Raw genomic sequence first — 72,089 nt, 5'->3', positions numbered from 1 at the left:
TATGAAATTTTTTTACTGCAATCGAATGCACACTCAAACTCTAGTTTCAACTTGAACACCACTTGTTGAAAACTAAAAACTGAAATTCCAAAATGAAAGGATGCTCCATCTTGTGAGCTTATTTGTGTACATTCTTCATGTTGGAAATAATACTGAGAGGGGGGGGGGGGGTGAATCAGTATTATCAGATCAATAATACTTTTCAAATTTCATGCTCAGAAACATATACGCTACTTCAGTTAAGTGAACCAGTGTGTACACGCTACTGTGTCTAAAGCAACTAGCGTATATCTAGAAATCTTATGATTCAGTTAGCTTATCTTCAGTAAATGCATCAAAACATTATTAACCACATTGACAGTAAACAGGTGCAGTATAACAGAACAGATCATCACATAAAAGCCACACACATGAACACCATGATATAAGGTGGAAACACAATGTCGGTGAAAACCACCTGCTGCAAGTCGTCTCTTTCTTTATTTAATAAGAAACTTCAGTTTACAATCTTTTGTACTGGTGCAGCCTTATACCAGTACGCAGGCTACAACCTGCAGAGGGCTACAACCCTCTCTCGTTTTCCAACTACTTCTGGAAGGGAGCTACAACCCCCTCAGCTCTTGTACTAGCCGATCCATTTACTAGTACGTAGGTGCTGACCCTACAGAAGGCTACAACCTTCTTTCCTACAGGGACCACGTTTCATCAATTTTCAGACTGGATCCATGAGTATAAAACAAACACTGCTGCAATACAATCATCAACTTATACTTGCATCATAATTCTCTAGATCACCCAATACTGAATCACTAAAACCCTGTCATCAAGAACACATAAACACAAACCAGAGCCCAGAACTCTACAACAACCACCAGAATCAACAACAACCTGAAATATCAAATCTTATTATGCATACGCTACTTCGATATACCAAAACCGCGTGTATACGCACTTTCTCCAAAGGCAACCCGCGTGCAGATCTAGAAATAATTACTTATACCTTCGCTGTCAGATCCGACCCTTGCCAAGCGTCTCGAACAGATAACCAGCAATACCAGATCTTCTCACTTCATCACACACACATTGCTTACATCACTTTGCCTAATGATCTTCTCCTTATATAGCCTTAGGCACTTCACAATACCACGGACCAAAACCATAGTAACACAATACCATCAACTTCAAAACTAGGGATCGACACGCCCGTCGAGACACCATGGTCCAAAACCATAGGCACAACTTCCAAGGACTAACCTCCATGGACCAAAGGTACTTTTCACATGTACGTTCTTTTCCTGAAGCCAACTTGTGTGTACACGCTGGTTTTCCTTAATGAACCTGCGTATATCTCTTCCTTGTCCTGCTGTACTAAGATCTGTCCTCTGATCAAGTTGCCATCACTTGTACCTGTCTCTGAGTGAGTTGCCATCAAGGACAACACTTGTATCATAATGCCAACACTTCATATTCTAACCAGTTGAAATAATCGCTCAATCAAATAATACAAAAATGTCAATGCAACCAATCCAGTAGCTTCTTAAATACTGTGGCGTTTTTATTTCGCTTCAGCAAAATCAAAACTGGACAATATAGTGGTGAAGATGACTCATGACACAATTTGTATCCATGGTGAAAAAGTGGTTGAAAATTCAAACTAAAAAACCCTCCATGTAGTCAACTATGGGATCATAAAAATGATGATCTATTTGATGACTCTCAAGGTAATGAATGACTCGATAATCATGGTTAAACTTTTCATGCATGTTTTTTATTTCAAATTCATAATCCAAAACAAAAAATTCCCACTCTCAATAACAAAGGGATACAATATGTCTTTTCGTTGATGTTAAGAATAAATTCCAAGACAATGATGTTGATATGGAAAAAAAATTGATCCTCTAAGATTACAAGCTCTATATGAATTCCCTTGGAATACTCTCCTTAGAAATTAATCTTTTCTTCTGAGCTACCTTTGCATGAGTTCAAATAAGAAAACAAAAATTCAAAAAAAAAAAAAATTATCCACTTCACCATCGGTATATCCATCATTCCATTCTCTAAAACCTTGAATGAAAACATGATCTACTACTACAAAAAAAAAAAAAAAAAATTCTCCATCCATGTTTCCAAGAAGATAACCCAAAAGCTTGTTATGGGTGTGATGGACTTCATAGACAAACATTCAATCCAATTTTTGCACTTCCCTTGGAATGAATCATAAAATAATATCATGTATACATCTTCACATTTGACTTTAAGGAGATCAGTAATGTCACAAAAATTTTCAATATGTTTCAAAGTCATGCTCAAACCATCACCACTAAATTTTGGTCCATTCTCAGAAAATATTCATCTTTGGGTAAATGATTAGGAAAACCAGGAATAATTGTAAAATCTAAACTTGCATACCTTAACACAATAGTCGCAGCGTCTGAATTCTTCATTAGCCTTGTAAAATAACCATTGAATCATCCAAGCTATGAATCCTTCTGACAATGGAGTCGCCATGGAAGCTTCTAACTCTGGCTTCTTGAAAATGGAGTTTCCATAGAAAACACCTTGCAACCAAACTGATATACAAATCTTTGTTTTCCCTCAGAGATCTAATCTTCAATAATCAAATTGTTTGGGGAAAAAATATGCCTTTTGTTCCCCGACAATGGCGCCAAAATGTTATCACTTAGGGAAAACCATCTCTGAGGGAAAAACCCTAAGGTTACCTTGAACCTATTTTAGGTTGAAAGCTAACCCTTCAACCTAGAGAGGGATCTCTCCCTAAAACTCAACTACTCTAGGTCATTGTAGTACTAGGCTTTGAAATTGAGTTATGTGGCGAAATTTAGTTTATACAATGAAATTTTGGTTTTGTTGTATCTAAAACACACCATTGGGCATGTAGTCCATTTTTAACAAATGATGCTACAGATCTAATGAGAAGGACACAAAAAATAGGGTAGAAATCAATTCTTTGACAATTTGAGAAATTTAGAAGAAGAACATTGAAAATAAAATAGAAATATAGCTGATAGGAACAAAAAGTACTAATTACAGAGAAATATGAGAAAGGAGCATTAATGAATCCCAATCTCAGATACTAACACTTTCCAGACATGAAGAAGATTTTTCATAATAGAGAAATAACGAACATGGAACTACAACACATGAATTTTCTGCAAATTCTCATCAAAATATAATATATTTAAGATCTACTCAAATACACCAAAATGCTAAATGTTTTTACAATAAAATCCAACCTTTTTCCCCTCTTCGAAAATTGTCTTTATAGACATTACAAACTAATTAAAAACCACTTTCTAGCAAAGCTTAATTAAAAATCTAAAAATAATAATTTACTTGATCAAATACATGGATATAGAAAACTTCCTAATCCTATCTGAATGTAAATATCATGTTGTTGTTGGAGACATGGCTAGAGATAAGGATCAACAAGCCGAAATTTGGTGAGGTGGAATCCAAGTCAACAAATGTCCATGATCGTTTTCCTCACGAAATCCTGAAAAATAGTGTCCATTGATCCCTTAGAAAGTCAAAAACCATGATAGATGTTAGAAAACCGAGAGAGGTTTTTCTAAATGGGTATGTTTTGGATAAATACCTCTTTTGGTTTTGAAAAATTCATTCTCATTTGTTCAGGATATAATTTTGAAAACAAATACTAAAATAGGATTGCAAAATCCTAAAAAGAAACCTTTCAAATATGCCTTAGAATATTTCAAACCGTAAAACCTGTTAGAAAACCGAGAGAGGCTTTTCTAAATGGTTATGTTTTGAAGAAAACAATATTTATGTTTTGTAAAATTCGTTTTCATTTGTCTAGAAATCGTGGCAGAAATTATTGTGTTGTACAGGAAAAACAGAGTTTTTTTAACTGGCCATTTTTACAAAAAAATGTTAATAAGCCCATTGTCAGCGAATTTCCTTAGAGAATATTATCGGGACATTAAAACATTGATAGCCCCACTATCGATAATTTCCCTGTTTATTACAACTAAAATGCTGACATTGAAACTGTCAATATATTTTGATTTTTTTTTAAAACAACGTTAATGTGATAACACCTTGCACATCAACAACAGATGGACAAGGTCATAGAGGACTACAGGGACATTTTCTCCTCACTTACGAGGGTGCATCTACACTATCGGGTCAAGCACTCCATCGATATGACCCTAGGCACACCGCTACCCAATGGACTAATCTATCGACGTTGTGTTCTAGAGAACGATGAGACCAAGAGGCAGATTCTAGAGTTGTTGCAGAAAGGGCACATCAGGCCAAGCTCATCACACTATGGGAGCCTGATTGTATTGGTACAAAATAAGTATTGGACCGAGAGACTCTATATTGACTATCAGGCACTAAAGAAGATCACTGTACAAAATAGGTACCCAATCCCATAGATTGATGACCTTCTGAACCAGCTCAAGGGGTCCAAAGATTTCAGCAAGATCGATTTGAAGTCCAGTTATCACCATGTGCCTATCGAACCCTCTGATGAGTGGAAGATTGCCATCAAATCCAAGGAGGGAATTTTTGAATGGTTTTCCATGCCTTTATGGTTTACGAATTCCCCTGCAACCTTCATGAGAATGATGGGAGACATATTGCGATCCTTCACCAATGCATTTGTGGTGGTGTATCTAGATGACATATTTATCTTCAACCAAAGTTGGGAAGAGAACCTCCACCATATTCGACAGGTCCTCCAAACCCTGTGACAACACAAGCTATGTGCCAATTTGGAGAAATGCACTTTTGGCATGACCCAGGTTCAATATCTAGGGTACATCATTAATGAATAGGGTGTGGATGTGGACCTAGCCAAGATACAAGTCACTCAGGATTGGCCAGCCCCAACCACTATAACAGAGCTCCGCAGCTTTCTAGGTATTGCAAATTTCTATCACAGGTTCGTGTTGGGGTTATCTCATATCACTTGGCCTTCAAGTCAAGTCACCAAGGGAGGAACAAACGCAAATTTTTTTCGTCTGAAAATCAACAGAAGGTGTTTGTTGAGTTGAAGCATCACCTCTGCACTGCACCAGTGCTCACATTACCATACTTGCAACAACCATTTGAGATTGAGACAAAGGACTCTAACTATGTTATTGGTGCAGTTCCTCAGTAGAGGCATCCAGTAGCTTACCACAGTGAGACACTTTCAGACACAGTCTGAAATTATCCCACCTATGACAAAGAAATGTATTCTATTGTGTAGGCATGTCGTTAATGGAAGCATTACATTATGGGGAGGGAAATGGTCATAACATAGACCATTGACCCTTGCAGTTCATACAGACATAGCAAACGTTGCAGAACGATCACCATTAGAAATGGTCCACATACATGCAACAGTTCCATTTGAACATTAAGTACAATAAGGGAAGCACCAATAATGTTGTAGGTTGCCTCAGTCGACCACCAGTCATGGCTTTGATCACTGTGCTCAAACCCCGTGGGCAAGAAACTTCGAGGTGGTTGCATCTTTATAAGAGTGATCCCAAATTTGACAGTACATACTAGACACTCCTAGAAGGTAAACAAGCTCTGAATTTTCACCTCCAATATGCACTGCTATGCCACTTGGGACACATCTATGTTCCTTCAAGCGAGAGTGCCAAGATGATTTAGGAGGTGCACTACAGTCGGGTCGTTGGACATTTCGAAGTAGAGAAAATAGTGGAAATATTGAAGAAGTATTTTTATTGGCTGAATCTTCATCGGGATGTTGGGAAGTACATTCGATCTTGAATTGACTACATCATTCCAAAACCAACCATCAAGAAGCAAGACCTATATACTCATTTTCCTACTCCTAGTCGACCTTCGGAATTCATCTCCATGGATTACATGTTGGGCCTTCCTTCTACTAAGCACGATAGAGATTGTGTTTTCATGGTCGTCAACAGATTCTCTAGGATGGTTATTATTGTGGCTTACAAGAAGAGTATCACAGCAAAGGCCAATGCTAAGATCTTCTTTGAGCGAGTGTGGATAAACTTTGGGATCCCACAGTCCATTATCTCAGATAAGGAAAATAGATTCCTAAATGCAATTTGGTCAAGTCTTTGGTCACTACTAGATAACAAACTATTGTAGTGGCTGCAACACCCCCTAAAATTTTGGCCCACATCCAGTTTCGAAGCCTCCTTCGAGTGTTGTACTTGATGTTTTCATCCACTCGAGTTCACCCCGTGAGATCATGTGAGTCTTTGCACCCACATTTCTTGATCGTTCAACAGATAGATTTTTTATGTTGGTATAAATGTCTCGCTTGGACCATGTTTTGGTCATGCACAAGGTCTTCACTTCATGTGTACATGTTGTGTTCGCTAGGTAAACATTTGTCGCATTCACACACAGAGTCGTATGCACTGTCGTGCAAGCATCGTCTTGGTCATCCAATGATTAATCACAAGTGTCGTTCTTGTCACTCACACTGTCAATCGGTCATGTTGAGCATGTGTGTCTTGATGTTTTGAGGCATCTTGTCATCAAGTCATGTGAGTGTGTGTTTGCAAGGTCATGTATGCACCATTTCACTCGCTCACACACTTAGTCATTTTTGTTAAAATTATGACGACCAGATCACCCTCTCATAGTCGGACCATCACCCCATCATTGACTCAATCGACTATCACCAGAACAACACAGAAGCACTGAACAAGTCATTTCAAGTTACGCTGCCTGCAAGCTCATCAATCAACCCTCCTGTTGGTCAACCAAAGAGTTTGACCAGGCGGTCAACCCAGGACTGACTCCCCTAAAAAATTTCGTAGAGGCTGTAGACCGTGCCTGCTCTGCTGACTGATAAAATTGCATAGATAGGCCAAACATACACCCAGTGCCCGTCCCTGTCTTCCTCAGAAAATTGCGCAGTTTTCCCAGCCAGTCAACAGTTAGCCCGCCGGCTGCTTACCTGGAAAATTGCGTAGATTTCATGAGCAAGACCTCTGTAGCCCAGCAGTCTGCTCAACTCAAAAATTGTGCAAAGGTGGTTAGCAGGTCAGCCTTGCAGCAACTGCACAGTTTTTTCTACCAGCAACTCCCAGTAGCCCACTGCCAGCTCCCTCCAGGAACTGCGCAGTTTTTGTTGGCAAGCTCTCGTAGCCCGCTGCCATCTTCCTCTAGGAACTATGCAATTTTTTTTTCCAAGCTCCTACTGCCTGCTTGTTGTGGGGAAAAATGCCTATGCAGGATGATCCTATCCACCTAAGGTGTGACAGTGCCTTAGCAACAAACAGAGACAGCTATTCTAGTATTCTTCCTTTATGAATTAAGAATGAAGAGAGATGGATGGACTAACCGGTGTCTTCCGTTTGTCCCTCGATCCGGTTTCCCTTCTCTTGGAGAGTTCCCAGCTACTTGCCTTCTCGCTCGCCCAGCTTCAAGAGGTTTCTGCAAGATCACAAGAAGAGAACACTACACAAGACATGGATTCATATTCATAACTAGTTCAAGATTAGAAATAAACTAAACATACTAATGCAATCATACATCAAAGATACATCAGTATATAGGAGAAACCAAGATAGCTTTATTGATGAATAACAAGGTTCAGGAAGAGATACAACCCAGAGGGCTCCAATCCAGCATCTCCTTCCCAACAAATGAAATTCCTATCTTCACCTTCCCTCAAAGCATCAAGCACCCAATGATTCCAATCTCAAACCAACAACAATTCTTTGCAATAACAAAATTCCAGCCTCTAGATCTCATGGAGGAGAGATCCATATATAGATGTTTGGAGAGAGGATGAGTCAGCTTGAGATCTGACTAGTGTCCTCTCCCTCTGTCAGTTCTTGATTCCACTTGGAGGTTCTTGCTTCCACTTGGAGATTGGGAACCTCTTACTCATCACTAGTCGAATTCACTGAGGCAAGTGTCATTGAGGAAGATTCTGGAAGCTTCCTGGGTCTTGACACCTCTTGGAATGAACTTGCCATTTGTCAACTCTCGCTCAGCGCACCCTGGTAGTGCTTCTACCTGCGTTGCAGTGCAGGTAGCCAGTGTTGACTTTGCATTTCAGCGCAGACAGCTAGTGGAGCCACTGAATTGATCCTGAATTGACTTGTTTTTGAGCAGTTTCTGGTGGAGAACTTCTGTGAATTGCTGTGGTTTGTTAGCCTTGTTCCTCTAGGGGTAGGAACAACATGTTTAGGGACTTTGGATCCCTTAGATTATGGACATTTCATGCTCAATGCTGTAAGGCACAAAAATGTCTATAACAGTTGCCCCCTAAAGTGTGAGGCCGTTTATCGGGTGAAATGCTTTATCAGGAGGATCCGAAGTTCATTCATTGCTGGGAGGAGACCTGTAATACAATACAATACAATACATTATTTTTCATACTGCTTTCATGATCTAGCTAAGGCGGGCATTCCCGTGCTCAGCTTTATAAATTCATTTTTCTGTACATAGAACAGACAATCGTCTGATGGTAGACTGATAATTTTGATGAAATTATCATCCTTTGGGTAGGATGGTTATCTGCTGCAATGATGTACATGTCAATGTCTTTATCTTTCCTGAATATATATCGCAGCCCGGATGGATGAAACTAGATCCGGGGTCTTCAAACTCGTTCGATCTTCACTCTAAGTACAAGTCGATCCATGTGAGAAATGTTCTGAAGTCGAACATGGAAAGACATCGCTTGATTACCGGTCAATGAGGTAAACCGTTAACAAGCGTGAGAGGAATCACCGATAATGATAATGACCCTCAAGGTACTGCAGTACAATTCACGTGGTGTGAATAAAGGACTTGGCATCGTACACCACGCGAAATCTTTCGGTCGAAGGTCATTGATGTATACCTGTCGCCGGAAGTGAGAAACTTGCCATTGAGGCATGCAAGCTTGAAAGTACTGAAGGGGGTTGTTCCTAGATCAACTTCTTGGATAATGAGCTGATGTCGACAAGAAGCGATCCGTCAAAGGAGGGCCTTAATGAATCCCACATCAATGACACGGAATGGAGCTAATGATTTTTATGGAGGTGAAAACGATCTGTGACATATGATTCAGGGTGGCGGTCATGAAAGGATGAAGGATAATGTACGGCAGTGGATGGGACACGGTTGACTTTTCTGAACGACTTCTCTTGAACATATGGCGACACTGATGCGATGGATCGGTAGCATTACCCCAAATATGGATGGTATGGCGAGACCATGGTGATGTGACCGGTGAATGAAACAACCCAACCCGATTGTGGTACGGAGGAAAAGTGTCAAAGAGCGACTTGCTACCATCAAAGTTTTCTTGAGTTTCTCCCAATTTTTCCCCAGTCATTGCTGACCAGTACCTCTTTATTTTTGTCAAGCTTGAGGAGGATAACATATGCTTGTTCTATAACCTGCCCTTCGGGCAAGCCCATCGCTATGTTTTAACGAGCCTAGCGATAGTGAAACTCGTTCTCGTCTAAAGACAAGTTTGTCGCTATTTAATGATTTTAACGAGTCTAATGACAAGGATAACTCGGTCCTTTTCATTTTTAGAGAGTCTGAAAAGGTACATAAAGTTAACTCCAAAAGTCCTTTTTCATCATCTAATCCCTTAAGTCCGAAAAAGTATAAAACAATACAGAAGGGATGAGTTTTTGATAGTTTTAACGAGCCGAACAAAACAAGCGCTCGATCGTTTTGTGCAATAATCCCTCAGGTCCAAAAAGATTAAAATCTAGAGGAGGGATAGCACTTCCTGTCCCTTTAACGAGCTGGAAGGCCAAGGACTCGACAATCTTTTCATATTTTACGAGTCAGATGAAAAGAGCTTAAAGAAGACTCGTCTTTTGAGGAATGAGTGATGAAACAGGTTAGCAGCTGATTCCAAGTACAGGTTGGAATTTTCCAATCACGGCAGTGTCACAAGGATGGCTAGTGAAATCACTCTTCGCAGCTGTTCCTCAAAATGGATAAACAATCATATGGAGGTGAACGATCGGCCAATGGAAAAGTGGAGGTGACGGTGCAAACACGACCAAGGCTTTAATGGCTGATGATATTACATTCACTATGGTTATTTACCGGGATAGTTCATTTTTTAACGAGCTTAAACGCGGGTGGAAACATTTGCTCGATCTTATGTTTATTTTTTAACGAGCATGAACTATGTGCTAAAACTGCTCGGATCTTGCGTTTATTTTTTAACGAGCATGAACTGTGTGCTAAAACTGCTCGATTAACCCAGTCATATGATAAGAATGTCTCATTAAGATTCTATTTTTTATGGAGCTTCATCTCACAAAGCTATGCCCCGCATCCTTTCGTTATGCAAGTTCGGAAATGACTAATCCTACGAGTTTAAAGGGTTAGACCTACAGGTTTAAAGGGAGGACCTAAAAATTTAAAAAATAAATAGCCGCCCCTTGCTTGCACTCAAAAAGGTTCGCATGCCCCCAGGCATAAAGTACGATTTCAAAGTTACCTCTACTTCATTTCCGTCAAAACATTTGTTTCACCGAGAGAGGCCTACCTCTTTCAGGTTACCCAAAGATTGTCTCGTTAATCTTTCAAACAAAACACTTCCTCGGCAATGTCTACCGAAATAGACAAAGGTGAGCGACGAAGCCCGCCAACTCACATAACTTTGACAAAAGAATCTTATTCTAGAATAACCCCTCTTCCTAGATGGACGGGGTACAGACTAGTCATATTCTCCCGCGGAAACCTACCTTATACCCAAAGTTTTCCTGCCGAAGCAGACCAGGAAGCATGCCCCCTGGGTTCCAATCATATCCTCCCGGATTACTCGCGCTCATCAGGAGGACGGACTGTGGGTTGAGACACTTCTTGCGTGAAGAGACCATTTAGGGATGGTACATGACTATTTGCGATGCGTGATCCGGGAAATGAAATTTGGTCCATGAGCTTGACCACTCTTCCTTCATGCGGAAAACACATTACTCTAAAGAGTGAGGAGACGATGGCTCCCATGCAATATATATAGTCTCGTCCAAGGAATAGGTTATAATCCAAGGGTCCTTGAACGACCATCACGTTCATTTGAACAGTCTTCCCTTTCAATGTTATGGGCACATTGGGGAGGATCCCTAAAGGTCGACTGGTTCCTTTATCAAAGCCTGATAGATTTCTCATTTCAGGAAAAAACGTTGGCGAACCAAGCGATTTCCAAGAAACAGAGGAAAGGATACTCAAATATGCCCCTTCATTAATGATGGTGCCAGCCATTACCATTCTGTATATTTGAATGATAATTCTGAATGGTATGCTTGCTGGCAAACGGGGTCTGCCTAGTTGGTTGCAGTCGAACAAGACAACTAGGTTGCTTGGTGGTGGGACCGAATAGATGGCCGGGTATTATTCTGACGAAGTTCCTTCCTGCAATAAAGGAATGGGCAAATTGCCCCCTTGTTCGTCGGAGTCTGTGTTGATGAAGAGAATTTGGACGGTGTCGTCTTTATTCTCCTCTGTGACGGTATCATTCGAGGATAGAGCCTCTGAAGGTAAAACTGGGTCAACTGCCGCCTCAATCTTTTGACTTTCGTCAGGTATGGTTTCAGACGGTTCATCCTCAATGATAGGTGCTTCGGCTGACCACCTGAGCGGGCCAGCCGGGTTCTCAACTGGTGAAGGACTTGGCAGGAGTTTTTGATATCCAGGAGGAAGTTGCACTGGTAAAACCGGGCGATCTTCCAAAACTCTTTTAGCCTCGTCTAAGAAGGGACAACGGTGGATGGCATGGTCATCTTCACACAGTTTGCAGGGAAATCTAGTTTTCCCTCTCTGTCCTGTGACTTCACTTTCACTAGTTGACGATGAGCTGTCAACATGGCTATCAGAGGTTGACGCCACCGAATTGTGCAAACGGGGAGACCAGTCCCTTAGTATCCGAGGGATGCAGGGACAATCTCTGTGGAAGTGGTCTCCCTTGCATATGACACATGGCGATTTAGGCCTAGTCAGTGCTGTGTGTGGATTTTTGTCAAACGCCACTTGTTTGCCCCCAGTCGCTTTTGGCTCCTTCTTCTTCTTCTCTTTCTTCTTCTTTTCTTTCTTCTCCTTAGGAACTTGGTTTTTTGTTTTACCAGTTCCGTCAAGCGAAGAGGAAGGAGGAGAGGGAGAATTAGATGAAGTAGAAGGCTGGTGGGTAACTCTAGTCTGGTCTGACTATTGATTCGACTGTTCAGGAATAGTGGTGTTCTGAACGACATTGGTTGAGAAGAGCCAGACCGGCAGGCCAATTGTCAGTCCTGGAAGCGACAATGTGGCCATATGGGGCGCACCAACATCTCCCCAAGAGGAGAAGGGACTAGGATTTCCACCAAGGGGAATTCCTTGGTTGGTGTGCTCCATTTTCTTGACCTAAAGATCAACGCAGGAATAGGGGTGATTGTTCCGTTTAAAATAAATTTTAACGACACTTTAGACACAACTTGCTTTTTCAATTTTAAAGAGTCGAGAAAAAGCTAAAGATGACTCTAGTCTCCTTTGATGTTTTAATGAGCCCGAAGTGACAAATGCTCGGATGGACTTTTTCTGTTATAGAGTCTGAAAAAGGCCAAAAGGAACTGCTCTCGAGATCTAGGTAGAGGGTGTTCCAAACTTTTCGCAAAACCGCAGAATACTTTTTAAGGTACGGGCGGTCGATCTTCCTGAATGCTGTGTTCAGTGCATTGCGATCAGTAGGGCAGCCGACACGGCTTCCTAAGGATAAAGGTTTTATGCCTATAGGGGTCTCCCAATATATACGTGACGGTACGTGGGAGCACAATCCATACTGGCGCTATCGTCCCTCAGAAGGAATCACCCACCATCAACGAGATCGACAGTCACCAGGCTTTACGACGCCGGAACACGTCTCTAGCCTAGACCTCTATGTCGTGCGTTATGTTGCAAAGCGTTGTTAAGTTCATTCAATTTATTTTAGGTTGATATTTTTAGAAGTTTGCCTTTTGAGGTTCACCACGAGATGTATGATACAAATTCCTAAATGCAGTCTAAAGATGATAAGCAAGCTTTATATCTTTTCAACTTATGAAAATCCTAGCTACAAAGGGAAAAGAAAGACACCATCTTTTCTCAAAGAGCAATCAGTACACTCTAATGCACTTTTCCTAAATCAAACATGAAAACTATCAAGATGCAAATGCACAATGCAGGTGTTTGTTTTCCACTTTCTTAGTATTGATGCCTACAAAGAAAGCTTTTTGTACAACTTTGAATTTGCTTTTATATGACAAATACAAACAAGTTTACTTTTTCGAAATCAGAGAGGGTAGAAGAGATTACAACACTTAACGATTTACGAAATGAATACTTGTTTCGACACTTAAAAGAGACAAACTCAAACCAAAAGCAAAAGTAAATGTATAATCAACTGTAATCAGCCAATGAACTCTCTCCTAAGATCACAATCAACAAATCTGAATCAAGGGCTACAGGATGACTATTTCACTCTTGCAAAGGAAAACTGTAAATGACGCCACAAACACATAAAAACACTCACAGTATTTTTGTACAAAAGGAGGCGGAATTTAAGCAGAGAAAAGGAGTTATCAGACAGGTACCTATGCTGGTTACAGGCTGCAAAAATCAGAGATCAAAACAAGGCAAAACAGAGCAGAGAACCCCAGCTGCACAAGGCCTAACTGGATCATCGCAACCTCAACACAGGGGTTTTGACATTCAGTGCAGGTAGCCTTCACGGGACCTGTGTTGAAATGCAGAACCTCTTCACAGGGTCTGCACTGAAGGAGAAACGAGAGTTTCTCTCTGGGTTCTGGGTCACAGATTGCTGATTAATCTACGGTTTCAGGCCAAATAAAAGCAACAAGCAAGGTACAATCAAAGGGATGCTTTGAGGAAGGGCTAAGATATATCACAAAGGATCATCAAATCATTTGTGAGTCCATTGTTCAGATCATAAACAAATCCAGTGATTGGATCAAAGCAGCAGCTGTCTACTTTGCATCTGAGAATAGCAGATGCAGTTCTATTGTTGCTGTTGAGTCTATGAAACAAACAATGATAGAAACACAAATAAAATGACTAAACAGATCTCCCTAGCGGAGTCGCCAATTTGTTGTGGGGAAAAATGCCTATGCAGGACGATCCTATCCACCTAAGGTGTGACAGTGCCTTAGCAACAAACAGAGACAGCTATTCTAGTATTCTTCCTTTATGAATTAAGAATGAAGAGAGATGGATGGACTAACCGGTGTCTTCCGTTTGTCCCTCGATCCGGTTTCCCTTCTCTTGGAGATTTCCCAGCTACTTGCCTTCTCGCTCGCCCAGCTTCAAGAGGTTTCTGCAAGATCACAAGAAGAGAACACTGCACAAGACATGGATTCATATTCATAACTAGTTCAGGATTAGAAATAAACTAAACATACTAATGCAATCATACATCAAAGATACATCAGTATATAGGAGAAACCAAGATAGCTTTATTGATGAATAACAAGGTTCAGGAAGAGATACAACCCAGAGGGCTCCAATCCAGCATCTCCTTCCCAGCAAATGAAATTCCTATCTTCACCTTCCCTCAAAGCATCAAGCACCCAATGATTCCAATCTCAAACCAATAGCAATTCTTTGCAATAAAAAAATTCCAGCCTCTAGATCTCATGGAGAGATCCATATATAGATGTTTGGAGAGAGGATGAGTCAGCTTGAGATCTGACTAGTGTCCTCTCCCTCTATCAGTTCTTGATTCCACTTGGAGGTTCTTGCTTCCACTTGGAGATTGGGAACCTCTTACTCATCACTAGTCGAATTCACTGAGGCAAGTGTCATTGAGGAAGATTCTGGAAGCTTCTCGGGTCTTGACACCTCTTGGAATGAACTTGCCATTTGTCAACTCTCGCTCAGCGCACCCTGGTAGTGCTTCTACCTGCGTTGCAGTGCAGGTGGCCAGTGTTGACTTTGCATTTCAGCGCAGACAGCTAGTGAAGCCACTGAATTGATCCTGAATTGACTTGTTTTTGAGCAGTTTCTGGTGGAGAACTTCTGTGAATTGCTGTGGTTTGTTAGCCTTGTTCCTCTAGGGGTAGGAACAACATGTTTAGGGACTTTGGATCCCTTAGATTATGGACATTTCATGCTCAATGCTGTAAGGCACAAAAATGTCTATAACACTGCTCACTCCAGAAATTGTGCATATCCTGCCTGCCCAGTCCTCCTGCAGCCCGCACTACTTCTCCCAAAAATTGTGCAGATTTGTCCTCCAGCGAAGCCAGATCCCACAGACAATCACTGCCGATCCAGAATTCTTGTCTCCGTCTCCCAGTGACTTCTATGTAGTTTTCATCAGCAGTGCCTAGAGCCCACATCCCATCTCGAAACTTGCCTCATGTAGTTTCGTAACCTTGTCCTCTCTCCTAGTCACCTACATCCAAAAATGATCATGCATCATGGTAGACTAGGAGGTTTATGGATTTGACGTTGTCTCGTCATAAGCGACTATAGATACAGGTACATAAATAGACATGACGCGATGACAGATGGGATGAACAAGGAGAGTAAATGAAAAAGGACATGTTCGTGAACGGAATAACAAATGATGCATGCGAGGAGATGTGTTCATGAATGAATGACCATGCGAAGATGTGTCCGCGGATGGATGAACAGACGAACATGCAAGGATGAGTTCATGGATGGACGAACGGACGAACATGCATTTTCACGAACAGACGAACAAATGATGCATGAAACGAGATGTGTTCATGAATGGATGACCATGTCAAGCATTGCAAGTTACAAGTAAGGAGCAACATGCGAATGCAACATCAAGCCAACCCAATGACCATCGAAGACTCTGCACACCCTGCCATGTGAAGGTGAAACTGTGATACACCATGAGGACATCCATCACTTAGCAACACTACAACTCAACATGCACAAAAACAGTAACATGAATGTAGTAGAACTGTCATGTCGAGTCATGTTGGCCACATCACTACTGTGGGCCATACTGTGTCAATCAATTTAATGTAACGTGGAAGTCCAAGAGACCCACTTGTAATCCAAAAGTTCATGAAATTCAAACGGTCATGAGGGAAGTCAAACAGTCACAAGGGTCAGTTTTACCCTTCACTATAAATAGCCCTCATTTGTACATGCAAAGGACTTTTCATCTTGGCTCCTCCCACATAGCCTTGAGAGTCTGTAATATTTTCTTTATGGAGTGAGCAGTGGCTCCAATGCCCCACCTATGGGGTTAGTGATATAATGGTGTACCGATGTGTCTTGGAACTTTTGCTTAATTCAGAATCCCACTAACATGCTAACACATTTTCACACATGTGTTGTAATTGTTTGTAAGATTTACCTTGAACACTTGTAATACATGGTGCTTTAACCTGTGTTAAACAATTGAACTCATTCAACTGTTTTAATACATATATTTATGAAAATTTGTTGTATAAATTGTTAACATTGTCCTACCCATGTTGTTTACCTCCCCAGACATCAAACAAAACCTTTCATGTAAACATATTATAGTGACTGTCGCACTCTTGCAGACTGTCTTGATGGGTGTTGTACGTGCTACCTTCCCTTGTGTGTTGTGACTGTCAAATTCGTGTGGATTGCTCCTTTGGAAGTTTCACATGTCCACTTGTGTTGTGTGTCTCTGATAGAGTTGGGACTTCCTCCCCTTTGACTTGAGACTCACTCCAACCCTCTCTCTTTGTGGTGAAAGAGCCTTGACACAAGTAACACTAGCACTCACCAGGCACGCGAACCTCTCCATTCAAAGACAAAGTAGACCACTCTCACGTGCTAACAAGCAAGAGATAAGGTATATCTTTAAGATAATGGCAACCGAGCCATAGTACCGGATGGGACTCCTACACCAAACGTTGTGAGGTCTAGTTGGGAATTCATACTGGGGAGATCCCCTGATGTTGGTGGGTCCATCATTGTCAACACAAACTTACTAAGTCCACAACTTTCCACCTCCAAACTAATGGCCAAACATAGGTTGTCAACAAGATTATTGTACACATTTTGCACATGTAAAACTTAAAGAATCCACACACATGGAATGAAAACCTCCCCAATGTCTAGCACAACTACAATAGAACTCTCCATATCTCAATAGGCCACAACCCCTTTCAGGTAGAGTTGGGATTTCAACCATTATGTCCCATTGATGTGGCCATATCATTTGCAACCACTCAGGCAGATTTGGCTCACATTCAGTCCGAAGCCAATAGGGCTAACAACTTCATCGAGCGCATTCAACACATCCATCAATAGGTCCATGATATATTAGACAAAATCAATTCTAAGTACAAACAATGCCATGATCATCATTAGGTGTCACAAAAGTTCCAGGTGAGTGACAAAGTTTGGCTACATTTATAGAAGGAGTGCCTTGCTAGACACCACCACAATCTTTGCCCACTTTGATATGGGCCATACACCATCATCAAGGCTGTAGGGGAAAATTCCTTCAAGCTCAACATTCCACCTTTCCTTGGCCTGCACCCGGTGTTCAATTTCGACCGTCTTTGACCATACTTTCCACCATTGTTGGACACATTTGACATTGCAGAACAACTCACACCAACAGAACTAAACCCAAGTTGTGTGGAATAGGTCATAATTGATCCGATCATGGACACATAGATCAAGAAAACTTGTCAGTAGAAGATCCAAATATATCGGGTTGTCATATATGGCCAGCTCCTGCACCAAGGCAAGTGGCTCACCAAGGACCAAGTTTAGCAGAAGTTTCCCCATCTCATGGAGGCTCTCAATGCAATCGGGACCATTGCTTCCTAAGGGGGGAGGATTGATCTAGGTGGATAGTGGTGGCCACCTTCCTATTCCACTTGGATGCCCACCACTATCTCTTTCAGTTTTTCAAATTCCTTAATTATATCACAGTTTACTATTTTTTTCATTTGTTCAGGTCCTGAACTTTCAGAGTCATTTTGAGGCCCCAAACAATGATTTTTGGGAAAACCGAGCAAACATGTGGTTTTGATAAATGTTTGCATTCAAAATTTTTATTCCTCAAATAGATATTTCTAACGAGGAATTGTGCGCGTCAAACAAAGATCGTATGCCAAAGTTACGACCCCGGGAAGTCGATGTACCAGTTTACCCAAACGGAGCCCATAGTTTTGGTGCTTCATCTCCTAGGGTTAGGTTTTTGGATGTTTAGGGTTTTTCTTTGTTTCTCAATAATAAATAGGCCTTCGAACCTCATTATAACATAGTTTAGAGGCATGTAGCCTCCGCATCTCTCCTCAAAAATAAGCTACCATTATCCGAGCTAGTTTTATTTCCTTTCTTTTTGTTAGCATATTTCAATATTTGATATTAATAAAATGAAGTATTATTTCTGCCGCATCCCTGTATTTAAGGTTATATCTATAATTTTTGTGTTCCTATTTAATTTCAGATAAAAATTCTTGTGGTTTCTCAATGCACACTTATTCTTGTGACATGCCATGAAGGAATGTTGGCTTCACGTCCATCCGATGAAGGGTCCATCCTTGACTTTCATCAAGGGAGACTATTGAACGAATGCTTGTATATCGAGCCACAGGAGAAAATATTGTAATCTTCTCCCTCTTTTTAGGAGAATCCTCAGGCCACGAACCTTGCCTTATATTTCTCAATGCTTTCATTGAATCCATGTTTGATCTTGAATATCCATTTTGAAATCACCATAGATTTTCCCTTCAGTATTGGCACTACATCTTATACGTCATTCTTCATAATTGATTCATATTCTTCAGCCATAGCATCCTTCCAAACTTGTTCCTTAATGAATTCTTCAAAGGTGTGAGGCTTAGCTTTAATCATGTTTCTCATAGCTATAACATATACATGGTACCTTCATGGCTTCTTGCTTTCTCTAAAACACCTTCTTGTGGGAATGTGTTTTTTGACATCCTATAATGTGTCACAAATACAAAGTCGCCTCTTCCTGACAAGGGGATCACATGGAGGAGGACCTAAGGGTTACAGAAGCTCCATGGGATCATAAAAAATGTCTCTCTCATATTTAGGCATGGAAGGACCTTCTAAAATATCCATATCAACATTCTTCTTCTCAAGAGGAGGATGTAGAGGAAGGTCCCTTGCTTTCCCAAAGGAAGCATCTTCATAAAAAATTACATCCTTGCTAATTTAAACCTTCCTTTGACTAGGAATATATATTATAAATGCTTTAGAATGTTCACAATATCCAACAAACGTACCTTTTCTTCCCGTGGTTTCTAGCTTGTTCCTTTTGTCCTTTGGCACGTGAAAAAATATGGGGAAGCCAAATATATGGAGATGGCCAACATCAAGTTTGACACCTTCGAATATTTCTTCGGGAGTTTTTTTTCCAATGCTTGATGAGGCACCCTGTTTTGAACATATAAATTTGCATTAGTAGCTTCTCTCCAAAGAAACTTTGGCAACTTTTGATCATGGAGCATGGCACAGGAAAATTATACAGTAGTCCTATTCTTTCTTTTGGCTACTCCATTTTATTTGGGATTATAGGGCACAGTCATCTCTTTCTAGATGCCTTCCTTCTTGAAGGAATATATCAATTTAATAGAAATGTACTCTCCATCAATGTTAGACCTAAAGATATTAATTTTTGTCCCTGTTTTATTTTCGACCAAAGCCTTAAACTTTTGAACAAATCAAAGTCCTCATCCTTGCGCTTCAAGTAATATACACATAGCTTCCTTAAGAAATCATCAATGAAGGTAATGCAGTAGAGATGACCACCAAGAGATTGTACAGGCATCATACCACATATTTCAGAATGAATGAGTTGGAGGATGTCATTTGTCTTTTTTTCACTAGACAGGAATGATCCCCTTGTCTTCTTTCCATTGACACATCTAGGACATACTCCATCATGTTGAGATTTAACATCAGGAATTCTAGAGACCAATTTATTCAATTTAGGAAGGGCATGATAATGTAGATGGGCCAATCCTTGATGCCATAGCTTGCTTTGATGATTATTTTCATGGACCAATGCTAGAATAGGTCTTCCAATGACTCTATCGAGTCCTTCAAATCAAGATCCTAAAGTGAATACATCTCTCATAAGGGATCCTAACGGCCAAGTAAGTGATTTTCCCTTGATGAAGGAAACCATCATCCCTTTTTCTTCCAAAGTAGATATAGATACCAAATTTTCTTCAAACTAGGTAAATACATCACATCATGAAGAAAAATAGATTTTTTGGAGTCCAAATGAAATTTAACAGACCCAAAACCTTTAACGGGAGGAGTGGATTTATGTCCAAGAATAATTTTAAAAATTGACTCGTTCTCCACCAAATTATAGAGAACTTCCTTATACCTAGAGAAATGATGAGAGGCCCCAATATCAACCAACCAACTATCCCAAGTATCTAGAGGAGAGGAACTAGAAATTGCAGAAATAAGAATATATTCAAATTCATTTTCAACATTACTTTCATGCCTAGTGTTTCTTGACTTATTTTAAGGACGATGGTATTCTTCATGATCACTCAGAGCATCTCTTATTCTTATTTCATCTCTTCCATTTTGGATCATTCCTTTGATAATCTCTTCTTATTTGATTATTAAACTTGTTATTGTTGCTTCTAGTGTTGTACCGTGGACAATTGTTCTTCTCAGGGAAATCTCGAGCATAGTGACATTTCTTGTGAAAATTGAAACATTCAATGTGTGATGATTCTCTTTCATTCATTATATTTGAATTTAGAGGAGGAGGCTTCCTTGAATTGTATGGACCTCCTTTTCCCTTCTTTTTCTTGTTACGAGTGATTAATGTAATGGGCTCGCCTTCTTCATGCTTTTGTATCTTGCCTCTAGAAACCATCCTTGATTCTTCTTGAGTAATTTCATCAACGAGCTCATCAAATTATGGGAAAAAATTGTTATTTCTTATAGCGGTAATGAAGGTTTCCCAAAGAGGAGGGATACCTCTAAGGGTCACAATTGCCAATTCCCTATCATGTACAATTTCCCCAACTCTCTGCAATTGATATCTAAGATGAGATATCCTCATAATGTAGGATTACACAAAATCTCCTTTATTCATATTCATATCATTGAGTTTATATTTCAAGGAGGTGATTTCACTCAAATTGTTGACTTCATACATAGTAGCTAGCTTATCATATATATCCTTAGACTTCTTCAAATTTCCAAAATATGCAAGTAAATGATCTTGTAAACCATCAACTATAATTTTCTTTTCCTTTCTGTTAACTCACCTTTATTGTCCTTGTTCTTGGTAGTAGCAAAACAATTCTATTAAGGCCCAGGTACTTTTCCTTGTATGAATTCCCAAGCATCATTGTCTTCAGCTATGATTTCCAATCTAGTCTTCCAAGAAACAAAGTTAGATGAGTCAACTAGCTTCTCATATTTCTTAAAGTAGGAGGTCAACATCTTGACATGATTAAATAGGCTCCTTAAATTTTTCCAAAGATGATTGTTTCAAATCTTGTCTCCTTTGGGATTTTCCTTCACCTTAGCTCTGATACCATGTTAAACTTTACAGTACTCTATGTTGTTTCGATTACTTTAGCCCAACTCAATTGTTTAATTAGCAATATTTCAATAAAAACTAATACTTTTCATCAATCAATAGTAATTGAAGATAGAACAATAATGCAATGACAATAGGGGACAATCAACACATCAATAAGAGACAACATATTTGGTCAAAGACTAGGAAAAAACCCCACAAGGGGGAAAACCATTTTGAAATTATTCTTCTATTAGATTGTTATAAAATGTTTAGCATAGAGTAAAATGAGCCCATACAAAAATATTCAACAAAATCAACCAAACAATATCATAAATATGATCTTGGAATCAATACTAATCAGAGTTAGCTTTCCCAATATGTTGTCAACTGTGATCAACTTTGGTCAACTATCAAACTTAAACCCTAGATGCTAACCACATGGAGGAAGAGTTATGTGTGCAGTTGAGATTCTCCAATTGCACAGATGAGCATGTGTGCCTATGGTTATAATCGAAAAAATCATCTATCAACCTTGTAGTTGGCACCCAAAAACACTAATCACATGAGTGAGCTTCAGACCCTGTAATTTCGAACCTGTTGATAAGGCTCATCAATGGGTAAATTATATGGACCTTAATACAACTCTCCATCTTACTAAAATCAACTTTTCTCATAATTATTCACATGTTTTGTTATATTTTTCTTAATGAGAAGGGTAAAGATGAGATGTCATGTCTAGTGTTCTAATGTGCATTGATTTTAGGTTTTGGAGCAAATTTTGGCTAATTAAAGTGCAGGAACTTGACAGAGACAAGAAAGAGAGATTTTATGAGATGGGATCTCCCACCTTAATTCCTCACTCACTCGAAGATTCCTCCATCCAATCTCATCAGCTCAGAGTTACAAGCAACTGAGCCATTAAGATCATTGGTAACCAAGCCAATGATAGCCGAAGACCAGTTGATCTCGAGATTGGGAGCCAAGCCTCCCTAAATTTAAGGAAGTTGTTAGTAACTTCAGTTGTATAAATAACAAGGCCTAGAGCCTCATTAGGATTCGTATTTTTTTCATTCTAGCCAAGAATCATTTTCGAGTTAAAACATTGTGATTGATAACTCTTGTGTATTTTTGATATTTTAATGAAAATGAGAAGCATTCCCTTGATCCAAAAATGATTTGACTCAAAGGGTTGAAGCTCTTGGGTTAGGGTCCAACCCTAGTAGCAGAGGTTCTTCTTTCTGTAGATGTATGCTTAGATTACACTCATAGTTAGTTGCTGAACTGATTTTGGTGTTGTTAGTTTGAAAATATCGGTATGATTAATTAGTTTGATTCCATTTGTGGATAGTTAGAATAGTGGTATCATAGTAAAAAAAGAAATTGCAAAAAATCTGGTGATATTGGTTTTCACCTCATCTCTCTCTTTTGGGATCATGACTTGAGGGACACTTTCATACAACCCAAAAATAGAATTCTTGCTTTGCTGCATAATCTAGGGTTTCTTGATGGGTAGGTCAATATCTTTAAGTTTCCTAGGATAAGTTGCAATTGTAATTTATGATCTCTTAGGTCTTGTATTGATTTCAAAGCACCTCCATTCATGCAGTTATCCATTAGATGGTAATAGATCTGGTTTCTTCCATTTAATAAATCTTTCCTATGTATAGATGAATTTGTGTATAGATGCAAAAAAGAATGTGTGTTGTTGCAGGATCTTCTACATTGTAGGGAGACCTTGTCTCATTTATCTCATCCAAGCCTTATCCACCCATGTCACAAAAATCCACTAAAATCTCAATCTGAATTCTTGTTTTATAAGTGAAAATCACCATTTCCATTGAGAAAATACAACCATCTTGAAGCACTTGATTGAGCTCTGGATAGTGTTCACCCCCTCCATGCCTTATTCTCCCATTCTCTACCTTTCCCAAGCTTCATTCCACCTTCTAAACCACTTCCTAAGCTTTCAGCATGTTCTTGTAGTAAAACAAGGGATCTTGTAGGAGAACTAGGACATCTTGTAGTTTTCTTGTAGGAAATCCTGTAGCAACCTATTTTGAGCCCAAATTTAGAAAAATCATCACTGAAGCTGGGATTAGGCCTCTACTTGACCTCCATACCATTAATACCATTCTAACCCTCTTCCTCCATACCTGTCTTCCTTGCCAAAGAACAAGTGAATATTAGAATTTACATTCATAAAACGAAAACATAAAGAGAAAGAGTTCATTTATTTATTAATTAGCACATGCATGCAACAATTAATATTCCCTAGATCATATTCCATGCTCAGTAGTTTGAATCATCACATGTGATAAATAAGGTTAAGTTAGGTTTCTTTTTCAAGAAAAATATGTCAATGAGTAGATAGAGGATTTCATGTTACTTTACAAGAATCTTCCAATTTAGTCTTTCATTCTTTAAAATAGGCAACATTTCTTCTCTTTCATTTAGGATAATTTTCCTTTCTCCAATTGGTAGTCAGACTTCTTCTAGTCAATACAAGATTGGTTTGAGAAACCCTAGTGGTCTATAAACCCAGTTGAATAGTGACAAGAGTAGACCATTACATATATTTGTGTATACAACACTGTCACCTCCAAGTTTGTATGAACCCCGGGTTGATGATGTTAGGAAACCATCTCACAAAAAAATAAAAAGATAGATCAACGCCTTAGAATTTAGCCTATTCGAGGGGGAAACCTCCTTTACATTACACAAATGAACAATTATTGGATGATACAAATGACAAGACCTCCTTTCTATATATAGGAGTCTAAGGGGTCATAATATAATCAGAGCCGATATAACAATAATAATGTAAGGGCACAATAATAACAATAGTGGGCTTCTATAGGGCACAATAATAACAATATGGGGACTACATGGGTACAACAATATAATAAGGGGGTTTTCCTGATAACAATAAGGGGTTACACTAGCAGTATAGGGACCTAACATGCTCCTCTCCTTCAAAAAGTGTTGTCCTCAATGCTTGAGTAGTTCTTGATGCTTCTGTATAAATTCTTGTCCTCCCATGTGGAATCTTCAGCGGGTAAGTTCTTCCACTTGATGAGATACTCTGAAATTGATCTATTTTGTAGCTTTTGATTTCTCGGTTCTGTGACTGCTTCAGGTTCCAATATGATTTTTCCTTCCTTATCAAGTTCTCGCAATACTGTTTGAACTAGGATCTTCTGCAACTTTTGAATGAGTTCCCACTCCTTTGGGCATATGGATATATGTAAGGCCTAATGTTTGGAGGAACACTTCGTGGAATCAAATGAATAGCATGATCATGATCACGAATAGGTGGGAGGCCTTTGGGAGTCTCAAATACCTTGGAATGATTGTCCAAAACGTTTTGGAGATATGGAGAAATACATGATTTCGATGTGGGATCCTCTAGTGAACATAATTGTGCATTTACACCCCGTTGTTCTTTATTTAGAATCTTTGTCATGTTGTTAGAGTTGATTATCTTTCTAGGTTTTCCTTCGATACCCCTCAATTAAACTTCCTTTCCTTCCCAAAAAAATTTCAAGAAAAGTTCTTGAAAATTAAAAGCTATCATACCCAAAGATTGTAGCCATTGGACTCCTAGTAAAACATTTGGACCACCCATTGGAATGGAAAGCATTGGGATATTCAATACATATTCTCCCATGGATAGCTTGATATTATGGCACTTTCCAGAGCAATTTATGGTTCCTCCACTTGCAACCATCACTTGACACTCCAGTGTTGGATATAGGAAGCAATTCAATTCCTTGGTTATCTTACAATCAATAAAATTATGGGTACTTCCCGAATCAATCAACACTCTTGCCTTTTTCTTCTTGATATGTCCTTCTATCTTGATAGCTTGAGGAGTGGTAATTTCTTCCAATGCATTACAAGATATGGTCGGATTGATTTCTTGAGACTCGATGTGATCTTTCAATTCTTGAACATTTTTCTTCCTGACATGTCCTTCTATATTGATAGTTTGAGGAGTGGTAATTCCGGCCAATGCATTACAAGACATGGTCGGATTCATTTCTTCTTTCTCGATGTGATCTTTCACTTATTGAACCTTTTTCTTCTTGATATGTCCTTCTATCTTGAGAGTTTTAGGAGTGGTAATTCTTTCCAATGCTTTACAAGATATGGTCGGATTCATTTCTTCTTTCTCTGGGGTTGGTTCCTGGTGTATATACTTGACGTTTCTTGACCCTTTTCTTCCTCCTCTCCACAATCAATTTAAAATAATTTCTTCTCAGCACACTTATGACATTTAATGTATTTGTTATCACAATTGTAACAAAGCCCTTTTTCTCTTTTTTCTTCAAATTGTTGTGGTATAACCCTTGTAGGTTGTGGATGGATAGGGGCAACAACACTTCCATCTTTATGTTTGTGAGTTGTAGGCTTCCTTGTTGCCATAATTTTGCTTTCCATTTTTCTTGCCAACCTGAATGCCTTCTCCAACGAATCTGGTTCCCAAAGGCAAACCTCATGTTGGATGTTATCTTTTAAAGTCCCTATGAACATATCAATCCTATGCTCCTCTGGAATATCTTTTACCCTTATATTCATTTTTTGGAAGTCCTCAATGTGATCCATCATTGAACCCTTTCGTTTAAGATTTATCAATTGGCTAAAAAAAGTGTTGCTTTTTTTATCCTCATAATGTGCTATCATTTCATTCGTAAAAATAGCCCAAGTGACAATTTGTTTACGAGAGAAAAGCCATTGATACCACACAAATTGATTTGGTTCCAAATATAAAGTTGCAATGCGTACCTTTTGTGTGTTTTTCACATTATGGAGATTGAAAAATTGTTCCATCTGTAGTATCCATGCTTCGGGATCCTTGCCATCAAACTTCCTCATATCGATCTTTGGAACATGGTGGTTCTTTGATCCAACATTAGAGTCTATGAAATCATGATTAACATTTATTTTGTTCTCATCCTGAGTTTCTTTTACTATCCTTTCACCATTAGTAAGCATTTCTTGTAGAAACTTTGTCAAATCTGTCTTCAAATCTTCCATGCCTGTCTTCAAATCTGTCTTCAAATTGTCCATGTTAGTTTCCACACCATCCATATTAGCTTCCACGTCGTCCATCTTAGCTCCTACGTATTTCTTTAAACCATCCATCTTAGCTTCCACAACTTTTCTTAAATCATCCATATTAGATTCTGTTACTTTTTGTGCAAGTGACATTTGTTGTACTTGGTCTTGTAATTTTGATATATCATTGTGCATTTCTTCCTCTTCTTCATGAATCATGCTAGAGCTTTTAGGTTTCTTACTAGGTGTTTCTACTTTCTTTCTTTGGGGTATCAATTACTGATAATAATGCTTCACTATGCCCTTTGAGTTCCTTCAAACTAATTTTTCAAACCGAGGTTATGCAAAAATTAAAAAAAAAACTACACACCTTTTTTTTTCACTTTGTAGGAGCCTGATATTGAATCTAATTTATTTCTATAATTTCAGCTCTTCCAGTTCTAAAATCGCGACCTACCATAGCCCTCTTTGTCCTCTTTCCAATGTCGCCAGTCTGATAGAAATTGGATTCTCTAAGAAACATTTATGCACAATCTCCCAAGATGACCTGATTATATACCTTTTCAGAAGAGCAAACTTTTATGAAGTGCCACCTGTCACTGTTTTGACATTTGGATCTAAGAAATATATAAAAGAAACTAAAGTCCTTCCTCTTTCCGTAACTTCTTATGAAATTTGAATTTGATGCTTAGAGCGACAGTTATGACGATTTTCCCATAGTGACCTGTTTGGAATGTAATTCGAGGGTCTACAGAAACCGTAACTTGCTCTGACTATATCTCCAAAAATATAGCGAGACAGGATTTTAAATTCAGAGCCGAGGTTCATACCAATTTCTTCTCAAATGGTTTTTTGTTTTAGCTTCTGAAACTTCGTAGCGAAAGAGTTATAGTGAAAATCCCACGATGCCCTGTTTTAGCTTAAATTTTGGAGCTTGCAAAAACCCTAACTTCCTCAGATCATATCTTTAAAAATATAGCGAGAAAAGCTTTGAAATTCGGACCCGAGGTTGAGCATGATCTATTCTGAAATGAGTTTTTGTTTTCACTTATGAAACGTCACAGAAAAAAAGTTATAGTGAAAATTCCACAATGGCCTATTTGGAGTAGCGAAACCCTAGAATCCAAAGCTCTAATACCAAATGCTAGGAAACCAACTCACAAAAAGATAAAAAGATAGATCAATGCATTATAATTCAGCCTCTTCGAGGGGGCAACCTCCTTTACATTACAAAAATGAACAATTCTTGGATGATACAAATGACAAGACCTCCTTTCTATATATAGGAGTCTAAGGGGTCATAATATAATCAGAGCTAACATAACAATAATAATGTAAGGGCACAATAATAACAATTGTGGGCTTCTATGGGGCATAATAATAGCAATATGGGGACTACATGGGTACAAAAATATAATAAGGGGGTTGTACTAATAACAACAATGGGTTACACTAGTAGTATAGGGACCTAACAGATGAAGTAAAGTTGGTAGCCCCAAGAGTTGCAGCATTCTTGCTGCAATACTGGTCCTCATCAATTTTTGGGGCCGTTGTCGGGGAGGTGTCTAAGTAGATGTGATTTCTTCTTTATTTCTTTCTTTCCTTATTTATTTCTCATTCTGCTAATAGTTCCATTCAACAAGTAGTTGAAATTTGGTTTTGTTTTCTTTCCATTTTGCAAGCAGTGAAAAAACAAAATAAAAAAACATGGAAAAATAAAAAATAAAAAACTCCTTTCATGCCTCGTAGGAGTAGATACAACTTAACAAAATTTCTCAAGCACCAACCCACTCCCCATTTGATCACACGGTGCAGTAAGAGCCACATCACCATTCACGTTTGCAGGTAGAAGAAGAAGAGGTGGCAAAGAATGTAGAAGAAATGGAAGGAGATGATGAAAATGAGGAACATCCTCTCGGATTTCCCATTCAAGATAATTATGGTAGTGTGCACATGAAGACCATCCCTCCATCTTTTCTTCAAGAATTTCATCGTCTAAGGTCAAAGGATATGGAAACCTTTCTCTTTGAATTTGAAATTATTTGTAGGCCTTATGGTCACTTATTAAAAACTCAAAAATTGAGATTGTTTCCAACAACATTGAAGGATAGAGCTCTTAAATGGTTCATGAGTTTAGGGACTAATTTGAAAAGATCATGGAATGGTTGCAAAAGATATTTCTAGAAAAATATAAATACCATGATCTTAAAGAAGAAACCTTTAGAATGAATCAAAAATAAGATGAGAGTCTAGAAGATCAAATAGAGAGGTTCATGTATAATGTTAAGAGGGAAAAACTACATCATTTAGGATCTCACACACTAAAAACCCTCTTACTTAGAAAAATTAGGGATGAATGGATTAATATCCTTAATCTCATGAGTGGAGGTGATGTATACCAATTATCATTTGAAGAAATTTGTGAAACATGAAAACACATATCAAGAGGAATGGCAAAAGTAAGTCAATAATCATCAAGATCGGTAAGTCAAGCCAAACTTGGAAATTTTCTTGATAACTTTAATACAACAATTCTTAGCAATCTAAGTGAATAAGTAGAAATGTTAAGAATGAAAAATGAATAAAAAAAGATGTTGATATTTGTGTTTTCCGTGCAAAATCACATGATGTTAAATATTTCCACTCATTACCAAGGTTGAAGGAAGTTTACCAAGAGCAAAATAGAGCAAGTCAATTGCCAATGCATCTATGTTATGTAGCTCCAAAAGGACCATGGTAGGCTATTCAACCTAGTATGATTCAAGAGCCTAATTCACAATTTCAAGGTTATGCATATCCACCTCAAAGTGATTGGAACACACCCTGTTGGCTTATAGGGGCCTGACCCAGGTTCAGAGATGATTTAGCCAAACAAATCCCAGTACTACTGGCCCTTTCGGCAACATTCCACGAAGCACGAACTAAAGTCTCACCCAAAGTAGTATGGGAGGGTACTAGAACCAGGTTTCCGCACCCTAGAGATGTCTGATAGTTTTTGATGGTCCATGGTTTGACCCTGTGCACATGTCGCTACGCGCATCTATCGGTCCCTCGCAGCCTGCGATGCTGCCTTCACGTAGTCCTTCTCGAGGTGCGATCTGTGTTATTACCCAAGTCCCATACTATTAACCTGATAGTATTTGATTACTTAACTTATCTGTATGAGCTCAATTATACTTAACAGTGTTCAGTATTCATATAAGTGCGCGTGATAAACAAAATAGTATAAATGCATAGAAAGTAATACAAAAGAAGATACATAGTATTTGGAATCAAACTTCTCTTTATTATTCTTCTTCTTGGGTTATAGACTCGACTCCACCCTGCGCACTCAGCTGTGAACTCTTCTAGGCCCCTGTTCACTCAGCTGTAGAGCCTCTTCCTACTACTACAACCCAAGACACTTAGACCTCTTCTCTATGCTTGCTATCTTCTAGATTCCATTCATTCTTATCTATTCTCTCCAATTCTCTTTACAACTTAGAGCCTTGCTCTATTTATACAATCCCATGGTTCGTAAACCATGGGTAGGCCAACATTACATTACAAAACTTAAGGCAGACAACCCTATGACTCAACATACATTTCGTGCTCTGCACCCGTAATTCGCGGAGTCTTACAACATAATTTGACCAAAAAATGGGCTTTGAGACCCAAAAGATGCTATGGGGGGATTCCATTCCCAATAGGCCCCCAACACAAACATCGTGACTCGCCCTCGAGTCACTCTGTCGGCGCGGCAATCTTGGTGCAGAGTCCCTCCAACTGGTCCCGAATGCCCAGAATGTCTGCAGCGCACTGCACTGCTGCCTGCTGAACCTGTTGCATTCTTGCTTTTGAACCCTCTATGTCTGATGTGTTGTGTTGCATCTGCACATGAATTCCTTGAATCTATGCAAGCTTTCCTTTAATATCCACCGTGATTGTGAAAGCTTCATCAATCCATGGCTGGAAGCATGCTTTTAGAATTGCTTCTCTGTGGTGTGCCGCGTCCACCTGCTCTTTTAAGGCCTTGGCCTGCTACATCCTTGCAAGCCGCTAAGTAAGGACTACCATCTACGCAGTCCCTCTAATGTTATCATATTTTTGCTGGAGCTCGTGTGCCTCAGTCTCCAGCCATTGAATGTTGGGGTCCTCCTGCAATGTAGTGAGGACCTCCATTGCCCGCTCCAATATGGTGGTACAGTCAAAAACTACACCTCTAATCTATTTCATCCCTGCTTCAATAGCACTGGTGCGCTGTTCTCTGACCTTTGGGGGAGTGAAGGCTGCGCCTTCAGCTATAGCTCAGTAATCTGGAGATTCAACTCCAGCTGTACTTTTGTTATTTCCTTACGTGTGTCACAAACTCCACTTTCCAAACAATGTATCCGCACTTCTATTGGTAGGTCCGTTGCAATAGAAAACTCTAGTACACGCCGGCAAGCATCGTCGATTTTCTGTACCAACTGTTTGTTCTGTGATACCAACCCATCGCATTACAAGCTAAGCTATTCTATATTAATCTTCTACTCGCTCAGAACCTAGATTGTGTGGATCCCTCTGGCACGGAGTTCTACTGTTATCCCATCCTACAACTGATAAAGTGTGTCGCGGGGAAGGGAAACCAAGTTAATGCCAATGCCTTTCATTGTATTAAGCGTCACCCGCTCCATTGCATTTTCTGAGACCAGTGCTCCATCCGACAATGTTATCGTACTGGCCATTTTTGTGCATAGCATCTATTCTATTGCCGACGTGCCTATTATGACATGGGTAGATAAAGTACCCTCCTGCGAGGCCCACAGCTGTAGTTCCTGAAGCTGCGCCCTTAGGGCTCCCAACACAGTCTACTACTCTATCATAACTTCTTGGAGTGCTTCCATGGTGACAACGCGAACCGTTTCACCGATGTCGTAGAGGTCTCCTTTAGTTAATGTGATTAGGTTGATGGTCAGCTTCGAGGCCTTGACCTTTTTCCATGGACCCGATCTCTCTGTGACGCGTGGCCGTTTGAGTTGGGTCGAAGTGGTTCCTGGGCCCACGCCCTCTCTTGCAAGGTCTGTGTCCTCTGCCTCTTGTCTTATAAACACTTCCTAGCCTTCATCTGCCTATGTTGTTGCGGCGTCGGCTCTCTGTGCTATTGCTGCTGCTTCGACGACCTTCTTTTCCTCCGCAGCTGCCTGTGCCGCTTCACAGACTGCCCTTACCTCAGCTGCCACTTTTTTGTTGCGCCTTTCTTGGCCAGCTGTGTTATGCGTAGCTTGGCCTCATCCTTGATTTTCTGTGCTACCGCCTTTTCCAACTTTGCCAAATCTAGGGCACACCACTCGAGAGGCCATGTCTCTAACACTATAAAGATCACATCGTCAATGGCTATGAATGGGAGCTTTTTCCACTGCTACGCCCAATCCTTTTGCACCCTGATGTAAATATTGTGCATGTCCACCTTGAAGTCTGCAAAATTCTATAGACTGTTATGCACTGTGGGGGACAGGCATGGCCTCCTATTAATCCACATCTGGATGCTCGCCTCCATGAGCACCCATAAAATATTTGTATCGTGAATCTGCTTCGCATCCTTGGTATCCCAGAGCAAAGCGTACTTCGCAGCCTCTAGTAAGTCACACCCAATTCTCGGGAACTGACTATCCTCCCACAGTTCTCCCGGTACCAGCAAGATGGACAAGAGCAACCACACGTAGTGGAAGGTCTTACCCTACTCTTGGGCCTCCTTGCAATTGAGCAAAAATTCTTTCGAGAGGAACTCAGCCCAGTTGAACTGGACCCCTTCCCCACATTGTTCAGCCAATGCAACTACCGGTGCTAGTACATCATCGCCATGACATTTTCTCATTACTTTACGGGCCAAGAGTTGAGTGGCTACGCGCACCCCTTTATCATTGATACTGCTGATGGCATTACCCCTCTTTTTCTTCTCAAGCTTATATTTTTTCTTCATGGCTTCCTCGAGAGCCAAGTCACCGGCTTTTCCTACTATTGTCATGGGGTCCTTTCCCATACAGGGAAGCTGAGAAATTCTATGGATGAGATCCGCCATGATGGGAATAGGCTCCTCCAGCCATAAGTACCCATCATGCACCAGACAAAGCAGCTGCCTGATGACGAAAATGGTGATGGGAGCGCGGTGAAAGTGTGGTATCCACCGCAGATGAAGCAACCTGGCCTTCTCCACATTGCGTAGCCATTTTTGCGGTCGTAATGTGATCACCAGCCCCTCCGTATTCTGTTTCATTATGCTCTTTGTCTCTAAGTGTAGGAACTTCTCGCTGTCTGCGAGGTCCTAGTCTTCAAATTTCACGGTAGGCACATGTCCTAGGAGTGAAACCTCAAAGGTAATTCCATCAGGGAGGAGCGGGGTCTGGAGTGCACTCTTCATTGCGTCCAGATCCTTTGGTACCTTAGCTTTCCCTTTTCGTGGAGCGACATACTCGGCAATTTTACTGCAGAGCACATAGGTTGGATGTCTGCCTCCACATCTTCTTCTTCCTCTACCTCGGCAATCAAAGCCTGTAAATCCTCCTCCTCTTCATCTATCTCAATGGTGACACCCTTTCCCTTTTCCTCCATTGATAGCTTACCGAACTACGGATTCCTTAGGGACATGCGGATTGGTCCCATTGCCTGCTTATCTTTTTTCTATCTTGGCATCCGAGGTGATTTCGGGATTTATGGTGTGACCCGAGTACCTTCGAGAACAACATGTACTGTATGGGTTAGCGCAACCTCGCCGTCGGTTCCTTCTTCAAAGCCCAAACCTTTCCTGGTAGTCGTCATCTTATCTTTACTGTATGCATTCTTTTGTGTACTTAGGGGCTCGAATATCGCTTAGCGCTCAACACTCTGTACTCTATTCAACTGCTCAAGTCTCAAGTGAACAAGTGTTGTCTCGTGGCTAGCCCCTAGAGTTTTATAGCACCTTTTGAATTCAAATTCAACCATTCCCCCCAATTCCAGGCCATCAATGCTTTCTTGGTGGCAGATTTTCCAAAATATTGCCCATAACTGTTGTCTTAAATGTCCGTCGCCCACTCCATTTGGCCTCAAATCAGACATCTTGTCATGAATAGTGACACCAACGGTCACTTCCCAACCTACCCGTGCGGTAGTGCACCTCCCCCCCACGCGGTCGCGAACCTTGTGACCGGTTGTTCCTGTGCACATCTATCAGAGCACGTAGCTACCAGGCAGAATCATTTATAGTCTCGCACTCTCTTCCAACTGCCTCGAGTGCTAAGACTATGCTTCCTACGGCTAGTCAGGTGGTCACACTTCCTGTGCGAGGCTCCATGTCGCCTTCTAGTATAGTCTATAAAAAATTCTCAATTTCCCTCGCGACAGTAGGCGCCGTGCACTCTATTGTATGCTATGTGCTCCCCTAGTTATTGCATTTGCTGATATGTGGTCCTAGCCATGGCAGCAGACTAATCAATTCTCGGCGATAGTCTTCTAATTCGTTGGTATGATCATTCGCACCGTGCCTTGCCATCCTTGGTTTATCGATGAGACATGCTTGCTTGATCTCGTTTTCTAGCCTCTTGACCTCTGCATCCATCAAAATTCTTTTCTTCCTTAGTCATACCCAATCTTTTTCGAGTTCGCAAAGTCTAAGGTCCCCTTACCGAATGGCTTCCTAAAGTCTTATATGGTCTACCTCGCATATTGTGTGATTTCTTCATCCTGGGCTTTGCACACTGTCACACTTGCAGGTGCTATTACGTGTGGATTCCTCTTTGCATGCTCTTCAGAAATTACGGTCCCTACTCTATTCCGCAACCTTGGAATCGTTTCTGCGGTCAGGGTTTTGCACATGGTCCTATAGGCCCATCAAACCGCTAGTACGCACAGGTCCCAGTCAGTGCGTTTCACCTGGTGAACCCTATTCAACACTTCGCACACCCTGTTGAATGCTTCTCTGTGGATAGTCCTTGGCGCGCTTCACCTTTCTTGCTACTGCATTTTGTTCCGATTCTCTATTCTGGGAGTGGTGTGCACTTGTGCGGGTTGTATGTCATATGTCTGTACCCATCGGGAAAGGTGGGCGCGCAAGTTGTTCTGCCCCTGGTAACTGGCTCTCATCCTTAGCTGGGGTTTTCCAAATCATAGGTGCATCATCCTCTTACATCCGCGCCAGTCCTCAAAACTTCTCTGATGTGTACCCCACCATCTTGCAGGCATCGCACGCAGTGCCCATTTCAAAGCATTGAACCGCTACTGTTTTGGTACTGCGCTTTCAAATTTGTTCAGGAATTCATCCACTATTGTCAACCCGTCATACATAGGCATATCCCTTGCCTCTGTTGTCATGCAGCGCAGTGATCTAACCATACGTTGCAATTTATCTTTGTTACTCCATGTAGTCGATTCTGCCAGTGCTCTATTTCTTCATCTGAATCCGAAGTGCCAGAGCTTTCATGCTCCCACGAAATGCTACCATCTACAGTCAGGTTCACCCAATCCTGTTCTCACGCAATTATCTTGTAGATACAATTGAGATCATCATCACTCTCATCATCGTGCACCGGTTCAGTGTATTGAACTCCTTTGGCTGGATCTAGTGGTACTACTATGCATAGTGACTTTTTCTCAAATATCATTTTGCGCTTCTTCAGATTTATGACTCCATTCATATCGGTGGCCCAATCTATTCCTAGTAGCACAGGATAGGGATTGTTGTCATTGATAATCTCTATCACTTCAAAATCTACCTGCGCGCTCGCCCCTTCAATATCCACCGTTACCCCTTGCAATCTTCCCATGGGCAAGATAATTTGTTGGTTCACCATTCACAATTGAATAGGAGACCATTGTAGCGTGGGTCTGCCCATGCATTCCCATGTTTGTTTCAGCAGTACATTTGTGTCTGATCTAAGATCTAGGATTACCTGATCCATTTCATTCTCGCTGATTTGCAGATTCAACCTCATTTCCCTTATTGTGTGCAATGCATGCTTTCCAAGTTTCCTGACCACACGCGGTTCTCCTGACCCCGCGCACCTAGTGATAAATTCTTGTAGTCCTTTTACTGCCTTGCTATCACGTAGTAGTTTCATGCATGTCTCTAGAAAGGTAGTGAGCATTGAAGGATCCATTCCTGGTTCTAGTTGATCCTTACTACCTAAAGTGGAGGCCCCCTTGAAGTTCTTCTTAGCTTCCATGAATGTCTCCTTCACGCATTCTAAATCAAATTCGGGTTCCTTTGTAGGAGCCTTGTGAACCCACGCACTTTCTTCTGACTGCTTACCTTTATCATCGCCAGTGGTCGTATCACTCCTGAGCAATATGTTTACATTCGGGTCTTCTTCGTGTGGCTCAGACCTCATCATCTACAAATTTTGAGTCGGGGGAGGCTAGAGTACCCCTTTTTCGTGCAACCTCACTATCAATGTAGGGCAGTCTTCTGCCTCATTATCAATGTCCTTGTCAGGTTTGTACAATCGCAGGCATAGTGTCCTGGCCCTCTGCAATTGTAACAAATTAATTGTCCGCGACCCCTTCCTCGTCTTATTCCACCTCGACCTCGTCCTTGCCCCTGAAATCCAGCACATGCCATTCCTGTATTTGGGTCGATGGCTCACGTTTTGGTCTACACCCTGCAGGCAGGAGTTCAATCCATCATTAGTTCGTAGCTTCTACAAGTGTGTTCATCATGGCCTACCGACCTGCAGAAATTACAAAACAATTGCTGGGACATCTGTGTATACTTCTGCAATAGTTGACAATTATTTGTAGTGTGTTTTCCTCTTATCTGGCAGATCGTGCACCATAGTGCAGGCATTGTACTTGGTTCTTCTTGTGCCTCAGGTCTTAACAACATCGACTCTCCTCCCGCCAAGTAATTTGTGAACACTAGATAGTGGTTCTTGTCATGCCCCTGGCCTTTGCATTTTATGCACCATACCTCCTCACGCGCCTCTGGCCGAGGTGTCTTGTCCTGTTTCAAACTCTGCATCTCCAGACACAGATTTTGCATTTGTGTGTGGATTTGTTGGACTCCTAGATCAGGGTCTTGTATAGGGGTATCATGCAATCTCATTTCCATCTCCAAAGCTTCATCCTGGGTGGAAATCTTTTGTTGTGACAGTGCCATCCTTAAATGCGGTGTTAGTGATGCTACAAACCATGCACGGTGTTTCCCATCCATCAAAGTCATGCTGGCCTCGCGAATCATACTCTTAAGTCTTTGGTCCAGATCCAAGGGGGTCTCGCCCAGGAGCATTGTGATCTCCTTAAACCTGATAATTGATTGCGTCTCCGACTTTGGCCTGCTAAATTCCCTGTTCAGCGTGGTCTGGATTTCTACGATTCCTGTGTTTGGATGGTCATTAGAATGCTTAATGTACCAAGTTAAGGCACGATCCTACAACACGCTTACTAGTGTAGCCTTCTTGATATTGGCATCCATGACTCCTTGTGCTTCCCATACCACCCTTACCATGAACCAGAATTGATCCGGATCTTCATTCCCTACTCCTCTGAATACCGATAGTTTGATCGCACTCTCCATACTAAACAATGGTGGTGGCGGAGGTGGGGTGGCTGGAGATGGAGGTGAGGAGGGTGAGACAGGTGGCGGTGTAGGTGGAGGTGGTAAGCATGGAATTCACTACCTTATCAGACTAACCGTGCTTCTTGAAGAAACTTTCGTGAGATCTTCCTCACTTTCCCACGATGGTGAAATTAAGGGACTAGTTTATAATTCTTCACTACCTTCGCTTATGTAGATCTTCCCACTTCGCATAGTCCCAAACATTAATTTTTTCACATAACCCTATTTTCACACAATAGCAACTTAATCGAAGTGTTCAAGGATTTAATATACTTACCTCACAGTCCTTTGAGGAAGCATCGTTTCACCTCACTATAGTTGACAGTCGTATCTACCGCGAACTCAATGATAAATCCCCCTATAATTCGATCGAGCCAATGGTCCACAACTCGTGCAATCTTATCTCCTGACCCTTCTAGTTTGCGCACTAATTCCAGAGTCCACATGATTGGTTTTTCAATCCTACACCTTTCCTGATTATCTTCTAGCTTCGTGATCCACTCATACAACTCAGAAGGAAAGGATGCAAAGAAAATTCTGTGGATTTCCGTATATAAGTAGCGCTCCAACCACTATTCCTTAGATACTCGTGGATTCCTATTTTCCTGTGCCGCGAACTCGTGAATCTTCTTGTCCAACCACCCTTCAATTTCTTTCCTTGTTGGATTCCAGCGACACGACATCAGACATCCCTTATGCAGATCCTGGTCCTATCGGCAGAACCACTTGTTGGCTTATAAGGGCCTGACCAAGGTTCAGAGATGATTTAGCCAAAATAATCCCAGTACTACTGGCCCTTTCGGCAACAATCCGTGGAGCATGAACTGAAGTCTCACCCAAAGTAGTATGGGAGGGTGTTAGAACGAGGTCTCTACACCATAGAGATGTCAATTAGTTTTCAGTTTTCTGCTGTTTGACCCTACACACGTCGCTACACGCATCTATCAGTCCCTCACAGCCTACAATGTTGCCTTCCTACAGCCCTACTCGAGGCACGATTCGTGTTATTACCCAAGTCCCCTACTATTAACCCAATAGTATCCAATTACTTAACTTATCTGTATGAGCCCAATTATACTTAACATTGTTCAGTATTCATATAAGTGCGCACGATAAACAAAACAGTATAAATGCATAAAAAGTAATACAAAAGCAGATACACAATATTTGGAATCAAACTTCTCTTTGTTATTCTTCTTCTTGGGTTACAGACTTGAGTCTGCCCTACGCACTCAGCTACAGGGGTCCACGCACTCAGCTACGAACTCTTCTAGGCCTATGCACACTTAGTTGTAGAGCCTCTTCCTACTACTACGACCCAAGACACTTAGACCTCTTCTCTATGCTCGCTATCTTCTAGACTCCATCCGTTCTTATCTATTCTCCCCAATTCTCTTTACAACTTAGAGCCTTGCTCTATTTATACAATCCTATGGTCCGTGGACCATGGGTAGGCTAACATTACATTGCAAAACTTAGGGCGGACAACCCTATGACTCAACATACTTTTTGCGCTTCGTGCCCATAATTCGCGGAGTCTTACAACATTATTTTACCAAAACTTGGGCTTTGAGCCCCAAAACATGTTGTGGGGGGGATTCCATTCCCAACACACCCTTTCCTTGGAAACATTGGCCATCCCAATCCCAAAAACAATCTGGGCAACAAGGTTGGCAAGGAACTTATGGGAGCCATCCACAATATCCTCAATATTTTCCTCAATATCCTCCATACCCAACTCCATGTTATCCCTACCATCCACCTCCACCACAACCACAACCCCAACCACAACCATCTCAAATATCAACTCCCACTCAACTACCTGTGCCACCTTTTCCAAACCCACACATTGAAGTAGCTTAGCCCACTTACAATGTTGAGGTACAACACTTCCAAACATCTCGTCTTCAGCTAAATGGTATTCACCATAGATCAGAAAGAGAATTGGAAAAAAGAGATTCTCTTGATATCATTGAAGGACCACATTCAGAAGAATAAGATTCAAATGAGAATATCAAAGGATCATGGGCTGCATTTGATGAAGAGTAGACAACAAAATCAGAGATTGAGAAATCTCCCTCATGGTTACGATCAAATCCTCCATGTGTTCGAGAGAACAAACAACAAAAAGATGAAGATTTGAAGGTCATGGAAGAAGAAGACATCAGAGATGATCCAAATTATCAAGTGGACCAGGGGCATCACAATTATATTGACATATGGTTCCAAACAGTCACTAAGTTGCAGCAATACTCTCTTTTTCAACTATGCTAGATATCAGCAAAGTCAAATCATTTGATCTCTCAAATTAAGGTACATGTCAAAGCATACATTTCAAGCCTATACATCAATTTATATGTCATCTTGATGTGCACATGGCTCCATTGGAAGTATTCTTATACTTGAAAGTGATTTTGTTTTTCAAGTAGAGTAGGGTAAAAATAAACAAAAATAAAACTAAAAATCTCAATTGAAAACCTCCTTTGAGGCACCTGAGATTAACTCATTGATTGAAAACATCCATGAGGTGTTCGATGGGTTGGGAAAAAAAGAAAGAAAAAAAAGAGAAAAAAAAAATAGCTTAGGTGAAAACCTCCTTTGAGGTGCCTAGGTAGACCTACTAGTTGAAAACCTCATTGAGGCGGCTAGTACATCTAGAAGAAGAAAAAATAAAAAATAAAATATTTTTTCCATGTATCTCTCTGATGAATGTAGGTGCTCTCCAACATCTGCAAGCAACAAAAACAATTTGGCACCAAAGAAAAGAAAAAAATTGGTCAAAATTCTAGTCAAAGGAAGTCAAACTTGAACTTTCTCCTCCTTTTCTCAAATTCTCCAACAGGACCAAGGCCATGCCAATCCATCACCCTCATTTATTTCCACCATCCACTCATCATTCCCAATCTGCCACCACTCAGTTTCCATGTTGTCCTGAAATACTATAGGAAGGCTCTGTTTTACTACAGGAAACAGAAATACATAGAGAAAAATTTTATTTTTGTCATATCTTAAAAACCATGCATCCATTTTCCAAGATGTTTCAAGGGGAGATGCATATGGATGATGGTAACATGCTCAAGCAATTTCAACAAATTCAAGTGCACAATTTTCGAGTAATTGGCCTCCATCACCTACAACCAGTTTTGAATTTTCTTTATATTTGTGCATCCATTTAAAATATGTTTCATGGGGAGATGCATATGGATGATAGTAACATGACCAAAAAATTTCAAGTCAATCCATTCTACCAGTTGGGAGATATGGACAAAACAAGTCTGCTACATGAGGTTGTCTTGAATTACTACAAGAAGATCCTATAGTACTATAGGATGGCCGAGAAGAAGCTACAAGAGGAAATATGGTTGGAGAAATGGGTCAAAAGGTCATGTATTATTTAGGGAAGGTTGATATAGGCCTCCCAACACCACTTTCATCACTCATCCACTCCATCTAACTAAAATCCATCTTCAAATTCCACTCTGCCTTACATAAAAGAATTAACAAAAAATTAAAAAAGAGGAGAAAAGAACATCAAAGGGGCATGCCACCAGTAACCTACCTCACCTACTACTACATGGCCACACCTTCCATTCATTCCAATACCTATTCACCCTCCAAGTAGATAAATGACACAAAAAATAAAATAAAAATGCAACTATAGGACATCCTGTAGTAGTACTACATGAAACCCTATAGCGACCTATTATGAAGAAATAACATATCCAGGCCTAACCTTCAGCACCATGAAAGAGGAGAAGCATAATTGCAGGCACAATGAAACTCATCCAGAGCTCATCAGCAATAGAATAAACCAACACCTGCACATGATCAAGAAGACAACCCATCAACAAAATAAGATCAACAAAAAAGAAAAAGGCAGTTAAGAAGATGTACCTGGGTCATGAGCAGCATAGCAACACGACTCTCCAGCATGCATCAGTAAGGAGAAGGACCAACAGGCATGTCACCTCATCAATACTCCTTCATAACTACAAATATGATTAAACTGTAGGAATATGTAGAAAGTTGATTTTATAAGCGAAGGTGGCCAGTTAACTTGGCCACCCTTAGTCTGATAACGAAAAGGAAAGTCTTAGTCAACTGGACACGTGGCAAGGTCACATCAGTGGGAATAAATCAGAAAGGTGGTCAAGTTACGGTGAACAAAAGTGGGTGATGATTACGAGGAAGGGTGGCATGTTAACTAGTAGTGGGACCAATGGTCCAAAAGGAGAAATATGTACTCGGCCAGCCAACACATCACTCAACGAAATCATCCATAAATAAAAATATTACTTGACTTTCATGCAAAGTATTGTTCATTTCGATAATTTGAGAGCAGAAATTACCTCAAGGAGCCATCAAAATGAAAACTTAGTCTCATCCTACCTACAATGAGCACTTATAGGAAACACAGAGAAACTACAGGAAATAGTGAGCACCTACAGGAAACTACAGGAAACAGGGAGAATTGTCACAGATGTTGTAAGTGGGTGCCTAGGGCTAGCAATTCAGTAATTCTCATCAGCAAAGCATTGCAGAGAAAGGTAGGTGCCGCATCCTCTGCGTTTTCATTTTTAAAGAGGAAAAGGAAAGAAATTGTCATTTCTTTCAAGTATTTACAGTGTGCATAGAGATAGACAGGATTATGTGAGAGATTTTGTAGAGTAAACTCTAGACCTTCATCACTTAGAGAAGCTCTTAAGCTATAGCCACCCAAACCTCATACAAACAGATTGATAGAGAGAAAATGCGACAGGGGGTTTCAACAAAAGGGAGCCCACCAGAACAACCAGAATACACCAACACCCTCGTGTGGTAGAAAAATTTACAAGGTATCAATGGTTGGGATTCTTCGAGCTACATAGGGGATATGATGATAATGTAGCTACGGAATTTGGAATGTCACTCATACCTCTAGCTAGAGCCAATGCCGCTGTTGTAGTGAGGGGTCTGTTAATAACAATTACCCCTAAGAGAATTAATAGGATCACTACACTTCCTCTAGGGTTGCAATGGAGGAAAGAGGACAAAACTAGCTGAACTCTTTCCAAGAAGAGCTTTTTCTTGGAAGGAGAAGAACCAATTGAAGACAAAAATGGGGTTAGAAGGGCAAGAATTCCATATCCTTGGAATGAAGTAAGCTATCACATCATCAAGTATATTTCTTGTGAGGGTAGACTCAATATAGTCTATGGGTACCAGTTTAGACTCCTCCATGAGCTGAGATTTGGAGAAGAGATACCTCCTCATAGAAGACTTAGTGTGCCTTACTTTTTGTTACAATCAATGATAGACATGAGCATCAAAGTACAAGAAGGGAAGCATCAGCAGCTGGCACATCATGGATTAATCAAACTCATACTAGAAGATTTCCTAAACAACTTGAGAATCCCTATTATGTGGTCAACATTTGCAGACATGAATGAAGAAGATGAAATTCAATCCATTGAGTATGACAAAGACCCTACTTCTAGTGATAAATAAGAGGGAGAAGAGCTTGAAGAAGAGGAAGAAGAGCCCGAAGAAGAGGAAGCAGAACTAGATGACACAAAGGATGAAAAATACAGCCGAGAAGAATAATAAAAGGATGATCCAAGTCCTAAAGTACAAAGCAAGGAAAGAGAGGAATCTCCAAGGGTGTCTCCAGAGCCCACAAAGAAGGAGGAAACTGCTTCCTTAACTGCTCTAAGTACACCTATCAAATCAAATGGAAAGAGGCAGAGGCAGAATCCCCTATACTTCAGAATAAGGAAGAGCACTAGGATAAAACAAGGGAGACCTAAAACCCCTACCAAGATTCCCATTATTATAGATGACTCACTAAAATAACAAGAGAAGTTAGTCGCTCTCGAAAATAGAGGTAAAGAAGGAAAATCACAACAAGCTTCCCCAAGGTCACCAATCACCTATGTTAGGAGGCCTGTTAGCATGTTAACCTCACCAAAATAAGTTAAAGAACCTTTTACCCCTTTTCAAAAAGGGAAGGTCTCCTACAGGAAACACAAATAGACATATAAGAAGAAAAAATAGTCCTACAGGAAGCCATGTCAAAACTACAGAAAACACAGAAATAAGATAAGGAGGTACTACAAGGGAAAAGGGAAGGAAAAGAGGTAACAAATACTCAAGAAACGGTGAAGGGAGAGTCCCAAGAGCTGAAGGAACCTAGCCCACAGACAAATCTCAGCTCCTATTACAAATTCATTAAGGGGGTAGAGTGATACCACAAAAATTTTCCATCCCTCTATTATTTGAACTTGAAAAGGAGAGAGCAAGGACACATCTAGATGCAAATTGCTAAATCAAAAAGGGTAGAGGATGTAGGCCATATAGAAGAAAAGTTGATAGAAATGGGTAGAGAGTTCAGTAGAATAAGGAACAAGGAAAGAATGATGAAATCTCAACTAGACGCTGAGAACACATGGCTGAGGCAACTACAGGAGAAGGAGAGTCAATTGGAAACTATGACAAGTTTCTCCATGGAGGCACTCCAATGCAGGATGCCAGCAAAATCATATGCCTTATACCTCAAAGAACAATGGTTGCAGTTTCAGATAAAAACCCTTGCACAAAGAGGAACTACACCTTTCCAATACTATAGGCAGTTCATTGACCTTTGTGACCAAAGCACTCTCGAGAATAGGGCCAACATATCTAAATTCTACCTACATAACTTGGACCTAACAGATTTGAATGTGTGGGACCCCAACCCAAAGCTAGTGGACTTACAACTTGATGAGCACTAGTATTGCAGCAAGAATGCTACAACTCCTGGGGCTACCAACTTTACTTTATCAACCCAGGGTTCGTACAAACTTGGAGGTGACAATGGCGTATACACAAGTAGATGTGATGGGTCCACTCTTTATCACTACTGAGCTGGTGATAGACCAATACAGTCTCTCAAACTAGCCTTCTATTGATTCAGAAGTAGTTTGATTACCAATGAAGAAAAGGGAATTTTGAACTAATTGGGAGAATTGAAATATTGTCTGCTACAGTAAGGAAACACTGAAATAAATTCTTTAAACACACCACTCATCTAACTAATTGCTAAGATATCTTGCTTCAGAAGAATTCTAAGCTAACATGTGTGTAATCCTAATTGTCCTAGGCATGCAATCTGAAATAACCAAACATTCTACTGTTGTGCATATGAATGAACACAATATTTTTTTTTTCTTTTTATCCTTTTTTTGTGAAAATATGAATGCTAAATCTTCTTGGTGATGTAGCAGGTGGGTTAGAGATGGTGATGGAAGGTCATATGGCTTGGGAGGCAAGTAGGGCTCTTCTCCTATCTTTCTGGATGTTTTTTCCACAAATCAGCCTCAAAACAAGCCACGACAGGTTGTCCTACAGGATGTCCTAATGCTTCCTACATGATGTCCTAATGCTCCTACATGATCCCCTGTATTCCTACAGGATCCAGCCGAGAGCAATAGGGGTGACTTGGAAGGTGGTATAGGGCTTAGGGAAGGTGAATGATGGAAGAAACAAGGAAAGGGGGTGGGTATCGCTTCCTTAGAGCTCAAGCCAAAGTTTGTAAGATGGTCGGATTTTCTCAACAAACCCAGAATGTTATTCTTATGGAATGATGAATTGGTTGAGGGACTTGATGGATTTTGGTGATCGTGGATGGATGAGGTTAGGGTGAGGTTTTTGGCATGAGATCTTCCTGCACTATTGAAACTCCTGCAATACATACATTGCCAGAATTTATCCATGAATCATATCAAACAAAGAAGATTTCTAATCAACTTAAGAAAACATAATTGCAGTGTTTAGTTGCCTAATTCATGCATGGAAATACTTTCAGAATATTGTGAAACACCATGAGACCTAATACAAAGCTGAAGATATCAAAAATGACAATTGAAACCTATTCTTGAAAACTAAAAAGATGCTAGCCTAAGTAGCAAAACACCCTAAATTCCATAAGAAATTAGAATTCTGTCTTTTTGGGTTTGAATAGGAGTTTTTCCTCAAACCATGGTACCTGTGTTGAAAATAGCAACAAGGAATGCTAAAATAGAATTGCTAAAAATAGCACTGTTATAAATAGCAGTTCAACCAGTGTTGATCTTAGCAACAATGGATGGAGAAATGGAAATGCTAAAAATAGCATTCTATAAATAGAATTTCGGGATACCTTCCTATTTTAGTCAGTCCCTAAGCTAAAATAGTGAAGCAAAATTCGAATTTGATCTTAGTAGTTGTTTGTAAAATAATTAATTAATTCATCTTGAGTTAATTAGTTAAGGAAAATAAAACATGAAGTCTATGTGGGGACATGCAATAGTTTCTCCATTAATTGAGGAATTTATCCATCAGATAAAGAGATAAGGATGAGTTGTAATTAGTTGGATCAGTTAACTGAGTCAAGTCTAGTTAGATTAATTCAAACAGTTTGTTGAATTAATGTAAGTTTAGTTAGTTAATTCTTGCATGCATGTAACTACTGCACTTTAGATAACTGAGTATTCTCTCATAAATAACTCATGCACGTCAGTTCAGACAGAGACCCAGTTGAGATCAGATGGAGGGGCAATGTACTATTAGTTGCTAGAATATTCCAGTGTGAATATTCCTTGCATGCAGAAGGAATTCTTTCTTTGAGGATTGCCTAATTACTTATTCATGATTAGTGAGTGTGATGAGGCCAATTCACACATGTGGCTTCACTGGACCCCAAGAAAAACTATGCAAGGAAATAGGAGGCTTGGAGGGCTTGAGGAGGACATATACTATGTCTATTTAGTCTGTGAGTTGTATTGTTTGATTGCAGAGAGTGCAGGATAACTTGAGAGCTTATTCTTTTTGTAACTTGAAAAATATTTCCACTTGTATGATAATACAGAGATTGGGGTTTTAGGTTGAGGCTTTCCCTAGATTAATTCTTTTGTGTTATGTGTGATTGATTTCTCATTCTCAGTTATATGTGTTCTCTTGATATTGCTCAATTCGATTAAGGTTCTGAAAAGTGTTGTAGAAGTAGATCTTGTATTGTGTTTTAGTGTATTGCATAATCTGTTGATCTACAGTGGGAATTTGTAAATGGTATCAAAGAAAAGGTGATCAAGGTGAAGAACAGTATACAAGAAGGAGAAGTTCGAAGTTTGTGGTTCCTAAATATAGAAATCGAGCTCTTATCACATCTCAATTTCACCGATGGCGTTTAGTGGTTTAAGACTCGAGTATGCCCCTAATGGCAGCTTGAATTATATAGCCTGGAAGGATCACATGGAGGCAATATTAGAGGATAACGGTCTAAAGGAATTCATTGATCAAGAAGTCCCCAAGCTGACTAATGCAACTCAACTGGCAGAATGGAAGAAATGTGTGGCTAGAGCAAGTAGAATCCTCCTACAAGGAGTTCGAGACCACATTGTCTCGAGCCTCCATGGGAAGGAGACACCATTTTCAATGTGGAAAACATTGAAAGATATATATCAGAATAGTAGCGATCAGAGGAAGTTGGTGCTAAAAGACAAGCTTTGTAAGATCAAGTATGAGAAGGGTGACAAGATCTCTACATATCTGAACAAGCTCACCACCTACAGGGATGAGCTTGGAAGTGTAGGGATCACAACCGCTGATGATGACATGGTGAGTCTTGCACTCCTCGGTATTCCTAAGAGTTGGCATAGCTACCAAGACTCGGTTAATGGAAGAGAAAAATTGCCAGATTGGGAATGACTTTGGTCGGACTGATGCAAGAGGAAATCAGAAGAAGCACCAAAGATGGATCGTCATCGAAGCAAGATGATGAGGAAAATCGAGCCTTAGTAAGTAAGGCGAGGAAAGGGAAAGGGAAGGCGTCCCATTCAAAATCCGGTTCTTCCCATGGTGGGAAGAAGATTGACAAATTGAAAGTGTGATGCTTTCATTGTCATGAAGTGGGCCATTATGCTACGAATTGTCCACAGAAGAAATCCAAGAAGAGTTCCTCAAAGGGATCTGATGGTGAGGCACTGGCCTCACAGTTTGAGCTATATTTATCGCTTATCGCATGCATGGTTTCATCCATGGTGGGATGTGTGTGGTACCTGGACAGTGGAGCTTCATTTCAGATGTCAGGTGACAAGAATATTTTTAGTACCTTGGACAAGAAGGATAGCCAGATGCAGATCGAGATGGGCGATGATGGAAAGTACCATGTTTTAGGTGAAGGTACGGTTGTGTTTCAGAGGGAGCATGGAGCTCCCCTCACCCTGATTGATGTAAATTATGTACCAGGTCTGAAGAAGAATCTTGTGTCTATCACTATGCTAGAAGATAAAGGCTATGATGTAGTATTTAGTAAAGGAAAGGTATTCCTTAGGCATATCGGTACTGGACAGACAAAGCGAATAGGGATTCGAGTCAAGAATCTCTACAATCTAGAGGTAGATGACTGTGCTACTTTGAGTTCCAAATTTGAGATGTTACAGAGCAAAGATATTGGTGAGCTATGGCATTGAAGACTAGGCCATTTGCACCATGGAGCCCTAAAGATCATGCAACATATTTCTACCAGATTACCCAAGGGAAAACTTGAGCAGATGACTACATGCAAAGGTTGTACCTTGGATAAGTATGTGAAATCTTCCTTTCCGGATCGAGACAATAGAGCTGGAGCAATCTTGGAGCGAGTTCACTTAGATATTTGTGGACCTTTCTCTATAGCCTCCACCACTAAACAAAGGTACTGTGTTATTTTTATTGATGATTTTTCTCATAGATGTTGGATCTACTTTATGCAAAGGAAGGTTCAGACCTTCTTGAGGTTTTGTGAGTTTAAAGCCTTGACAGAGAAATAATTTGGAAAGAAAATAAAATCGTTGCATAGCGACAATGGTGGAGATTATGTATCCCAACAGTTTAAAGACTCTGCGTTGTAGAAGGTATTAAACGGGAATTGATGGCACCCCATAACCCATAGGAGAATGGGTGGCCAAAAGGAAAAGTAGATCGATTGTGGGAGCATCTCGAGCGATGTTGCATGACCAAAGCCTACCACTGTATTTGTTGGCTGAGGCATGCAATACAGTAGTATACTTGTAGAACAGAAGCCCGCACTATATTCTAGGAATGAAGACACCTATGGAGGCCTATTTCGGGAAGTGACTTGATGTAAGTCACTTCTAAATCTTTGGATCATCAGTTTACTGTCATGTGACCAAAGATGCCAGGAAGAAGCTAGAGCCAATAGCTGAGTTGGGAATACTTGTGGGGTACATGGATACACCCCACAACTATCAGGTGTACCTGCCTTCCACTCAGAGGACAGTGGTACGCAAGGATCTGAAATTTGACGATAAGAAATCCATGTGCTTATCACTTGAGCGGGAGCTCAAGTTGCATGCAGATGAGGAACCTTCAGTTCCTAAGGAGGAGGAGCCTCAGATTGATTCAGATCAGCTGCATGCAGAGGATCTAGGAGTGGAGACATCCACTCATGCCGATACCTCCAGAGATGAGCAGAAACGCTCAAGGAAAGCTGAGAGGTTGATGTTGGATACGTGAGAGAATGTGGGAGAACCATCTTCTCAGTTCAAATAGAGGAGGTCACCCGAGAGGTACACTGGGTACATGGCCCTGGTTGGGGAGTGTGTAGATACCAAACCTTCTTCATTTGAGGAGGCAGTGCAACAACTAGTCTGGGTTGATGCAATGGTAGAGGAGTATGACTCTATCATTCAGAACAGTGTGTGGGATGTTGTCCCAAGGCCTCAAATAAAGTCAGTGGTGAGTTCCAAATGGCTTTACAAGGTAAAGCAGGCAGCTGATGGTAGTGTTGAGAAACATAAGGCAAGGTTTGTTGCCCGGGGTTTCTCACAGGTCGAGGGGATCAACTACGATGAGACTTTTGTTCTCGTAGCAAGGTACTCATTGATTATATCGATGTTGTCACTATCAACTTAGAGGTGGAAGATCCACTAAATGGATGTGAAGACAACATTCCTCAATGGGAAGATTGAGGAGGAGGTGAACATTGAGCAGCCAGAAGGTTTCGAAACCTTCGATCGTGAGTTGCATGTGTGCAGACTCAAGAGGGCTCTGTATGGGCTGAAGCAAGCACCCCATGCTTGGTACACCAGGATAGACAGCTATTTCACTAGTTTGGGCTTCACCAAGAGTGAAGCAGATGCGGACTTTTACCACATCATGGTAGAAGGGAAACCATTGATCATTGTTCTTTATGTCGATGATCTGCTTTTGACAGGTGATGATCAGATGATATAGTCTTTCAAGGAGGACCTTGCAAGAGAGTTTGAGATGAAGGAGATGGGCCTTATGCACTATTTTCTAGTCATGGAGGTGTGGCAGAAAGATGGGGAAGTATTTGTGTCTCAAGGCAAGTATGCCAATGAGATACTTCAGCGCTTTCACATGGAGAAGTGCAAGCCCATGCAAACTCCTCTAGCTGAGAACTGGAGGAAGGAGGAGGCTACTTCAGGTGAGGTGGTAGCTACTATTGTTTATCAGCAGCTGGTGGGTTCACTTATGTATCTAGTGAACACACAACCCAACTTATGCTTTGTGGTGAATCAACTGAGTCCATAGGGGCTTCACTAGGGGAGCAATACCATACCACATGGGTTCATATTAGGGGATATATAATGAGGAAAAAAAGACACAATACATTGACCATATATTAGGGGGTAAAGGGTTTTTATATTGGCAGGTATAAAAAATGGAGCTCAAAGTTAATGAAAATATATAAAGTGATATAAAAAATGTTAATGAAAAAATGGATACCTACAATATCTAGTGAAAGTAGGGGTTTTTTTAAATTGGGAAGGTATATTGGGTTGATATTGGTAGGGGGTTAAATAATGTGAGTTTTAGAGGTATTTTCCAATATGTAGTCAAATTAGGGGTATTGTTTAGTATGCGATGAACGCACGTGATATATTAGAGGTGTTAGTTTCAGTCTTTGAAACCTTCTTCCAGTGATCAGACATGCTCTTACAAAATGATTTTAAGGTGTCAAAGTCAAATTTTGTCATTTCAGTGAGTGTTCAAGTAAAATTTGGTCACTAGGTATTAGGTCTAGGGTTTGTGTTCACTCCTTCCAAATTTTCCCAAATGTCGGTCCATGTAACCATTCAGCTAAGTGTACCATCATTCAGAGAGTTTTCATCATCATTTCAGGTTCCAATGGGTCATTTTACACCTTGTTCGTGTTTCAGTTGTACTTGGGCAAGATTCATTTCCTTCTCCTAGGGTTTTGAAGGTAATTTCTATTGGATGGTAAAATCATCAACAAAACTTGTATACTGATGTTCATACACCTTCCCCTATCTTTAATGTACCTTATTAAACACTTCTCATCACGGATATCCCTCAAATTCCTCATTTTTGTACAAACCCTAGTTTCTTGCTACAATTTGACAATTTTCTAGGCTAGGTCTGTGTTTTTCCCTTTTGGACCCCTTCCCCTCAATAAATATTTGAAATTAAATTTCCCCTGATTCCTAACATCCCTCTCTACTTCTCAAAATTTTCTCAAGAATTTAGAAGCCCTTTTTCCCTTTCATTTCACTTCATTTCGACAAATCCCATGTTCCACAAATCGAGATAGGTTTTACTTAAATGATGTTCCTGAGCAAGAAAAAATGAATTTGGAAAATGTGAGAGAGATTTTTTTCCATAATAGTCCAAGGAAGAAAATCCTCCTTCACTTTTTACACAGATGTCATGGTTTTAGAGAAATGTCAAAAATACAGTTGCCTTAAGAGAATTGATGCACCTCTGAAGTGACCTTGGGAAAATCAAGATTTCTCCTAGCTTGGTTGGAAAAATAACTTTCTTGATTAGTAAAATGATAACTAGACACAAATATCTTTCCAATAAGCTATCATGAGCTCAATTTGGAGTTGAGGAAGACCTCCAAAGGTTGACTGCAACAACACTCTGCCTTTAGGTAGCCTCATTTTTCACATTTTGACCAGTCTTGGGAGATTTGACTTTTGACAGGGTAAATGAACTCCAAATTGAAAAATTCAAGTTTGGTTGGAAAGTAGACTCAATAATATTTCCAAAAATCTATCTTTCACCTAATTTGGACATCGTTAAGGCCTCCAAAACTAGTCTGAAAAAATGCGCTACACACCTGTTGAAAACACCTCAAAAATGTTATCAAAACACCTCCAAAGCTATTTAATGCTAGTGCCAAGTAAGTTTACCATTCCTCCTTGCTAAGACAGAAGTTTTCTTTATTTCTTGAGTGTGTTTGGCATCATTTCATAGCAAACCCTATTGGCATTGAGATTTCTCTCATAAACCCTAAATAAGCTAACCTACCTCTCATAAGCCACTAAGGGTCATTGGCTGCCTTTCTCCTCCATTTACACTTGTTTATCAACTCTTCCTCACTATCCATCACTCATCAAACTTCACTCCATTAAACCCTAATTTCTACATCAAACCCTAGCCCTATACCCTACTCCCAAACCCTAACTCCCACATCCTACTCTTTCACTACTCCTACTTCCCTATCAAACCCTTATCCTACATTCTAAAACCCTATTCACTCCCCTCATTCCCCTCATTCCCTAAAACCTCAAAACCTCCACTCCCTCAAGCACTCATCATCCCCATACACCTCACTCATCTTATCTTTTAAAATCTCTTCATACTCTTCTTGTCCCCACCTCATCCCTTCATTCCTCATCAGCTACTACATCATTAAAACCTATGGAGAGGGACCTTAGATATTTTCATTAGTGCCTCAGGAGGAAGGAGGACCTTCAGGACAGTAGGAGGTCAAAGAGACTGAGACCTTGAACAAGAAAACAAGCAACTTACCGACAAACAAGACCTCATGAAGCTGCAAATCATAAAAAAAAATTGGCAAAGGGCCAAGAAGGCAAAGGTCAAGTTGACCTCCATTGAACAAGAGATAGAGAATGACAAGGAGTCTTGGTTGGAGAAGATGAACATGCACTTGGAGAGGTTTCTTGGGAAGGCAAACAAAGAGAAAAAATGCTTCGTCACTTAGCCTACCACTACCTAACCCGGAACAAGATTTGTAATGCAAGGATAAAGAGGCTTAAGGCTAAGTTGGAAAAGGCCTTAAAGAGAAAAAAGGAGCAAGACAGGTTGAAGATCTTGGCTGAAGCATCATTGGCCCAGAAAAGCACCTAACAAAGATCACTCATGCCAAATTTCAAGAAATTTGGTGAAATTTTTGGCATTTTTTAATTTTTCAAGGAAAAAACAGGCTTTTCCAGTAGGTGCTTAGCGCCACCTAGTGCTCGCTTTTTATAGGGACCTCCATTTGAAGAAAACTTGGCATTTTTTGATTCCTTATGAAAAGCTATGCATGCTCAGAAATTACTAGGAAATTTTGACACATTTTGGACATCCAAAAGGGCCAAAAACACCCAAAAAATGCCCTCTCTGCCACTTTTTGGCCACAGAGGAAGTAGTCTTGGGAGATTGAAATTTTGGAGGGGACAATGGACTCCAAATCAAACATTCAAGTTGTTCCAGAAAGTAGACTCGCAGAGCTTTCCAACGAGCTATCTTGCACCTGATTTTGACCTCGGGAAGCCCTCCAAAAGCAACTTGGAAAAAGTGCCAATTTTGCTCAAAAACTCTGTTTTTCGCCTAATTTTCTTCTAGTTTGACTTTTTCTCTCTTATGGTAAAATTCATGATGTTACACGATGTAAATTGATGTACTATGATGTAAAAATTATAAAAATTGACTCATGGAGGTAGATACATCAGTTGTAGGTGGTTTTGAGTTGAATGAATCAGTTTCCTAAGTTTTAAAGGCAAGCTATTCTGCAGCCTATTTTTGTGTTCCTAGTTTAGATATGGTTGAAACCACTCCTCTTCTCATGGATTCGATCACTAATGGCTAGCATAAGTGGTTTGATGCCTATATCTTGTACTTTCTTAGTCATTTGTCAAGGTTGGACACTTGTGAATGCTTTGAGCATTATTGTACATTCATTTTTGAAGTTTGGCAAGGAAATAGACCAGGGTTTGCAACATTTTGTGGGATTATTGTGGCAAGGTGATTTATTATTGTTTTTTCCTTTTGTGATTCAAGTTATCATGTGTTTATGTGTGCCATTATCTCTCTCTTTTTCAGCTTAACTAAATGAATCAAGTATAAAGGTGGAAAGCATTGATGTTGCAGTGCTCTACCTTAGGGTTTGTTTAGCTTTACATGTTTTTTACTGTTTGAAGAGGACTCATGACACTTCCATGCCCTCTCCAACTCCTCACCAGTCTTAAGACTCTCCATTTCAATTAATCTAAAGTACTAAAGCATTTTCCTAGCTTGCCCCACAGAAACCTCTACAAGACTGAGTTCATTCCCTGAACCCAAAACTGCCTTTCACATTTGATCCAGCAAACCACCATAAAACTCAATAAAACTCCTCTTAGCATATACCTAGCCTAAAATTAGTCTTTATATCAGTCATCTAAAGCTTTACTTGTCATATTTTCCTTAGATTGACAAGGGAAGAGCCCTCTCCCGACCTGGTAGGGCTAGCTACCAGGTTAAGCATGGTTTGATGTTACCCTAGACCTACCTTTCTTAGCCTGAGGTAGATTTAGGCCATAACATATTGGCAATCAAGAAAGGGTTCTGCCTGACCACCCACCTGTCGAGGAAAAATTTGACGAACTGTTGGAAATCTGAGATGCTCACATAAGGCAGGGTTTTGAACCAACTCTTGACTTTGCCTTGCAAAGAAAGAGTAAAAAGCCTAATACTGACATCCTATTCATCAACTTCAAAAAGATCAAGAAAAGACTCAAAATTCAATACATGTCTCTCAGCAATGATGTTTTCGTGTTCACCATAAAATCTTGGTAGATATAGGTCATGATTTTTAGGGAAAGCATGAGATATAGGAGGTAAAATCAGAGGCTTGTATCGATTTGGAATTTTACAAGGTATAGGGGTATGTACAGAAGGTGTAGAATTAGTCTTGTTCTCTTGAGGCTCATAAGTTTGAAGACTGTCATAACAAAATTAGGAAGAAAGGTCTTGATCAAGCTCAAAGGCATGCCAATCTTTGGTATTCACAATCTTCAAAGGGAAGGAATCAAATGCAGGATGTGGATCTTTTCTCAAATACAATATACTTTGCATAGCCTTCTTGAAATTCTCGGTAAAAGAGAAGAAATAATTTAGAACAAAGAACAAAATGTCTTGGATGAAATTCCAATTTGAATACCTGATCTTTCCATATTGTCCTTTCATGTTTCTGCTGGTCAGGTTCATCCTCCAGTGGAGTCCTTGGATCTGATATCGAAACTGATTTGGAATCGCCAGGTGAATGATTTCAACCTTCTGGTGTCTGATCGTTGTCCACCATCAACAATCAGATCTGAACTTGATTACATTTTGCTGAGGAAACCAGATGTTCAGTTCATAAACTAAACTGGAGATTGACTGAAGCAGCGTTCATCTACTATGCACTTGCAGAGCAAGAGTAGTTCGAAGGCTACCTGGCTAACTTCAGGCTTCATCTGTAGTTTATAAAGCAAACAACAATAACAAACAAACAAAAATATTCTTCCTGAGTGGAGTTGCCAATATGTTATGGTCTAAATCTACCTCAGGCTGAGAAAGGTAGGATCTAGGGTAACATCAAACCATGCTTAACCTAGTAGCTAGCCCTACCAGCTCGGGAGAGGGCTCTCTCCTTGTCAATCTCATAAAAGGGTGATCAATAAGGCTTGAGATGACTGATATAAAGACTAATTTTAGGCTAGGTATATGCTCAGAGGAGTTTGATTGAATTTAATGTTGGTTTACTGGCTCAAATGTGAAGCACAGATTTGGGTCCGGGGAATGGACTCAGTCTTGCAGAGGTTTCTATGGGGCGAGGTAGGAAAATGGTTTAGTACTTTGGATTAAGTGAAATGGAGAGTCTTAAGACTGGTGAAGAGTTGGAGAGGGCATGAAAGTATCAGGGATCCTCTTCAAACAGTTGAAAACATGAATAACTAAACAAACCCTAGGTAGAGCACTGCAACATCAATGAATTCTACCTTTATCCTTGATTCATTTAGTTAAGCTGAACAGAGAAAGATGATGGCATACATAAACATATGTAAACTTGAATTACAGAAGGAAAAACAATACCAAATCAACTTTCCACAAGAATCCCACAAAATGCTCCAAACCCTGGTCTATTCCTTTGCCAAACTATAGAGATGAATGTACAATAATGCTCAAAGCATTCACAAAAGTCCAACCTTTACAAATGACTGAAAAAGTAGTAGATATAGGCAACAAAAAACTCATGCTAGGCTTTAGGGGTAGAATTCATGAGTTTAGGAGCTGTTTCAACAAGATCTAAACTAAGAACTGAAAAGTAGGCAGTGGAACAGCTTGCCTCTAAAACCTAGGAAATTGATTCATTCAGTTCAAAACTACCTTTTCATGATGTATCTACCTCCATGAGTGAATTTTCAACATTTTTACATCAAATTACATCCATTTACATCAAATTACATCATGATTTTGACCATGAGAGAGAAAAAAATCAAACTGACAAAAAACTAGGTGAAAAACAGAGTTTTTTGGCAAAAATGACAATTGTCCATCCTGTGCACAGCGCCACTGTCCCTGTGCGTAGTGCCTTTTTGTAGCTGATTTTGGAGGCCTTCCCCTGCACCAAATTTGCTCCAAGTGGGCTTGTTAGAAAGGTATGTTTTTCTATGTTTCCGAATGGGTGGAATTTCTGAATTTGGTGTCCATTTTCCCCTCCAAAAGTGAGTTCTCCCAACACTGCTTCCTGTGTGGCCAAAAAGGGGCAGAAAGGGCATTTTTGAGGTGTTTTTGACCTTTTTGGAAGCTCAAAACTTGATAAAAATTTCTAGTAATTTTTGGATATTGATAATTTTGAATGAGGAATCCAAAAATGTAGAGTGTTCTTCTAGAGGAGGTCCCTAGCAAAAGCGAGCGCCGGGTGGCGCTATGCACTAGGCAGAAAAGCCTGTTTTTTCCTCCAAAAATTCAAAATTGTCAAAAAGTGTGCCAAATTTCTTGAAATTTTGGCTGAGTGACCTGCATCAAGTACTATGTTGGGTCAAGGAAGCCTCAGCCAATATCTTGAGCTTGTCTTGCTCTTTCTTCTTCCTCAAAGTTTTCCTCAACTTGGCTTTCAAGGTCCTTATTCTCGCTTTGCAACTCTTGTTTCTAGCCAAATAGTGATAGGCCATGTGCCTCAACATCTTTTTATCCTTGTTGGACTTGTCAAGCAGCTTCTCCAAGTGCATGTTTTCCCTGTCTAGCCAAGATTCACGATCAGCTTCAATCTCTTGCTCTAGTGGTGTCAATTTGATTTTCCTCCTCTTGGCTGCTTGCCAGTTTTCTCTTATGTTTTGCAGCTCCATGATAGTTTGCTGGTCTTCCAACTATTTTTTCCTTTGCTCAAGATAGTTTATAATCCACTTAGATCTTTCCAGGTTAAGAGATAAGTCATGAATGTCAGCTTCTTATTCCTTGATGATCTCCTTGAGCTTTGAGCTTTGGGAGCCCTAATCAGTGTCATCATCCTAAATGAGAATGAAATCTCTCACTTGACCTTCAAAAGGTTCCTCATCATGCAATGGTTGTTTACCTTTGTCTTGTACCTGCTTTTCTATTGAAGGAAACGAGACCCCTTCCACCCTAGGTGGAGATAATACTCGTTTGGTTGCTGCAAATAATCTCCTTGTGCCCTTTTGGTAGGTCACAAATACTGGCACACTAGTGGTTTGAGTCTCATGCACCTCTTGCTGATGTGAAGGCCCTCTTGCCTCTTGAAAAACTAATGGGGTCACTTGGGGCTTGTGAAAACTTCATGTGCAATGAAATCATCCCATCAAACATTCAGCAAACTCAGTTGATGCAAAACAACGATCTTGATCAATGCAAAGTGATAGATGTTGTTGTAATGCTGATAAGGAGGTTTCCTTTGCACTAATGTGGTCATTTTCTCAATATTCCAGCACATGAAATAGGGGAGGCTCATCATCCTCACTCTAGTGAAATGCATCAATAATCTAACATGATAGGTGTTTAAGTGAGAAAATCTGCCTTCACAGCTGAAGTATTTGATTATGAGCTTCATAAGTGGGGCATATGTATCCTATAGGTATCTGAAAGGGAAGACCCTACTGATTTGATTTTGATAGCCAACCTTGATATAAGGCTCATAATGTTCTTTGTCCACCAGTTGCCCCTTGTTCTACTGTTCACCCACATTCGGAATACCTGTTGCTTTAGCTATAGTTTCAGGTGTCAAAGTGAATGTAACACCTGCCAAATTGACCTGGCCATTGTGAAGATGGAGGACAAATAATCTAGCAAGCTCATGGTGGTATTTGACTCTTTCCACCATCTCACAAAACTGGTAGCAAGACTGATGTTTGAAACAAGCTATTGCAAGAGGGCAAGCTAATAACTCAGTAAGTGTAGTGGGTTCCTCACGGAGGAATCACGCACTATTTCTTGGAAGGAATCACTCATTGTTTCCTCATCCTTGTCATAAGGTGAATCTGTTTCCATGTTTGCCATTGTAAAATGAGGTTTGCAAGATTTGGAGCTTGGCAAAGTCAATTTGATGAAATTCGGGCTTGGAAGGCAGGTGTGCCGAGCCCACTAACAAGTGCGCCGCGCTTCTCTGGTGCGTCGCACCCATTAGGTTTTCAATGCATTTTATGAGCTTCTTTGTGCCGCACCAACCAGGTGCGCCGTGCCAGGAAGCTTGGCACAATCTTGCTACAATTTTCTCCTCTTGCTCACCAAATCGTGATTTTGCCTTTGTTCTTTCACTCTTAAGCCACAAATAAAGACTTTAACATGAAAAATACTTTATATACATATGAATTTGATTTTTTCACTTACAAAAACCCACTTTTCTAATGTTTTCCTTTCACTTTATCATTTAAAACTCTGTTTTGGCAGTTTGACTTGCTTTTTGCCTTTTGATGGAATAATGCTTTGAATTTTTTACTCTTTTGCAGGAGCTGGAGTGCAGGAGCTTGGCAAGGTGACCAAGGTTACATTTCCGGACTTATTACATATAGGAAGAATAAAATTACATGAAATTTATATACATAAAACAATAAAACTCTGTTTTACCTCAAAACAGGGTTTTGAGGAAAAATCAAGCACTGAGCATGTGATTATTGAAATTTTTTATGCTAAAACTTTATTTGACCTCCTCATGTGCCTGCTGACCATTATTGAGATTTTACAAGACTTTAATGACAAAATCCTTGACCTAATGAAACCTAAAACCCTAAAAATGGCTTTTGTAATTATAAAGATAGAAAATGACTATAGATGACTTGGAATTTGTGAAAATAGGTCAGCAAGTAAAGACCATGAGAGAAAATTTATAATATGCCACTACCATCAAATGATCCATGACCTAATGGAATGCAGCTGATGGAATGAGACACCTAAGAATGCAATGCAACAAGAGAATTTTGATCACTGATGGAGGGATGAAGATACCGACACTGGTTGATGAAGAAGCAAAACAGGTCATGGATGATTTTCACAAGGGAGATTGTGGAGGTCATCTATTTTGGAAGAAAACAACCAATAAAATTTTGAGATTGGGATATTATTGGCCTACCCTCTTTTCTGATGTGTATAAAACTGTTACAAGCTGCCACGAATGTCAGATTTTTCAAGGTAGGAGAAAATTACAGCCTTTACCACTCAAGTCGGTTGAAGTAAGTGCTCTGTTTCAGCAGTGGGGTTTGGATTTCATTGGCAAGATTTATCCTACTTCTTCAGCTCAACATAAGTGGATCCTCACAGTGACATATTATTTCAAAAAGTGGATTGAGGCAATTCCCACTCGGCAGGTCACTGATTTGGTAATAATTTAGTTTCTTGAAAATAATATTTTGTCACGTTTTGGCTGTCCTAACAAGTTGATTATAGATAATGCAATAGCTTTCAAATCTAAAAATATGATTGGTTTTTGTAATAAATATCAAATCACCTTGGGGCACTCAACTGCATACTATCCACAAGGTAATGGATTGGCATAATATTCGAATAAATCATTGGTCAACATTATCAAAAACCTACTGGAAACAAACAAAAAGAGCTGGCATAAGAAATTGGTCAATGCACTATGGGCGGATAGAGTAAGTTAGAAGAAATCAATAGGCATGTATCCTTTCGAGATTGTATATGGTGTTGACACAGTGTTCCCCACATCTCTCGCAGTCCTGGTTGTTAAACTTCTGCAGGAAGTTGGCAGCGAGGAAGATCATTTACAGCGAATAATCAATCAAATGATCCATTTACAGTAGACGTGAGAGGAGGTTTTTCAAAATACCTTCAGGTTGCAAGAGAGAATCAAGAAAATATATGATCAGAAGGCAAAGGCGAACAAGTTTCATATTGAAGACATAGTGCTGAAACGGGATGCTAGAAATGAAGACAAAGGAAAGCATGGCAAGTTCGAGAATCTGTGGAAAGGACCATTTAGAATTGCTACATATTGGGGTCAAAATGCTTTCATGCTGAAAGAGATGAATGAAGAAGATTGTCCAGGTGGGCCGGTCAATGGTCGGCTACTCAAACAGTACTATATTTGAAATGTTTTCTGCTGTCATATGTATCACTGTACATACCATTTTATTTCGTTCATTGCAAGTGTGTATTGTCATCATTCATTCAGTTTGGGGCCCGAAGTGAAGGCTATAAAACTGAAGGTCTAGTTTTATTTTTGGTGTGGATTGTTCGAGTCGGTTTTCAGTCCTGAAATTGAGTCAGTTTTGAGTTAAGATATTGGTTTTGGTTTGCTAAAGTTATTGACTCCATAGCCCAATGGAATAAGGCACTGTCTGCTTTCCAGAGATCTGTAGTTCTTGGCACCTCCAAGGAGCTACCATCCCCATTGGAGCCAATGTTAGTGTCAGTGTCTTCATCCCTCCATCAGTGATCAAAATTCTCTTGTTGCATTACATTATTAGGTGTCTCATCTGATCAACTGCATTCCATTAGGTCATGGATTATCTGATGGCAGTGGCATATTATAAATTTTCCCTCATGGTCTTTACCTACTGACCTATTTTCACAAATTCCAAGTCATTTACAGTCATTTTCTATCTTTATAATCGCAAAAGCCATTTTTAGGGTTTTAGGTTTCATTAGGTCTAGGATTTTGTCATTAAAGTCTTTTAAAAGCTTAATAATGGTCAGCAGGCACATGAGGAGGTCAAATAATGTTTCAGCATCAAAAATTTCAATAATCACATGCTCAGTGATTGATTTTTCTTCAAAACCCAATTTTGAGGAAAACAAAGCTTTATTGTTTTATGTATATAAATTTCATGTAATTTTATTCTTCCTATATGTAATAAGTCCAGAAATGTAGCCCTGGTCACCTTGCCAAGCTCCTTCACTCGAGCTCCTGCAAAAGAGTCAAAAATTCAAAGCATTAGTCCATCAAAAGGCAAAAAGCAAGTCAAACTGCCAAAACAGAGTTTTAAACGATAAAGTGAAAAGCAAACATTAGAAAAGAGGGTTTTTGTAAATGAAAAAATCAAGGCAATATGTATATGAAGTATTTTTCATGTTAAAGTCTTCATTTGTTCCTAAAGAGTGAAAGAACAAAGGAAAAATCACGATTTGGTGAGCAAGAGGACAAAATTGCAGCAAGATTGTGCCAAGCTTCGAGGCGTGGCGCACCTGGTTGGCACGGCACACAGAAGCTCAGAAAACACATTGAAAACCTAACGGGCGTGATGCGCCAGAGAAGTGCGGTGCACCTATTAGTGGGTGCAGCACACCTGCCTTCCAAGCCCAAATTTTATCAAATCGACTTTTCCAAGCTCCAAATCTTGCGAACCTCATTTCACAATGGCAAACATGGAAACATATTCACCTTATGATAGGGATGAGGAAATAGTAAGTGATTCCTCCCAATAAATTCATGCACTAAGAAAACCTCACAAGGGAGTAAAACACATCCAGGCGGATCCCACTACACTTACTGAGCTATTAGCTTGCCCTCTTGCAATAGCTTGTTTCAAACATCAGTCTTGCTACCAGTTTTGTGAGATGGTGGAAAGAGGTTAATACAACAATGAGCTTGCTAGATTATTTGTCCTCCATCTTCACAATGGCCAAGTCAATTTGGAAGGTGTTGCATTCACTTTGACACCTGAAACTATAGCTGAAGCAACAGGTATTCCGAATGTGGGTGAACAGTGGAACAAGGAGTAGCTGGTGGACAAAGAAAATTATGAGCCTTATATCAAGGCTGGCTATTAGAAGTAAATTAGTAGGGTCTTCCCTTTCAGATACCTATAGGATACATATGCCCCACTTATGAAGCTCATAATCAAATACTTCATCTGTGAAGGCAGATTTTCTTGCTTATGCACCTATCATGTCAGATTATTGATGCATTTCACTAGAGTGAGGATGATGAGCCTCCCCTATTTCATGTGTTGAAATATTGAGAAAATGACCACATTAGTGCAAAGGAAACCTCCTCATCAGCAGTACAACAACATCTATCACTTTGCATTGATCAAGATCATTATTTTACATTAGTTGAGTTTGTTGAATGTTTCATGGGATGATTTCATTTCACATGAGGTTTTCACAAGCCCTCAAGTGACCCCATCAGTTTTTCAAGAGGCAAGAGGGCCTTCACATCAGCAAGAGCTTCATGAGACTCAAACCACCAGTGTGCTAGTATTTGTCACCTACCAAAAGGACACAAGGAGATTATTTGTAGTAGCCAAATGAGTACTATCTCCATCGGGGGTGGAAGGGGTCTCATTTCCTTCAACAGCAAAGTAGGTACAGAACAAAGGTAAACAACCATTGCATGATGAGGGACCTTCTAAAGATCAAGAAAGAGATGTCATTCTCATTCAGGATGATGACACTGATTAGGGCTCCCAAAGCTCAAAGCTCAAGGAGATCATCAAGGAACAAGAATCTAACATTCATGACTTATCTCTTAACCTGGAAAGAGCTAAGTGGATTGTAAACTATCTTTAGAAAAGAAACAAACAGTTGTAAGACCAACAAACTATCATGGAACTGCAAAACATAACAGAAAACCGGCAAGCAGCCAAGAGGAGGAAAATCAAATTGACACCACTAGAGAAAGAGATTGAAGTTGATCGTGAATCTTGGCTAGAGAGGGCAAACATGCACTTGGAGAAGCTGCTTGACAAGGCCAACAAGGAGAAAAAGATGTTGAGGCACATGGCCTATCACTATTTGGCAAGAAACAAGAGTTGCAAAGCGAGAATAAGGACCTTGAAAGCCAAGTTGAGGAAAAATTTAAGGAGAAAGAAAGAGAAAGACAAGCTCAAGATCTTGGCTGAGGCTTCCTTAGCCCAACATAGTACTTGATGCAGGTCACTCAGCCGAAATTTCAAGAAATTTGGCACAATTTTTGACAATTTCGATTTTTTGGAGGAAAAAACAGATTTTTTTGCCTGGTGCGTAGCGCCACTCGGTGCTTGCTTTTGCTAGGGACCTCCTCTAGAGGAAAACTTTATATTTTTGGATTCTTCGTGAAAAATTATGAATACCCAGAAATTACTAGAAATTTTTGTCAAGTTTTGAGCTTCCAAAAGGGTCAAAAACACCTCAAAAATGCCCTTTCTACCCCTTTTTGGCCACACAGGAAGCAGTGTTGAGAGAACTCACTTTTGGAGGGGCAAATGGACACCAAATTCAAAAATTCCACTTGTTTTGAAAAGTATACAGATATAAATTTATAACAAGCCCACTTGGAGCAAATTTGGTGCATGGGAAGGCCTTCAAAATCAGCTGCAAAAAGGCACTACACACAGGTATGGTGGCACGACACACAGGATGGAAAATTGTAATTTTTGGCAAAAAACTCTATTTTTCGCCTAGTTTTTTCTCATTTTGACTTTCTTCTCTCTCATGGTCAAAATCATGATGTAATTTTATGTAAATGGATATACTTTGATGTAAAATTTTTTAAAATTCTCTCATGGAGGTAGATACATCATGAAAAGGTAGTTTTGAACTGAATGAATCAATTTCCTAGGTTTTAGAGGCAAGTTGTTCCACTGCCTACTTTTCAGTTCTTAGTTTAGATCTTGTTGAAATAGCTCCTAAACTCATGAATTCAACCCCTAAACCCTAGCATGAGTTGTTTTTTGCCTATATCTACTACTTTTTCAGTCATTTGTAAAGGTTGGACTCTTGTGAATGCTTTGAGCATTATTGTACATTCATCTTTGTAGTTTGGCAAAGGAATAGACCAGGGTTTGCAGCCTTTTGTGGGATTCTTGTGGCAAGTTGATTTGGTATTGTTTTTCCTTCTGTAATTCAAGTTTATATATGTTTATGTATTCCATCATCTTTTTCTGTTAAGCTTAACTAAATGAATCAAGGATAAAGGTAGAATTCATTGATGTTGCAATGCTCTACCTAGGGTTTGTTTAGTTATTCATGTTTTCAACTGTTTGAAGAGGATCCCTGATACTTTCATGTCCTCTCCAACTCCTCACCAATCTTAAGACTCTCCATTTCACTTAATCCAAAGTACTAAACCATTTGCCTACCTCGCCCCACAGAAACCTCTGCAAGACTCAGTCCATTCCCTGGACCCAAATCTGCCTTTCACATTTGAGCCAGCAAACCAACATTAAATTCAATCAAACTCCTTTGATCATATACCTAGCCTAAAATTAGTATTTATATCAGTCATCTCAAGCCTTATTGATCATATTTTCCTGAGATTGATAAGGAGAGAGCTCTCTCCCAACCTGGTAGGGCTAACTACCAAGTTAAGCATGGTTTGATGTTACCCTAGATCTTGCTTTTCTCAGCCTGAGGTAGATTTAGGCCCTAACAAGAGGTTCTTTGAGTGAAACCCTCATGGATGAGTCAAACTATGGTTCAACCTACCAAGTTTTTTTGGAAGGCAGCGAAGCATGTGATGAGATACCTCAGAGGCACATCTTAGTTCAGATTGTGGTACAGATGGACAAAAGAAGTGAAGCTTCATGGCTTCACAAATGCAGATTGGGCAGGGAGTCCATCAAACTGGAAGAGCACTTCTGGAGGAATCTTCAACCTTGTTTCAGCTGTAGCTTCCTGGTACAGTAGGAAATAGAGATCAGTTGCACTTAGCTCAGCAAAGGTTGAATACATGGCTGCTAATCAGGTTTCATGTGAAGCCATTTGGATGCGGAAGATTCTAGTGGGATTGTTTGGTTAGATTATGGATCCTACAGTGTTCTACTGCTATAAACAGAGTTGTTTCAAACTCTCTAAGAACCTAGTTTTTCATGATAGGTCCAAGCACATTGATATTTGGTATCACCATCTTCAAGACTGTGTGGTCAAGGGGATCATGTTGTTGTTGTATGTTTCGACCGAGGAACAGGATGCAGATATTTTGACTAAGGCATTGACAAAATGAAATTTTGAGTTCCACAGAGACAGGATTGGGGTTACTGATAATCCATTTCTTGTTGAGAGGGAGTGTTGAAAATAGCAACAAGAAATGCTAAAAATAGCACTGTTATAAATAATAGTTCAGCCAGCGTTGATCTTAGCAACAATGGATGGAAAAATGGAAATGCTAAAAATAACATTCTATAAGTAGCATTTTGGGATACCTTCCTATTTTAGTCAGTCCCTAAACTAAAATAGTGAAGTAAAATTCGAATTTGATCTTAGCAGCTGTTTGTAAAATATTTAATTAACTCATCTTGAGTTAATTATTTAAGGAAAATCAAACATGAAGTCTATGTGGGGACATGCAACAGTTTCTCCATTAATTGAGGAATTTATCCATCAGTTAAAGAGATAAGGATGAGTTGTAATATTGAGCTGTAATTAGTCGGCTCAGTTAACTGATTCAAGTCCAGTTAGATTAATTCAAACAGTTTTTTGAATTAATGTAAGTTCAGTTAGTTAATGCTTGCATGCATGTAACTATTGCACTTCAGATAACTGAGTATTCTCTCATAAATAACTCATGCATGTCAGTTCATACAGAGACCCAGTTGAGATCAGATGAAGGGGCAGTGTACTATCAGTTTCTAGAATATTCCATTGTGAATATTCCTTGCATGCATAAGGAATTCTTTCCTTGAGGATTACACAGTTACTTCTTTAGGTTTAATGAGTGTGATGAGGCCAATTCACACATGTGGCTTCACTGGACCCCAAGAAAAATTGTGCAAGGAAATAGGAGGCTTGGAGGGCTTGAGGAGGACATATACTATTTCTATTCAGTTTGTGAGCTGTATTGTTTGATTGCAGAGAGAGCGAGATAGCTTGAGAGCTGATTATTTTTGTAACTTGAACAAGATTTCCACTTGTATGATAATACAGAGATTGGGGTTTTAGGCTGAGGCTTTCCCCGAGTTATTTCTTTTGTGTTATGTGTGATTGATTTCTCATTCTCAGTTATATGTGTTCTCTTGATCTTGCTCAATTTGATTAAGCTTCCGCAAAGTGTTGTAGAAGTAGATCTTGTATGGTGTTTTAGTATATTGCATAATTTGTTGATCTACAGTGAAAATTTCTACAACCTTAAGGGAGGAGTGAGGCCAAACCCACCTACTATCAGCCTTTTTGGTCTTCCTTTATCTCTTTAAAGCTATTGCTAAAGCAATGCACAAATGGAAGCAAACTAATCAAATTCACCACTACTTGCAATGAAACAATGCTAAAATCAATTCAACTCTTAATCTATGAAATAACCTAAACATACAAGTACAAGAAGAGGGGACTTTATTGCTAGGGTTGGGCCCTAACCCAAGAGCTTCATCCCTCTGTGTCAACTTAGTGTTGGATCAAGGAAATGCTCATTCTCATTATCATATCAGAAGAATTACATAACAATGTTTTCACACAAAGCTTGAACTCAAAAATCGTTAGTGCTCTTACATAAAAAATCCAAATCCTAATGAGGCTCTAGGTCTCCTTATTTATACAATTGAAGTCTCCAATAACTTCCTTAAATCTAGGGAGGCTTTGTTCCCAAACTCAAATGAACTGGCTCTTAACTGTCACTGGCTCGGCTGCCCATGATCTCCATGACTCCGCTGCTTGCAACTCCGAGCTAGTGAGATTTGATTGAGGAATATTCGAATGAGTGAGGATTTAATGAGGAGGATCTATCTCCAATAATCTCTCCTCCTCGTCTCATTTGAGTTTCTGGCCTTAATTTGTTGGGTTGTGTTATATTCTTTCCACGACTAGCCCATGTAGTTAATCGGGGGGTTAGAGGGGGAGCGAAGCCCCCCCTTCGTTGCACTGATTGTGTAGCGGGGGGGTAATAGGGGGTTTGAGGGGTGCAGGTAACCCCCCTCTATGGGGTCCAGGGTAGCGCCCCAGAAAATTTTGTTTTTGGACCCTATATTAGGTTGGGCGAACCTACCTATGGTTTTGTGCATTATTTTCACACATGGTTTTGGACGTGATGGTTTTTGGTCCATGGTATTGGATGCTTCGGAATGTATAAATACGTATTGTAACATCGAAAGGAACATAATGAAAGATCAAACTGGTAGTCTCAGTTTTGGGATCCAGGGGAAAACCTTTGTGTATATGTGTTTTATGTGTTATGCTCTCACATTGTTTATTTTATGTGTTTTAGAATTCGTATGCAGGTAACTTCTGTACGGGGTTAAAACCTACATTTGGTATCAGAGTTGTTTTGGCTTCAAGGGGATGCCTTTGTTGCTGAGGGGTTTCGCTCAGGCCTGTGGTAGACCCTATTCAGTGGGAGATCTATGGGATCGATTCTGGTTGTGAAAAAATATGGCGAGCAGTGGAAAGATAAAGATCGAGAAATTTAATGGTCGGAGTTTTGAGTTATGGAAACTCAAGATGGAGGATTTGTTGGTGGATAAAGATTAATGGGTCGTGGTAGATCTAGGTACTAAACCAACAAGAGTGTCTAATGAAGAATGGAAGAAGTTGGATCAGAAGGGTAAGAGAACAATACAATTATGTGTCTCAAATTCAGTATTTTTGAATGTATCAGTGGAAGCTACAGTGGAGGCTTTGTGGGACAAGTTAGGGACTTTCTACCAATCTAAGTATCTAGTGAATAAACTATTCCTACGGAAAAAGTTGTATAACCTAAGGATGAAATATGGAGAATCGGTGACAGAACATCTGAACGCATTTAATACTGTGGTAAGTCAGTTAGTATCTATTGATATTAAAATTTCAGATGAAGGTAAGTGCATCAATTTGTTGTGTTCTCTACCAGATTCGTGGGATAGTCTGGTTATGGCAATAGGTAGCAATGCAACTGCCTTGCAGTTTGATGAAATAGTCTCATGCTTGCTGATGGAGGAGATGAGACGAAAAAATATGGAGAGCCAGAATGGTGATGCCTTGTCTGTATGAGGAAGGTCCCAGAACAGAAACAAAAATAAGTCACCGAGTGGGAGATCTAAATCTAGAGGGAGATCTAAATCTCCAAGAAAACCTATAAAGGTGGTGTGTTGTAAATGTGGAAAGGAAGGGCACTACAAAAGGGATTGTAAATCTAAAGCTCCTAACAAAGGAAATGGATCTGATGATGCTCCTTCTGTAGAGGCAAAAACCACCTCAGATGAAGGTGGGGATGTGTACTTGGCTACTTCAAGTACACATGTAGATCATGAGGCAAAATTGATTAACTCAGGTGCATCCTTTCACTTCACTCCCCATAGAGAGTGGTTTTTCCAGTATGAGAAATATGATGGTGGTGATGTCTTCTTGGGGGATGACAAGAAGGCTAGAATCGTTGGTCATGGAAAAGTAAAGTTTAAGTTGCAAGGTGGAAGGGTTAGAACACTTTCGGGTGTTCTGCACATTTCTGCATTGGCCAGAAATCCGATTTTTGTAAGCAAGCTAGATGATGCAGGTGTAAAAATAGTGTTCGAGAAGGATACCTGCAAAATGGTTCGAGGAGCACTAGTATTGATGTGTGGAGTTTGGATTGGAACTCTGTACAAGCTGCAAGGTAGCACTGTTATTGATTGGTGCAACGGTTCTGTGGTTCCTGAAAGTGATGCAGAAAATCTAGTGGTCTCTAAAGAGAAGACCATGTTGTGGCATCAAATGCTTGGAAATATTGGAGAGAAGGGCCTTCAAATACTTCATGGTAAAGGTATGGTAGAAGGTATGATTAATAGCTCTCTGGATTTTGATTTCTGTGAAAATTGTGTATATGGGAAATAGAATCGGGTGAGTTTCCCCTCTGGTGGTAAGAGGGTGAAACAAATATTATAACTTGTGCACAGTGATGTGTTTGGACCTGTGAAGGTTCCATCACTGGGTAATTCTGTGTACTATGTATCATTTATAGATGACTTATCAAGGAATACATGGATATATTTCCTTAAGAATAAATCTGAAGTCTTTTACAGGTGTAAAGAATTTAAGGATCTGATGGAAAACCAGACAGAGAAGAAGATAAACGTGTTGAGGATAGATAATGGTGGAGAGTTTTGTAGTAAGGAAATTGAAGAATTCTGTAAGAAGTGTGGTATAGCACACAAAAGACCACTCCATACACACCTGAGCAAAATGGAGTTGCAGAAACAATGAACAAGACGTTGATGGAAAGGGCAAGAAGCATGCTCAATGGTGCCAGGTTAGGACAGGAATTCTGGGCAAAGGAAGTGGAGACAACAAGTTACCTGGTCAACAGATCACCTTCATTACCGTTGGAGGATAAGACTCCACAAGATGTATGGACTGGTAAGAAACCCTCTCTTTCACATCTGAGGGTATTTGGTTGTGATGCATATGTACATGTTCCAAAGGAGAAACGAAGCAAGTTGGATAGTAAATCCGAAAAGTGCATCTTTTTTGGCTATAAGGATGGTTTAAAGGGTTATAAGCTTTGGAGCCCAGTAACAAGGAAGGTTTTGTATAGCCGAGATGTGGTGTTCAGAGAGGTAAAAGATGTTATTAAACATGAAGTCCAACCAAAGGAACCTGAGAATATAGAGTTTGAGCTTAAGGAGGAAGAATCAGACTCTACAACAGAGGAGGAATCAGAAGATGAAGAGCCACAAACTCTGGGTGTGAGTAGATTAGTTCGAGAAAGAAGGTAGCTAGAAAGGTATAGTCCATCTGCTTTCTATTCAAAGTTTTCTTTATCTATTACTGATGATGATCCCAGAACTGTGAAGGAAGCAGTGGATTCAGAGGATGGAAAACTCTGGAAAGAGGCCATGGTTGATGAAATGGCATCTTTGCACAAAAATGAGGCTTGGGATCTGATGGAGTTGTCGGCTGGAAAGAAACCCATTGGTAGAAAATGGGTGTTCAAGAAGAAGACAAATGTAGAAGGAAAGGTGGAGAAATACAAAGCTCAATTGGTAGCAAAAGGTTATTCCCAGGTGCCTGGAATTGATTTTGGTGATATTTTTTCTCTTGTTTCCAAGGTAATTTCTATTAGATTACTTTTATCTGTTGCTGCTTCTTTTCATTTTGAGGTAGAATAGATGGATGTGAAGACAACATTTCTTCACAGGGATCTGGAAGAGGAAATCTACAGGAAGCAACCTAAAGGCTTTGCGGTGAAGGGTCAAAAAGAACTGGTATGCAAGTTAAAGAAGTCTCTGTATGGGTTAAAACAGTCACCAAGGATGTGGTATCAGAAATTTGATACATTTATACGGGGACTTGGCTTCACCAGAAGCAAAGCAGATCACTATATGTATTTTAAATTAATTGGTGACCGTGTTATTTATCTGGTCTTGTATGTTGATGATATGTTGCTGGTTGGAAATGACAAAGAAATTATCCAGGATTTGAAGACTCAATTGTCCTCCAAATTCGACATGAAATATCTTGGTGCTGCAAACTATATTTTGGGCATGGAAATTAAAAGAGATCAGGCAAAGAGGAAGCTCTGGTTAAACAAGAGGAAGTATGTCAAGACAATACTGCAGAGGTTTAATATGCAGGATATTAAACTGGTGAAGGTTCATATTTCTGTAGGTGTGAAGTTATCTGCTGAACAATGTCCCAAGACACAAGAAGAGGAAGAGGACATGTCCCGTGTTCCATATGCAAGTGCAGTCGGTAGCCTGATGTATGCAATGGTCTGTACTAGACCAGACATTTCACATGCAATGGGAGTATTGAGCAGGTTTATGTCAAAACTAGGGAAGGAGCACTGGAGAGAAATGAAGAGAGCTTTCAGGTATTTGTGTGGCACTAGTGATTATGGTTTGTGCTACCAAGGAAGACCAGGATTGGATAGAGTGTTGGATATTCATGGCTTTGGTTATGCAGACTGGGCTGGAGATCTAGATCAGAGAAGATCTATAAGTGGGTATGTGTTTAACCTATTTGGAGGTGCAGTCATTTGGATGAGTAAGAAACAATCTGTAGTGGCACTATCAACTACAGAGGCAGAATACATGGCAGCCACTCATGCAAGCAAGGAAGCCGTTTGGTTGCAAAGATTGTGTTCAAGTATGGGGTTAGTACAGGGAGCTATAAGGATAGACTGTGATAGTCAAAGTGCAATTTTCTTGGCAAAGAACCCAGCATATCATTCAAAGACAAAGCACATTGATGTTCAGTATCACTTTGTGAGGGATATGATAGAAGACAAAAAGGTGTTGCTTCTAAAGGTGGACACTTTGAAGAATATTTCTGATGCATTGACAAAATTTGTGAGCTCTGAGAATTTCTCTTGGTGTAGAGAAACAATGGGCATTGTAAGGCTGGTTAAATGACTAAGGTCTCTTGTGGCCCCTTGTGGAAAGAAAACAACAAGTGGGAGAATGTTAGGTTGTGTTATATTCTTTCCACGACTAGCCCACGTAGTTAATCGGGGGGTTACAGGGGGGCTGGAACCCCCCCTTCGTTGTGTCGATTGTGTAGCGAGGGGGTCACAGGGGGTTTGAGGGGTGCAGGTGGACCCTATATTAGGTTGGGCGGACCTACCTATGGTTTGGTGCATGATTTTCGCACATGGTTTTGGATGCGATGTTTTTCGGTCCATGGTTTTGGATGCGATGGTTTTCGGTCCATGGTATTGGATGCTTCAGCATGTATAAATATGTATTGTAACATTGAAAGGAACATAACGAAAATCAAGTTGGTAGTCCCGGTTTTGGGATCCAGGGGAAAATCTCTATGTATATGTGTTTTATGTGTTATGCTCTTGCATTGTTTATTTTATGTGTTTTAGAATTCGTATGGAGGTAAATTCTATACGGAGTTAAAACCTACATAATTAGCCAAAATTGCCATGATTTTCTATCAAAAACTTGCAATCAATGCACATTAGACCACTAGACATACATCTTACTTTTACTCATCTCATTAAGAAAAATATAATTAAAACATGTAAGGAATTATGAGAAGAGTTGATTTTAATAAGCTTGGAGGTGTATTAAGGTCCATATAGTTACCCAATGATGAGGCTCATCATCACCCCCTACTAAAAGTGTTGCTCATCCTCTGAGAAACTTAATCTATATCCATGTCCTTCATTGCTCTGGTGGCCTCCCTGACATCCCATGCTTCTGTTGTAGTTTCTTCTTCTTATGAATAAAATCTTGCCTTTCTCTCTATCTCTTCCCACTGCTTTCTTTCTTCTTCTTCTTTCCTTCCTTCCAACATTCCTAAAAGCATTGGTGGACTGAGTCTCAAGCCAATCCAATTGACTTTCAGTATTTGTAGAGCTTACTTGTACATGGGTGTTTTGTTTAGTGCCTCTCTCATTCTCCGAGGAGAATGGTATTCTCTGATTTTTAGGCTGTAAGGCAAGGTGTTCCATCTTCTTTGGCAAGCTTGCATGTTGTCATCTCCTAGCAACCTAAACATGTCTTAAAAGTGTGTGATTTCTTGCTCTTGTGCAACAAGGTACCTAGGTGCAAGCTTATGATCATTTGCAATCAAGTTGTGGGTGTTGATGATGGCCATTGGATTGGATTGTTTAGCTATGATCATAAGTGGTTCTATCTCTTCTCTTTCCATTACCTTCTCATCTCTATAGCTCTCACCTCCTCATGATTCATCCATGATGCA

The sequence above is a fragment of the Pinus tabuliformis genome, chromosome X (assembly GCF_031772625.1).
Source record: "Pinus tabuliformis cultivar Carrire ecotype Pingquan chromosome X, CPIR1, whole genome shotgun sequence".
Lineage (NCBI taxonomy): Eukaryota > Viridiplantae > Streptophyta > Pinopsida > Pinales > Pinaceae > Pinus > Pinus tabuliformis.
Note: the sequence above shows the minus strand (reverse complement) of the source record.